Here is a 72089-nt window from a genome sequence, read left to right on the forward strand (position 1 = left end):
AACGTACCTCCTTCCTGGGCTGCTGTAATAAAACGTACCTCCTTCCTGGGCTGCTGTAATAAAACGTACCTCCTTCCTGGGCTGCTGTAATAAAACGTACCTCCTTCCTGGGCTGCTGTAATAAAACAAACCTCCTTCCTGGGCTGCTGTAATAAAACGTACCTCCTTCCTGGGCTGCTGTAATAAAACGTACCTCCTTCCTGGGCTGCTGTAATAAAACGTACCTCCTTCCTGGGCTGCTGTAATAAAACGTACCTCCTTCCTGGGCTGCTGTAATAAAACGTACCTCCTTCCTGGGCTGTTGTAATAACTGATAACCCCCTGTTCTGTTCCAACTGATTCTTCATGTATTATTGATGACATTGTCACTAGGCATTGTGTCAGTACTGTGTAGAAATGGACAGAAAGACATTTTGTTTAGAATGCCCATATCCCTTAGTCTTTAAAGGGGAGAGACAACCAGAAAATATAAACAATTCTAAATCAGAATATTGCTTAAAAAAAGAGCACGCCAATAACCTGCTGGGGCGCTCTTTGCAGGAAACAATATATTCTGCAAAACCTGCAATTTAGCATTCGATTATTATACATATGGATATGAAGGGCATTTGTAGACTATTTTCAGAACATACATGGCTGACATATTTTCATTAGCTAAAATAAAACCCCAACAACTTCTCCAACTGGGTAAAGACGGCAGTATATGGAGTATGTTTCTATCTCCACAAAGCGCCAGAACAATTTTTTAACGTCTTCTTCACCTAGCTCTCCTACAAAATATTAAGAACATATTGGTCTTGTGTGTCAGTGGATTCCTCCATTATTATGGAGACGCTTTCACATATATTTTTTTTTACCAGACTGCGCCTCCGTTCTTTACGTATGTTAATGAATGCACATGCATTTGGGAATTGTCATTTCTTTTGGAGAGGGATGTTGGCGCTTGCAAAAGCCATATCCTCAGCATTTACGTTCTTAGGCTTGCGTGTATTTCTATAGCGATTGAAAATTGCTAATTTGTTCGGAAATTTTCTTAGATAAAATGCCTATTATACCCATATAATGTTGATCACAGACGAATAAGTTAAATATGTATGTTGATAATGTCCTTAGGATATGGTTATCGGATATGGTGCATTAGGCTAAAGCGTAGGCTGCTGATGAGAACAATTGTCGGCAAACATTTAATTTGAAGTCAATCCACATGGTTGGGAATTTATTTTGGGCTAATTGAATAACTACGTTAGATGATCATGGTACGCTCCCCTGACTATTAATTCACAAGTGGTGTGAGATGGCGCTGTATAGGTCTCTTGCTGTCGTTTAATTGAAATGTGGGGTAACCATGACATTTCAGAACGTCTCCCTTGTAATACTATGGATGGCCGCTTGGTGGTGACCTTCTCTTGTTCAAACTTTTAAAGTCACGTCTGGGGGGACAAGACCATTTTCTACATACATCACACATTCACCTATATTGGGCACACGATTTTAATCTCGGATTATTATTGATTATCTCTTATTTTGAAAAGAACGCTAGCAAGCTAGGTGGCTGCGGACTGGCTAAGTAACAGTATTCCATCAATGATACCTCCGAATAGCGGGCGGGAGGTGGGGCCGTGGCCCATTTCACTTCCTTAATCCATGAACTCCATCACGAAACGGAGGGACGACGGTGGAAACGTTTCTCAAGTTTTTCTTTGGGATATATTTATTTAATTGAAACGACTTTTGGTGACCATGGCTGCTCTTTCAGCCTGGTTTTGGAACGAGAGATTTTGGCTCCCACATAATGTGACTTGGGTGGACCTTGCAGACCCAGCGCCCGGGGTGGAGTATCCTAAAGCCAGTCACTTGCTCTCTGCTTTACCGCTGGCTTTGGGGATCTTTGCGGTCAGAATACTATTTGAGAGGTACGTACTGTCTGTTCTTTGAACTTATATCATTACATTCATCAACTCTTTCTTGAACATAACACTCGCCCGGCCATGCCAGAGTCTTTGCAGCCACAAATACGACTCGAATATTTTATAATTGAAAGGAAGTGTACTTGGAATTGATTAAGAACCTAAGGTCATTTGGGAGGTTTGCCCACCCTAGCTAGCTAAGCTAACCTGTTGCCTGTCACTTCCTAGTGAGAGCACTGGAGCAGGCCAACTCATTCTAGGTTTCTTCCAACTTATTTATAGAACAATCTTCAAAATGTTATTAAAGTTTATGTTCTGGTGCCTCTTGGGTAATTCAGACAGCTGATTGAGGACCTTATTACTGATGAATGTGATGTTCTGGTGCCTCTTGGGTAATTCAGACAGCTGATTGAGGACCTTATTACTGATGAATGTGATGTTCTGGTGCCTCTTGGGTAATTCAGACAGCTGATTGAGGACCTTATTACTGATGAATGTGATGTTCTGGTGCCTCTTGGGTAATTCAGACAGCTGATTGAGGACCTTATTACTGATGAATGTGATGTTCTGGTGCCTCTTGGGTAATTCAGACAGCAGATTGAGGACCTTATTACTGATGAATGTGATGTTCTGGTGCCTCTTGGGTAATTCAGACAGCTGATTGAGGACCTTATTACTGATGAATGTGATGTTCTGGTGCCTCTTGGGTAATTCAGACAGCTGATTGAGGACCTTATTACTGATGAATGTGATGATCTGGTGCCTCTTGGGGTCATTCAGACAGCTGATTGAGGACCTTATTACTGATGAATGTGATGTTCTGGTGCCTCTTGGGTAATTCAGACAGCAGATTGAGGACCTTATTACTGATTAATGTGATGTTCTGGTGCCTCTTGGGTAATTCAGACAGCTGATTGAGGACCTTATTACTGATGAATGTGATGTTCTGGTGCCTCTTGGGTCATTCAGACAGCTGATTGAGGACCTTATTACTGATGAATGTGATGTTCTGGTGCCTCTTGGGTAATTCAGACAGCTGATTGAGGACCTTATTACTGATGAATGTGATGTTCTGGTGCCTCTTGGGTAATTCAGACAGCTGATTGAGGACCTTATTACTGATTAATGTGATGTTCTGGTGCCTCTTGGGTCATTCAGACAGCTGATTGAGGACCTTATTACTGATGAATGTGATGTTCTGGTGCCTCTAGGGTCATTCAGACAGCTGGTTGAGGACCTTATTACTGATGAATGTGATGTTCTGGTGCCTATTGGGTCATTCAGACAGCTGGTTGAGGACCTTATTACTGATGAATGTGATGTTCTGGTGCCTCTAGGGTAATTCAGACAGCTGGTTGAGGACCTTATTACTGATGAATGTGATGTTCTGGTGCCTCTAGGGTCATTCAGACAGCTGATTGAGGACCTTATTACTGATGAATGTGATGTTCTGGTGCCTCCAGGGTAATTCATACAGCTGATTGAGGACCTTATTACTGATGAATGTGATGTTCTGGTGCCTCTTGGGGTCATTCAGACAGCTGATTGAGGACCTTATTACTGATGAATGTGATGTTCTGGTGCCTCTAGGGTGATTCAGACAGCTGGTTGAGGACCTTATTACTGATGAATGTGATGTTCTGGTGCCTCTTGGGTCATTCAGACAGCTGATTGAGGACCTTATTACTGATGAATGTGATGTTCTGGTGCCTCTTGGGTAATTCAGACAGCTGATTGAGGACCTTATTACTGATGAATGTGATGTTCTGGTGCCTCTTGGGTAATTCAGAATGCTGATTGAGGACCTTATTACTGATGAATGTGATGTTCTGGTGCCTCTTGGGTAATTCAGAATGCTGATTGAGGACCTTATTACTAATGATATATATATTTTTTTCATAATCGTGTTTTTCTTTCTGCGTTTTGTATTTATATCGATGTATTTTCTGTCATTTAGACCTTGCTCTCAGTATGAACCCTGCTCAAATAAAGGTGAAATAAATAAATCAATGCTCACCATCGAAATAGATCATGTAAGTTGATTATCTTTGGCAGACACTCAGTGGCTGTACACCAGAACATGATGACAGTTCTCAGGGCTGGCTATGGCCTGTGTTTTTAGGCAGTTATTACACAGTTAACATTACATCATTCCTCAGTTGTAGTTAGGCTACAGCCCACCCGCAATACACAGGTTGTCTGCAATTCAAATCAGGCCTGTAAATTATAGCTATAAAACTGCTGGAGAGAGTAAACATGTATAACAGACCCTTGTCACTGAGAAAATATAGAAAATGACACAGCATGGAAACGGTTGCACTTTTGAGAGTTTTAGGGCTTAGTTATGTTGAAATCAAAAGACAAAGTCCTGTGATGATGAAGAGTTAAATTGTAGGCTTTTCATAGTGGCTCTGGACATTGTGGGCATTTCACCACATTGGTCAGACTTTTAGTGCCCTTTTTCATAAAGTGTCTCAGAGTAGGAATGTTTTAAAATAGGCATACCATTTTGAAGATTGTATCAGTCTGGTCTCATAGACTACACGTAACATAGTTCATGTGAATCTGGGAAACTGTTTTGTTACAATAGACAGTAGGTTATCGTAACATATTGTATGAATTGCAATTTGTGACATCATACAAATTGTATTTTGTAACATATGTAACAAAATGAATGTTGGCATCCACAAATGAATACATACCATATGAAATGTAACATATTTTACTGAGGACAGCAGCCTACCACCCTGCATACCACTGCTGGCTTGGTCCTGGTCAGTCCCTGGATGGGAGACCAGATGGTGCTGGAAGTGGTGTTGGAGGGTGAGTAAAAGGCACTCTTTTCTCTTGTCTAAAAAATATCTCAATGCCCCAGGGCAGTGATTGGGGACACTGCCCTGTGTAGGGTGCCGTCTTTCGGACGGGACATTAAACGGGTGTCCTGACTCTCTGAGGTCATTAAAGATCCCATGGCACTTATCGTAAGAGTAGGGGTGTTAACCCCAGTGTCCTGGCTAAATTCCCAATCTGGCCCTCAAACCATTCACGGCCACCTAATAATCCCAGTTTACAATTGGCTCATTCATCCCCCTCCTCTCACCTGTAACTATTCCCCAGGTTGTTGCTGTACATGAGAACGTGTTCTCAGTCAATTTACCTGGTAAATTAATGGATAAATTGTAAAAAATTATAGGGATCCAAATTTACATTTACTATGATACCTCTACTTCTGAGTCCAGGTTGATTAAAAATGGGCAGGTGGGACCTGACCCTAGATGACATTTACTCTCAGATGCTAGATACCGCCCCAGATCTTCACGGTGCAAAGGATTTGTTTCTGGATGTAAGTGACCTCTATCCTTCCTCACCTCAGGAGAATAAATCAATCAATCAAATAAATAACATTTTATTTGCTGTGAATACAACAGGTGAAGAACTTACCATGAAATATTTACTTACAAGCCCTTAACCAACGATGCAGAATTGTTTAAAAACGTGAATTAAAAATCTATTTAAAAAGTAACACAATAAAATAACGAGGCTATATACAGGGGGTACCGGTACCGATTCAATGTGTACAGGTTAGTCGAGGTAATATGTACATGTAGGTAGGGGTAAATTGACTATGCACAGATAATAAACAGTGAGTAGCAGCAGTGTAAAAAAGGGGTCAAGAATAGAATAGACTGTTACGAGTACCAACTATGACATCTGTAGGATGATTATATCTGTAGAAGGATTATACTCCCTCCTATCTGAGATATCTACTGCAGCCCTCATCCTCCACATACAACACCCGTTCTGCCAGTCACATTCTGTTAAAGGTCCCCAAAGCATACACATCCCTGGTTCGCTCCTCTTTTCAGTTCACTGCAGCTAGTGACTGGAACGAGCTGCAACAAACACTCAAACTGGACCGTTTTATCTCCATCTCTTCATTCAAAGACTCAATCATGGACACCCTTACATGGACACTCTTACTGACAGTTGTGGCTGCTTTGCTTGATGTATTGTTGTCTCTACCTTGTTGCCCTTAGTGCTGTTGTCTGTGCCCAGTGGTGTTTGTACCATGTTTTGTGCTGCTACCATGTAGTGTTGCTACCATGTTGTTGTTGTGTTGCTACCATGCTGTGTTGTCATGTGTTGCTGCCTTGCTATGTTGTTGTCTTAGGTCTCTCTTTATGTAGTGTTGTGTTGGCTCTCTTGTCGTGATGTGTGTTTTGTCCTATATTTATAAACTCAGCAAAAAAAGAAACGTCCCTTTTTTAGGACCCTGTCTTTCAAAGATAATTCGTAAATATTCAAATAACTTCACAGATCTTCATTGTTCACTATTTCCCATGCTTGTTCAATGAACCATAAACAATTAATGAACATGCACCTGTGGAACTGTCGTAAAGACACTAACAGCTTACAGACTAGAGGTCGACCGATTATGATTTTTCTACACCGATACTGATTATTGGAGGACCAAAAACGCTGATAACGATTAATCGGCCGATTTTTTTAATTTTATTTATTTGTAATAATGACAATTACAACAATACTGAATGAACACTTATTTTAACTTAATATAATACATCAAAATTTAGGCTCAAGTAAATAATGAAACATGTTCAATTTGGTTTAAATAATGCAAAAACAAAGTGTTGGAGAAGAAAGTAAAAGCGCAATATGTGCTATGTAAGAAAGCTATCGTTTCAGTTCCTTGCAAAGAACATGAGAACATATGAAAGCTGGTGGTTCCTTTTAACATGAGTCTTCAATATTCCCAGGTAAGAAGTTTTAGGTTATAGTTATTATAGGAATTATAGGACTATTTCCCTCTATACCATTTGTATTTCATTAACCTGTGACTATTGGATGTTCTTATAAGCAGTATTTAGTATTGCCAGTGTAACAGTATAGCTTCCGTCCCTCTCCTCGCTACTCCCTGGGCTCGAACCAGCAACACAACGACAACAGCCACAATCGAAGCAGCGTTACCCATGAAGAGCAAGGGGAACAACTACTAGAAGGCTCAGAGCGAGTGACGTTTGAAACGCTATTAGCGCGCTAACTAGCTAGCCATTTCACTTCGGTTACACCAGCCTCATCTCAGGAGTTGATAGGCTTGAAGTCATAAACAGCGCAATGCTTGACGCACAACGAAGAGCTGCTGGCAAAACGCACAACACACGCAAGTGCTGTTTAAATGTTTACGCACCTGCTTCTGCCTACCACAGCTCAGTCAGATACTTAGATACTTGTATGCTCAGTCAGAATATATGCAACACAGGACACGCTAGATAATATCTAGTAATATCATCAACCATGTGTAGTTAGCTAGTGATTATGATTGATTGTTTTTTATAAGATAAGTTTAATGCTAGCTAGCAACTTACCTTGGCTTACTGCATTCGCGTAACAGGCAGTCTCCTTGTGCAGTGCAACGAGAGAGAGGCAGGTCGTTATTGCGTTGGACTAGTTAACTGTAAGGTTGCAAGATTGGCTCCCCCGAGCTGACAAGGTGAAAATCTGTCGTTCTGCCCCTGAACGAGGCAGTTAACCCACTGTTCCTAGGCCGTCATTGAAAATAAGAATATGTTCTTAACTGACTTGCCAAGTTAAATAACGTTTTTTTATTTATTATTTATTTTATTGTTATGAAAACTTGAAATCTAATTAAACGGCCATTCCGATTAATCGGTCGACCTCTATTACAGACGGTAGGCAATTAAGGTCACAGTTATGAAAACTTAGGACACTAAAGAGGCCTTTCTACTGACTCTGAAAAACACCAAAAGAAAGATGGCCAGGGTCCCTGCTCATCTGCGTGAACGTGCCTTAGACATGCTGCAAGGAGGCATGAGGACTGCAGATGTGGCCAGGGCAATACATTGCAATGTCCGTACTGTGAGACGCCTAAGACAGCGCTACAGGGAGACAGGACGGACAGCTGATCGTCCTCACAGTGGCAGACCACGTGTAACAACACCTGAACAGGATCGGTACATCTGAACATCACACCTGCGGGGCAGGTACAGGATGGCAACAACAACTGCCCAAGTTACACCAGGAACCCACAATCCCTCCTTCAGTGCTCAGACTGTCCGCAATAGGCTGAGAGAGGCTGGACTGAGGTCTTGTAGGCCTGTTGTAAGGCAGGTCCTCACCAGACATCACCAGCAACAACGTTGCCTATGGGCACAACCCCACCGTCGCTGGATCAAACAGAACTGGCAAAAAGTGAAATCAAAAGACAAAGTCCTGTGATGATGAAGAGTTAAATTGTAGGCTTTTCATAGTGGCTCTGGACATTGTGGGCATTTCACCACATTGGTCAGACTTTTAGTGCCCTTTTTCATAAAGTGTCTCAGAGTAGGAATGTTTTAAAATAGGCATACCATTTTGAAGATTGTATCAGTCTGGTCTCATAGACTACACGTAACATAGTTCATGTGAATCTGGGAAACTGTTTTGTTACAATAGACAGTAGGTTATCGTAACATATTGTATGAATTGCAATTTGTGACATCATACAAATTGTATTTTGTAACATATGTAACAAAATGAATGTTGGCATCCACAAATGAATACATACCATATGAAATGTAACATATTTTACTGAGGACAGCAGCCTACCACCCTGCATACCACTGCTGGCTTGGTCCTGGTCAGTCCCTGGATGGGAGACCAGATGGTGCTGGAAGTGGTGTTGGAGGGTGAGTAAAAGGCACTCTTTTCTCTTGTCTAAAAAATATCTCAATGCCCCAGGGCAGTGATTGGGGACACTGCCCTGTGTAGGGTGCCGTCTTTCGGACGGGACATTAAACGGGTGTCCTGACTCTCTGAGGTCATTAAAGATCCCATGGCACTTATCGTAAGAGTAGGGGTGTTAACCCCAGTGTCCTGGCTAAATTCCCAATCTGGCCCTCAAACCATTCACGGCCACCTAATAATCCCAGTTTACAATTGGCTCATTCATCCCCCTCCTCTCACCTGTAACTATTCCCCAGGTTGTTGCTGTACATGAGAACGTGTTCTCAGTCAATTTACCTGGTAAATTAATGGATAAATTGTAAAAAATTATAGGGATCCAAATTTACATTTACTATGATACCTCTACTTCTGAGTCCAGGTTGATTAAAAATGGGCAGGTGGGACCTGACCCTAGATGACATTTACTCTCAGATGCTAGATACCGCCCCAGATCTTCACGGTGCAAAGGATTTGTTTCTGGATGTAAGTGACCTCTATCCTTCCTCACCTCAGGAGAATAAATCAATCAATCAAATAAATAACATTTTATTTGCTGTGAATACAACAGGTGAAGAACTTACCATGAAATATTTACTTACAAGCCCTTAACCAACGATGCAGAATTGTTTAAAAACGTGAATTAAAAATCTATTTAAAAAGTAACACAATAAAATAACGAGGCTATATACAGGGGGTACCGGTACCGATTCAATGTGTACAGGTTAGTCGAGGTAATATGTACATGTAGGTAGGGGTAAATTGACTATGCACAGATAATAAACAGTGAGTAGCAGCAGTGTAAAAAAGGGGTCAAGAATAGAATAGACTGTTACGAGTACCAACTATGACATCTGTAGGATGATTATATCTGTAGAAGGATTATACTCCCTCCTATCTGAGATATCTACTGCAGCCCTCATCCTCCACATACAACACCCGTTCTGCCAGTCACATTCTGTTAAAGGTCCCCAAAGCATACACATCCCTGGTTCGCTCCTCTTTTCAGTTCACTGCAGCTAGTGACTGGAACGAGCTGCAACAAACACTCAAACTGGACCGTTTTATCTCCATCTCTTCATTCAAAGACTCAATCATGGACACCCTTACATGGACACTCTTACTGACAGTTGTGGCTGCTTTGCTTGATGTATTGTTGTCTCTACCTTGTTGCCCTTAGTGCTGTTGTCTGTGCCCAGTGGTGTTTGTACCATGTTTTGTGCTGCTACCATGTAGTGTTGCTACCATGTTGTTGTTGTGTTGCTACCATGCTGTGTTGTCATGTGTTGCTGCCTTGCTATGTTGTTGTCTTAGGTCTCTCTTTATGTAGTGTTGTGTTGGCTCTCTTGTCGTGATGTGTGTTTTGTCCTATATTTATAAACTCAGCAAAAAAAGAAACGTCCCTTTTTTAGGACCCTGTCTTTCAAAGATAATTCGTAAATATTCAAATAACTTCACAGATCTTCATTGTTCACTATTTCCCATGCTTGTTCAATGAACCATAAACAATTAATGAACATGCACCTGTGGAACTGTCGTAAAGACACTAACAGCTTACAGACTAGAGGTCGACCGATTATGATTTTTCTACACCGATACTGATTATTGGAGGACCAAAAACGCTGATAACGATTAATCGGCCGATTTTTTTTATTTTATTTATTTGTAATAATGACAATTACAACAATACTGAATGAACACTTATTTTAACTTAATATAATACATCAAAATTTAGGCTCAAGTAAATAATGAAACATGTTCAATTTGGTTTAAATAATGCAAAAACAAAGTGTTGGAGAAGAAAGTAAAAGCGCAATATGTGCTATGTAAGAAAGCTATCGTTTCAGTTCCTTGCAAAGAACATGAGAACATATGAAAGCTGGTGGTTCCTTTTAACATGAGTCTTCAATATTCCCAGGTAAGAAGTTTTAGGTTATAGTTATTATAGGAATTATAGGACTATTTCCCTCTATACCATTTGTATTTCATTAACCTGTGACTATTGGATGTTCTTATAAGCAGTATTTAGTATTGCCAGTGTAACAGTATAGCTTCCGTCCCTCTCCTCGCTACTCCCTGGGCTCGAACCAGCAACACAACGACAACAGCCACAATCGAAGCAGCGTTACCCATGAAGAGCAAGGGGAACAACTACTAGAAGGCTCAGAGCGAGTGACGTTTGAAACGCTATTAGCGCGCTAACTAGCTAGCCATTTCACTTCGGTTACACCAGCCTCATCTCAGGAGTTGATAGGCTTGAAGTCATAAACAGCGCAATGCTTGACGCACAACGAAGAGCTGCTGGCAAAACGCACAACACACGCAAGTGCTGTTTAAATGTTTACGCACCTGCTTCTGCCTACCACAGCTCAGTCAGATACTTAGATACTTGTATGCTCAGTCAGAATATATGCAACACAGGACACGCTAGATAATATCTAGTAATATCATCAACCATGTGTAGTTAGCTAGTGATTATGATTGATTGTTTTTTATAAGATAAGTTTAATGCTAGCTAGCAACTTACCTTGGCTTACTGCATTCGCGTAACAGGCAGTCTCCTTGTGCAGTGCAACGAGAGAGAGGCAGGTCGTTATTGCGTTGGACTAGTTAACTGTAAGGTTGCAAGATTGGCTCCCCCGAGCTGACAAGGTGAAAATCTGTCGTTCTGCCCCTGAACGAGGCAGTTAACCCACTGTTCCTAGGCCGTCATTGAAAATAAGAATATGTTCTTAACTGACTTGCCAAGTTAAATAACGTTTTTTTATTTATTATTTATTTTATTGTTATGAAAACTTGAAATCTAATTAAACGGCCATTCCGATTAATCGGTCGACCTCTATTACAGACGGTAGGCAATTAAGGTCACAGTTATGAAAACTTAGGACACTAAAGAGGCCTTTCTACTGACTCTGAAAAACACCAAAAGAAAGATGGCCAGGGTCCCTGCTCATCTGCGTGAACGTGCCTTAGACATGCTGCAAGGAGGCATGAGGACTGCAGATGTGGCCAGGGCAATACATTGCAATGTCCGTACTGTGAGACGCCTAAGACAGCGCTACAGGGAGACAGGACGGACAGCTGATCGTCCTCACAGTGGCAGACCACGTGTAACAACACCTGAACAGGATCGGTACATCTGAACATCACACCTGCGGGGCAGGTACAGGATGGCAACAACAACTGCCCAAGTTACACCAGGAACCCACAATCCCTCCTTCAGTGCTCAGACTGTCCGCAATAGGCTGAGAGAGGCTGGACTGAGGTCTTGTAGGCCTGTTGTAAGGCAGGTCCTCACCAGACATCACCAGCAACAACGTTGCCTATGGGCACAACCCCACCGTCGCTGGATCAAACAGAACTGGCAAAAAGTGCTCTCACATCACGACAAGAGAGACAACACAACACTACATAAAGAGAGACCTAAGACGACAACATAGCATTGCAGCAACACATGACAACACAGCATGGTAGCAACAAAACATGACAACAACATGGTAGCAACACAACATGGTAGCATCACAAAACATGGTACAAACATGGTTGGGCACAGACAACAGCAGAAAGGGCTGTGCCTCTGGTCTGATCATCCTTTCCTGTTCAGAAGACCATTTATAGTAGGAGCAACCCTCAGAAGACCATTTGTAGTAGGAGCAACCCTCAGAAGACCATTTGTAGTAGGAGTAACCCTCAGAAGACCATTTATAGTAGGAGCAACCCTCAGAAGACCATTTGTAGTAGGAGCAACCCTCAGAAGACCATTTGTAGTAGGAGCAACCCTCAGAAGACCATTTGTAGTAGGAGCAACCCTCAGAAGACCATTTGTAGTAGGAGTAACCCTCAGAAGACCATTTATAGTAGGAGCAACCCTCAGAAGACCATTTGTAGTAGGAGTAACCCTCAGAAGACCATTTATAGTAGGAGCAACCCTCAGAAGACCATTTGTAGTAGGAGCAACCCTCAGAAGACCATTTGTAGTAGGAGCAACCCTCAGAAGACCATTTGTAGTAGGAGCAACCCTCAGAAGACCATTTGTAGTAGGAGCAACCCTCAGAAGACCATTTGTAGTTGGAGCAACCCTCAGAAGACCATTTGTAGTAGGAGCAACCCTCAGAAGACCATTTGTAGTAGGAGCAACCCTCAGAAGACCATTTGTAGTAGGAGCAACTCTCAGAAGACCATTTGTACTAGGAGTAACCCTCAGACTGTCCACTTTTCAACCGAGATTACAGGTAGCCTATCAAGGATATACAACCTGCATAAATAAAGTTGACCAAGTCTACACTAAGCAATATCTAATAAAGCTGTTGGGTACTAGATTCACAGGATTGCAAACAGAAAAAACATTCATGTCACCCACTGTCAGCTCCTAAATGTTTGCTGTCTGACCCTTCACTCAACGATGGAGGCAGTAGGCCTAAATTCATCGAGCTAGATAACAGATCTCTGTTGATGGCTCCATCAGTCAGAGTAAGCTACATACTAACATTTTTAACATCTCTATAATAATCTATCATCCCTGAGCCTTCAATGCACATTATACATAAGGATGTAAGCTACATTAAACTTTTGTGTCCAAATCATTGTTCACGCTATATTCATACAGGGCATTTATGAAGGACAGAGGGCGTAAACTTAACACTAGACTGTAAAGCAAACTGAGATTTGAAACATGGTGTAAACTCTGATAATGAAACTAGTTTACCCTATGGTGTAAACTCTGATAATGAAACTAGTTTACCCTATGGTGTAAACACTGATAATGAAACTAGTTTACCCTATGGTGTAAACTCTGATAATGAAACTAGTTTACCCTATGGTGTAAACACTGATAATGAAACTAGTTTACCCTATGGTGTAAACTCTGATAATGAAACTAGTTTACCCTATGGTGTAAACTCTGATAATGAAACTAGTTTACCCTATGGTGTGGGGCTGTGTTTTAACACTGAGGCGTGGGGCTGTGGCTGTGTTTTCCCCTCTGACTTCTTTGTCACCCCAGTGCAGTGTGGGGTGGACATATTCTTTTTGCTCATATTTTTAATACTTGTGAACCGGAATGACAGGAGGGAGAGGAGGAGGGAGAGGAGGAAGAGTATAGGGGCTTGTCTTTTTCTTTCTTCAGTAACTGGTCGGAGTAGTTTCAGAAACAAGATCTGATATTCTTCTCACATTCTAATTAACCACAGGACTCTGGCTGGCAGAATGACTGCCCCACTGGGAGAATAGTGTCGTATTCTACTGCAGAGTATCCCTTCCTTTAGCCTGATCCCAGATCTGTATGTGGTCTAGCCAACTTCTTGGTCACTGTGAATTTACAGATCTGGGTCCAGGCTAACACCCTCCACTGCGACAATGGAATTCTCTACCAGGTTTTGGCAGCTTCAAATCAAATCAAATGTTATTTGTCACATACACATGGTTAGCAGATGTTAATGCGAGTGTAGCGAAATGCTTGTGCTTCTAGTTCCGACAATGCAGTAATAACCAACAAGTAATCTAGCTAACAATTCCAAAACTACTACCTTTATAGACACAAGTGTAAGGGGATAAAGAATATGTACATAAAGATATATGAATGAGTGATGGTACAGAGCGGCATAGGCAAGATGCAGTAGATGGTATCGAGTACAGTATAAACATATGAGATGAGTATGTAAACAAAGTGGCATAGTTAAAGTGGCTAGTGATACATGTATTACATAAAGATGCAGTAGATGATATAGAGTACAGTATATACGTATACATATGAGATGAATAATGTAGGGTATGTAAAACATTATTGCTCTACTCTGTGGGATTCTGGCTTACCCACAGTTAACCTCTGTTGTGGGATTCTGGCTTACCCACAGTTAACCTCTGTTGTGGAATTCTGGTTTACCCACAGTTAACCTCTGTTGTGGGATTCTGGCTTACCCACAGTTAACCTCTGTTGTGGGATTCTGGCTTACCCACAGTTAACCTCTGTTGTGGGATTCTGGCTTACCGACAGTTAACCTCTGTTGTGGGATTCTGGCTTACCCACAGTTAACCTCTGTTGTGGGATTCTGGCTTACCCACAGTTAACCTCTGTTGTGGGATTCTGGCTTACCCACAGTTAACCTCTGTTGTGGGATTCTGGCTTACCGACAGTTAACCTCTGTTGTGGGATTCTGGCTTACCGACAGTTAACCTCTGTTGTGGGATTCTGGTTTACCCACAGTTAACCTCTGTTGTGGGATTCTGGCTTACCCACAGTTAACCTCTGTTGTGGGATTCTGGCTTACCCACAGTTAACCTCTGTTGTGGGATTCTGGCTTACCCACAGTTAACCTCTGTTGTGGGATTCTGGCTTACTGACAGTTAACCTCTGTTGTGGGATTCTGGCTTACCGACAGTTAACCTCTGTTGTGGGATTCTGGCTTACCGACAGTTAGGCTCTGTTGTGGGATTCTGGCTTACCGACAGTTAGGCTCTGTTGTGGGATTCTGGCTTACCGACAGTTAGGCTCTGTTGTGGGATTCTGGCTTACCGACAGTTAGGCTCTGTTGTGGGATTCTGGCTTACCGACAGTTAGGCTCTGTTGTGGGATTCTGGCTTACCCACAGTTAGGCTGTGTTGTGGGATTCTGGCTTACCCACAGTTAGGCTAACCTTTTTATTTTGTATTTTATTTGTTACCCCTTTTCGCCCTAATTTCTTAGTATCCAATTGGTAGTTACAGTCTTGTCCCATCGCTACCACTCCCGTACGGACTCGGGAGAGGCAAAGGTCGAGAGCTGTGCGTTCTCCGAAACACAACCCAGCCAAGTCGCACTGCTTCTTGACACAATGCCCACTTAACCCGGAAACACCATACACCTGGCGACCGTGTCAGTGTGCACTGCGCCCGACCCGCCACACAGATGGGACAAGGACATCCCTGTCGGCCAAACCCTCCCCTAATCCGGAGAGCGCTGGGCCAATTGTGCACCGCCCCATGGGTCTCCCGGTCGCGGCCGGCTGCAACAGAGCCTGGACTTGAACCAGGATCTCTAGTGGCAATGCAGTGCCTTAGACCACTGTGCCACTCAGGAGGCCTTAGGCTAACTTTTTAATGTAAACTTCTGGTTTACCTACACAGTATGCTAACCAATGCTGGAATGGCTGGGACAAAGGGGTTGTGTGTTGTCTGTCTGTTCTGTTTATGTTGTAGGCTTCTGTTTTTGTCAACTATGTCTGTCTGACCTTTTAGTCTGTCTGTTTCTTTGTTATGATTTTCTACTATAAACAGTCCACCTATAAGGACAAAGGACAAGGAATAGTTTACAAACAAATCAATGGTTTATGAAGACGCATCACTTTTACTTCGAGGGTGTGGTCACTACTTTTTAAATGCTCTCTAGACAACAAGATCTCATAGTTTCCCTTCGAAATGTGACGTATTAAGGATGAATGTTTATTTTTCATGCATTAATTCAGCGTGGTTTCAGTGTTAAAACAGAAACAACTCCAAAGGGTAACAGTTTAGGCATTCATTCTGAGTGGTTAAGGTTAGGACTATGGTTTGGGGAAGGCTTGAAACTAAATTGTAAAAAATTAACGACTTGCTATCACCATCATCTTTAGTATTCTTAGAATTTTCTCAGCTTGCTAGAGCATTATGAACTGCTGTAGTGCCGTGGTCTAAGCAGCACGAGTTCACAGCCAGTTCTGGGCAAACTTATTTTTTCCCCCACCGAGTAAGACGTTCTCAGAACCTTTTCAAACGTCCCGAAATCAACGTCTATTTCTAGTGATCGGGCTGCTCTAGGCCTATGCTCACTATTATCTTTGGACACACTGAATGAACACTAACAGTTTGTTATCATATTTCACTTTTACATTCCACTCTTCTGTACTCCACTGTATGCAGCACTCTCACTGACAGACAAATGCTGTGCCAAACATTCTATGTATGGCATCCTATTTCATCTCTACTCTCTTTAGTAATCTGGCCTCTTGCCCTGTTGTGGCAGTCCTACTGTCTTTGTCCTTTGGCTGGTGTTGGACAAATATTGATCGATGGATATAAAATCTTTGAAAAATCTTTATCAAACAAGTCATGTAAGACATTGGGAGACGTTGGGAAACATTGGGAGACATTGGGAGACGTTGGGAAACATTGGGAGACATTGCATTGTGTGAATATAAGAATAGAAATGAGAATGAAAGCAGTATGAGAATACAAATGAGAATGAAAGCAGTATGAGAATACAAATGAGAATGAAAGCAGTATGAGAATACAAATGAGAATGAAAGCAGTATGAGAATACAAATGAGAATGAAAGCAGTATGAGAATACAAATGAGAATGAAAGCAGTGTGAGAATACAGATGGAGCAGGTTTTCATCAAGGATCTCTCTGTACTTTGGTCCGTTCATCTTTCCCTCAATCCTGACTTGTCTCCCAGTTCCTGCCGCTGACAAACGTACCCACAGCATGATACTGCCACCACCATGCTTCACCGTTGGGCTGGTTTCCTCCAGACGTGACGCTTGGGATTCAGGCCAAAGAGTTCAGTCTCATGCTGTTCAGATTCTTGTTTCTCATGGTCTGAGTGTCATTAAGGGGCCTTTTGGCAAGCTCTAAGCAGGCAGTCATGTGCCTTTTACTGAGGAGTTGCTTCTGTCTGGCCACTCTACCATAAAGGTCTGATTGGTGGAGTACTGCAGAGATGGTTGACCTTCTGGAAGTTTCTCCCATCTCCACAGAAGAACTCTGGTGCTCTGTCAGAGTGACCATCGGGTTGTGACAGTCTTGTTCTTTTTAATGAGTTTCTGTGTATTTAATCTCTACTCTCTTTGTCTTTTGGCTGGTGTTGGACAAATATTGTCAAAATATTGACATGATGGATATAACATCTTTTAAAAATTTTTATCAAACAAGACATTGGAATACATTGGGAGACATTGGGAAAGATTGGGAGACATTGGGAGACATTGCATTTTGTGAATATATAACTACAAATGAGAATGAAAGCGGTGTGATAATTGAAATTATAAGATTTTTTAAATTGTGTATTCTGATAAGGCTTCCTTCACTGATAGATAGGTTTATAATGAGTCCATCTGTAAGTGCGATTGTTTGCATTGTGTGTATATATATATATATATTGAACAAAAATATAAATTAAACATGCAGCAATTTCACAATTTTACTGAGTTACAGTTCACATAAGGAAAGCAGAATGTAAATAAATTCATTCGGCCCTAATCTATGGATTTCACATGACTGGGCAGGGGAGCAGCCATGGCTGGGCCTGGGAGGACATAGGCCTACCCACTGGGGAGCCAGGCCCAGCCAATCAGAATGCAGTATTGTGAATAAAGTGCAGAAAGTATTCAGACCCCTTGAATTTTTTCAACATTTTGTTACCTTACAAGCCTTATTCTAAATTTGATTAAATAGTTTTTTCCCCTCATCAATCTACACACAATACCCCATAATGACAAAGTAAAAACAGGTTTTTAGACATTTTTGCTAAAATAAAACCTGATATCACATTTACATAAGTATTCAGACCCTTTACTCAGTACTTTGTTGAAGTACCTTTGGCAACGATTACAGCCTCAAGCCTTCTTGGGTATGACGCTACAAGCTTGGCACCTGTATTTGCAGAGTTTCTCCCATTCTTCCAGCTCTTGTCATGTTGGAAGGGGGAGCGTTGCTGCACAGCTATTTTCAGAGATGTTCGATCGGGTTCAAGACGGACACTGGCTGGCCCACTCAAGGACATTCAGAGACTTGTTCCGAAACCAGTCTCCCAGTCCCTGCCGCTGAAAAACATACCCACAGCATGATACTGCCACCACCATGCTTCACCGTAAGGATGGTATTGGCCAGGTAATGAGCAGTGCCTGGTTTCCCCCAGATGTGACGCTTGGCATTCAGGCCAAAGAGTTCAATCGTGGTCTGAGAGTCCTTTAGGTGCCTTTTGGCTAACTCCAAGCGGTCTGTCATGTGCCTTTTACTGAGGAGTGGCTTCCATCTGGCCACTCTACCATAAAGGCCTGATAGGTGGAGTGCTGCAGAGATGGTTGTCTTTTTGGAAGGTTCTTCCATCTCCACAGAGGAACTCTGGAGCTCTGTCAGAGTGACCATCGGGTTCTTGCAGCAATTTCTTGCAGCATCTGATGCTTTTTCTCTGACATGCACTGTCAACTGTGGGACCTTATATAGACAGGTGTTTGCCTTTTCAAATCATGTCCAATCATTTGAATTTACCACAGGTGGACTTTAGTCAAGTTGTAGAAGCATCTGAAGGATGATTAATAGAAACAGGATGCAACTGAGCTTAATTTCGTGTCTCATAGCAAATGGTCTGAATACTTACAGTAGGTAAATAAGGTATTTCTGTTTTGTATTTTTTATACATTTGCTAACATATAAAAACAATGCTTTGTCAATATTGGTTATTGTGTGTAGATTGAGGAATATAAAAATAAAAATAAATCAATTTTAGAATAAGGCTATAACGTAACAAAATGTGGAAACAAAATGCCCTGTATACAGCTAATAGCAATAAGAAAGAGATCGTCTTTCACTGCTGGTTTTCCTTCAGGTTCATAGCCAGACCATGTGCCTTCCTCTTGCATATCCACGCGACCTCAGTCCACTGGCGAGCCACACCCAACCCTGTCCTGGAGAAGGTGTTTACATCCATCACAAAGGTACACACACACACACACACACACACACAAATAAGGTATTAGAGGTGTTTACATCTATCAAAGGTACACTCGCTGTCACACACACACACACACACACACACACACACACACACACAAATAAGGTATTAGAGGTGTTTACATCTATCAAAGGTACACTCCCTGTCACACACACACACACACACACACACACACACACACACACACACACACACACACACACACACACACACACACACACACACACAAATAAGGTATTAGATTAGGTTTTTACAGTGTTAACATCTATTTCACATGTGAGCTCGATTCCACACACACATCACAAAGGTACGCTACCCTCACACACCACACACCCACCCACACTAGATACAAGGAAATTATTGAACTGTTTGTCTGTCAGCTGTCCTTTGTCTCCTATTGTCTCTTGTCACGCATCCATGCAGCGGTCTTACACAATACTAAACTATACTGGTCTCACATGCCTTAGTTCTTCATTTATTTCTTCCTCCTTCCTGCTCCTCTTCCTTTCATCTCTCTCTCCTGTCTAAGTTGTACAATTCCAGTAACTTTCCCTAAATTCCAAGGTGGGAATTATTTAATGGAAAACATAGGAATTTGGTGAAAATTATCCTAGATGACGTGTCATTCTCTTGTCTCTTAAGTTGTGAGCTGTGAAAATAATTTCCTCTTGAAGAACAATAAGTGCTGTCAGTCTCCTCTAATGCCCCCACCCTCCCACCTGTCCAAATCTCAACCGCCTCACTCTCTGAATCCGTCTCTTCCTCCTTCCTCCTATTCTCCCTCATAAATCATACTCTTATGACCTAGGCCTGTCATCTGATGTAATGTCTTGTGATGTGTTGGTGGACCAGGAATGCCTTTGTTTTAAAGGAAATTTCTGTGTTGAGTTTCCTTTGTTAGTCATACTTTCTCCGATCTCTCTCTCTCTCTCCCTCTTTCTCCCTCTCTATGCCCCATTGTCTCTCTCTCCCTCTTTCTCCCTCTCTATGCCCCATTGTCTCTCTCTCCCTCCCCCTTGTCTCTCTCTCACTCCCCCTTGTCTCTCTCTCACTCCCCCTTGTCTCTCTCTCACTCCAACTTGTCTCTCTCTCACTCCCCCTTGTCTCTCTCTCCCTCCCCCTTGTCTCTCTCTCACTCCCCCTTGTCTCTCTCTCACTCCCCCTTGTCTCTCTCTCACTCTCTCTCCCTCCCCCTTGTCTCTCTCTCACTCCCACAGTGCCCAGACTGGCGACACCTGGATGGCTTATCTAAGCAGTTGGACTGGGATGTGAGGAAGGTTCAGCAATGGTTCAGACACAGACGCAACCAGGACAAACCCAGCGTACTCACCAAGTTCTGTGAGAGCATGTAGGTTATCAAACCCAGCATACTCACCAAGTTCTGTGAGAGCATGTGGGTTATCAAACCCAGCATACTCACCAAGTTCTGTGAGAGCATGTGGGTTATCAAACCCAGCATACTCACCAAGTTCTGTGAGAGCATGTATGTTATCAAACCCAGAACATGTAGGTTATCAAACCCAGAACAGGACATGTAGGTTATTAAACCCAGTACATGTAGGTTATCAAACCCAGTACAGGACATGTAGGTTATCAAACCCAGTACAGGACATCTATGCTATTAAACCCAGTACATGTAGGTTATCAAACCAGGTACAGGACATGTAGGTTATCAAACCCAGTACATGTAGGTTATCAAACCCAGTACAGGACATGTAGGTTATCAAACCAGGTACAGAACATGTAGGTTATCAAACCCAGTACAGGACATGTAGGTTATCAAACCAGGTACAGAACATGTAGGTTATCAAACCCAGTACAGAACATGTAGGTTATCAAACCCAGTACAGAACATGTAGGTTATCAAACCCAGTACAGGACATGTAGGTTATCAAACCCAGTACAGGACATGTAGGTTATCAAACCCAGTACAGGACATGTAGGTTTTCAAACCCAGTACAGGACATGTAGGTTATCAAACCCAGTACAGAACATGTAGGGTCACATCATAGGCTATAACATCTAGTCTTATTGACTAATGAGTTTGCCCTTGACCTCTGTGGGATTGTGCACACGTTGTTATGTGGTGTGTGTGTGTGTGGCGGTCTAATTTGTAAATGAATCTGACTACTGTCATTACTACTGGCTTTGTTCTATCACTGACTACAATACATGATTCATCAGGATGTGTGTAATTATGAAGTGCATGCAAGGTCAGAGACGGAGACACGCATTCTTTTACAGTCCATTGTTCTGTCTGACCCCAGCCCTGTCATGTATTACAGGTGGAGTTTACAGTCTATTGTTCTGTCTGACCCCAGCCCTGTCATGTGTTACAGGTGGAGTTTACAGTCTATTGTTCTGTCTGACCCCAGCCCTGTCATGTATTACAGGTGGAGTTTACAGTCTATTGTTCTGTCTGACCCCAGCCCTGTCATGTGTTACAGGTGGAGTTTACAGTCTATAGTTCTGTCTGACCCCAGCCCTGTCATGTGTTACAGGTGGAGTTTACAGTCTATTGTTCTGTCTGACCCCAGCCCTGTCATGTATTACAGGTGGAGTTTACAGTCTATTGTTCTTTCTGACCCCAGCCCTGTCATGTGTTACAGGTGGAGTTTACAGTCTATTGTTCTGTCTGACCCCAGCCCTGTCATGTGTTACAGGTGGAGTTTACAGTCTATTGTTCTGTCTGACCCCAGCCCTGTCATGTGTTACAGGTGGAGTTTACAGTCTATTGTTCTGTCTGACCCCAGCCCTGTCATGTATTACAGGTGGAGTTTACAGTCCATTGTTCTGTCTGACCCCAGCCCTGTCATGTATTACAGGTGGAGTTTACAGTCTATTGTTCTTTCTGACCCCAGCCCTGTCATGTATTACAGGTGGAGTTTACAGTCTATAGTTCTGTCTGACCCCAGCCCTGTCATGTGTTACAGGTGGAGTTTACAGTCTATTGTTCTTTCTGACCCCAGCCCTGTCATGTGTTACAGGTGGAGGTCTACATTTTATCTGTGCATATTTACCTATGGCATTCGTTTTCTATGGCAGGTGAGATTTGTGGTGATTGTGTGTATATTGACATTTTTCCTATTGATGTAACAGTGGTGTACTGAATTGAGACTGACTGTGTTTGTCTGTGTTGTACAGTGCCCATGGATGTGGGATACACCCCACTGCTGGTACAACTACCCCTACCAGGTGATGTTACACAGCCTCTTTATTTGGTTGGAACTATTTTGGAATGATAGAGTACTTCCTAGTAAACCCAGGAGGGTACAAGAAGACAACAGTATGGTATACATGTTCAATAATGTCTTTATTCGTATCAACAAAAACCCTGTCTGTCTTGGTCCCTGTTGGTATCTAACAGGTCCTGACCCCAGGCCTGTACCACTACTATGTGACTGAGCTGGGCTTCTACTGGTCCCTCATGTTCTCTCAGTTTACTGACATCAAACGCAAGGTGAGACGGGCAACAGATGCTGTCTGTTTGATGGGAACGTACACACACACACACACAGCGCTACTTGAAAGGGGAGAAAGACTGGCCTCTAGATGTAAAAACAAACTACTAAGTATGCCGAGATATTTCTTTCTGTTGTGAAATACAGGTCAGGTGTAGGGATGTAGTTGATTCCACTGGATTAGAGCAGTTTAGTATGACTCATTATGAAAGGTTGCATGGGTTCTGCTCAGAAATGCTGTTAGTTTAACCTCTAAATGCCTAGTTCCAACACAGGGGACAGGATTTATAGTTATGTGATATTAGGATAGAATGTCCCGGTCCTTAATAGAATTATTCAAATTCCATCATGGATTCCATGTGGTCAAGTAAATCTGGCCGGGTTTGGATAAGGCTAAAGCTATGTTGGAGTTTGTAAGACTGAGATTAAGATTACAGTGCATTCGGGAAGTATTCAGACCCCTTGACTTTTTCAAAATGTTATGTTACAGCCTTATTCTAAAATAGATTCAATATTTTTTTCCCCTCTTCAATCTACACAGAATACCCCATAATGACATCACAATACCCCATAATGACATCACAATACCCCATAATGACAAAGCAAAAACAGGTTATTAGAAATGTTTGCTAATTTATAAAAAATAAAAAACTGAAATATTACATTTACATAAGTATTCAGACCCTTTACTCAGTACTTTGTTGAAGCCCCTTTGGCAGTAATTACAGCCTTGAGTCTTCTTGGGTATGACGCTACAAGCTTGGCACACCTGTTTTTGGGGAGTTTCTCCCATTCTTCTCTGCAGATCCTCTCAAGCTCTGTCAGGTTGGATGGGGAGCATTGCTGCACAGCTATTTTCAGGTCTCTCCGGAGATGTTCGATCTGGTTCAGGTCCGGGCTCTGACTGTGCCACTCAAGGACATTCAGAGACTTGTCCCGAAGCCACTCCTGCGTTGTCTTGGCTGTGTGCTTAGGCTCTTTGTCCTGTTGGAAGGTGAACCTTCTGTATGAACATTCTGTATACTTCTGGCCCTTCTTTGGACACTGTGTTAACAACCCTCCAGGCAAGCTTCAATGCCATACAACTCTCCTTCCGTGGCCTCCAATTGCTCTTAAATACAAGTAAAACTAAATGCATGCTCTTCAACCGATCGCTGCCTGCACCTGTCCAACATCACTACTCTGGACGGCTCTGACTTAGAATACGTGGACAACTACAAATACCTAGGTGTCTGGTTAGACTGTAAACTCTCCTTCCAGACCCACATCAAACATCTCCAATCCAAAGTTAAATCTAGAATTGGCTTCCTATTTCGCAACAAAGCATCCTTCACTCATGCTGCCAAACATACCCTTGTAAAACTGACCATCCTACCAATCCTCAACTTTGGCGATGTCATTTACAAAATAGCCTCCAATACCCTACTCAACAAATTGGATGCAGTCTATCACAGTGCAATCCGTTTTGTCACCAAAGCCCCATATACTACCCACCATTACGACCTGTACGCTCTCGTTGGCTGGCCCTCGCTTCATACTCTTCGCCAAACCCACTGGCTCCATGTCATCTACAAGACCCTGCTAGGTAAAGTCCCCCCTTATCTCAGCTCGCTGGTCACCATAGCATCACCCACCTGTAGCACGCGCTCCAGCAGGTATATCTCTCTGGTCACCCCCAAAACCAATTATTTCTTTGGCCGCCTCTCCTTCCAGTTCTCTGCTGCCAATGACCGGAACGAACTACAAAAATCTCTGAAACTGGAAACACTTATCTCCCTCACTAGCTTTAAGCACCAACTGTCAGAGCAGCTCACAGATTACTGCACCTGTACATAGCCCACCTATAATTTATCCCAAACAACTACCTCTTTCCCTACTGTATTTATTTTATTTATTTATTTATTTTGCTCCTTTGCACCCCATTATTTTTATTTCTACTTTGCACATTCTTCCATTGCAAATCAACCATTCCAGTGTTTTACTTGCTATATTGTATTTACTTTGCCACCATGGACTTTTTTTTGCCTTTACCTCCCTTCTCACCTCATTTGCTCACATTGTATATAGACTTGTTTATACTGTATTATTGACTGTATGTTTGTTTTACTCCATGTGTAACTCTGTGTCGTTGTATGTGTCGAACTGCTTTGCTTTATCTTGGCCAGGTCGCAATTGTAAATGAGAATTTGTTCTCAACTTGCCTACCTGGTTAAATAAAGGTGAAATAAAAAATAAATAAAAAATAAACCTTCGTCCCAGTCTGAGGTGCTGAGCTCTCTGGAGCAGGTTTTCATCAAGAATCCCTCTGTACTTTGCTCCGTTCATCTTCGCCTCGATCCTGACAATTCTCCCAGTCCCTGCTGCTGAAAAACATCCCCACAGCATGATGCTGCCACTACCATGCTTCACCGTAGGGATGGTGGAAAACATCCCCACAGCATGATGCTGCCACTACCATGCTTCACCGTAGGGATGGTGGAAAACATCCCCACAGCATGATGCTGCCACTACCATGCTTCACCGTAGGGATGGTGGAAAACATCCCCACAGCATGATGCTGCCACTACCATGCTTCACCGTAGGGATGGTGGAAAACATCCCCACAGCATGATGCTGCCACTACCATGCTTCACCGTAGGGATGGTGGAAAACATCCCCACAGCATGATGCTTCCACTACCATGCTTCACCGTAGGGATGGTGGAAAACATCCCCACAGCATGATGCTGCCACTACCATGCTTCACCGTAGGGATGGTGGAAAACATCCCCACAGCATGATGCTGCCACTACCATGCTTCACCGTAGGGATGGTGGAAAACATCCCCACAGCATGATGCTGCCACTACCATGCTTCACCGTAGGGATGGTGGAAAACATCCCCACAGCATGATGCTGCCACTACCATGCTTCACCGTAGGGATGGTGCCAGGTTTTCCTGACACCAGAGAATTTTGTTTCTCAATGTCTGAGAGTCTTTAGGTGCCTTTTGACAAACTCCAAGCCGACAACCATGTGCCTTTTACTGAAAAGTGGCTTCCGTCTGGCCACTCTGCCATAAAGGCCTGATTGCTTTATGGTAGAGTTGTCCTTCTGGAAGGTTCTCCCATCTCCACAGAGGAACTGAAGCGCTCTATCAGAGTGATCATCTGGTTCTTGGTCACCTCTCTGACAAAGGCCCTTCTCCCCTAATTGCTCAGTTTGGCTGGGCGGCCAGCTCTAAAAAGAGTCTTGGTGGTTCCAAACTTCTTCCATTTAAGAATGATGGATGAATGATGGCAATGATCGCAACTGGGTTCTTGGGGACCTTCAATGCTGCTGACATTTTTTGGTACCCTTCACCAGATCGGTGCCTCGACACAATCCTGTCTCGGAGCGCTATGGACAATTCCTTCAACCTCATGGCTTGGTTTTTGCTCTGACATGCACTGTCAATGTGGAGCGTTATATAGACAGGTGTGTGCCTTTCCAAATCATGTCCAATCAATAGAATTTACCACAGGTGGACTCCAACCAAGTTGTAGAGACATCTCAAGGATGATCAATGGAAACAGGATGCACCTGAGCTCAATTTCGAGTCTCTTAGCAAAGGGTCTGAATACTTATGTAAATAAGGTATTTCAGATGTAAAAAACTGTTTACGCTTTGTCATTATGGGGTATTGTGTGTAGATTGCCGAGGATTATTATTTTTTTAATCCATTTTAGAATAAGCGGTAAGGGCTATGAATACTTTACAAAGATACTGTAAGACTAAGATTTTTTTTCAAAGCACTTTGCTGTCTTGTGAATAGTAGTGGAAGTGAATGTAGGCCCTGTTTTTGTTATGCTGAAGTACAGAAGAATCAGAAAGGAGTTCTAGAACCAGTCTCTTTCTGTTTCTCAGACTTATTGAATTATCGCAAGTCATTATTTGTATTTGATGTGATCAGGAAGGGAGCAGTTTAACCAGGAAGTGCCAGATAAGTCAAATATGTAGACGGGTAGGATACAGTAAATGCTTCATCATCATCAGGACGTGGAGGGAGTGTTTTAGTCATTGTAGCTGTCAGTTTGTCTGGTCATTGTAGCTGTCACTGGACATGTCCTCAGTGTGACAGAGTCATAGACTGTTTATTTTAGTGTCGTTGCTTCAAAGTGTTCATCTCTGACCTTGGCTTACAGTGCTCCCTGTCTGTTTCTGTGTCTTACTGTTACTGTAGAAGAGTAGATCATGTCTTACTGTTACTGTAGAAGAGTAGATCATGTCTTACTGTTACTGTAGAAGAGTAGATCATGTCTTACTGTAGAAGGGTAGATCATCTCTTACGGTTACTGTAGAAGATTAGGTCATGTCTTACTGTAGAAGAGTAGATAATGTCTTACTGTAGAAGAGTAAGTCATGTCTTACTGTAGAAGAGTAAGTCATGTCTTACTGTAGAAGAGTAGGTCATGTCTTACTGTAGAAGAGTAGGTTGTGTCTTACTGTAAAATAGTAGATCATGTCTTACTGTAGAAGAGTAGGTCGTGTCTTACTGTAAAATAGTAGATCATGTCTTACTGTAGAAGAGTAGGTTGTGTCTTACTGTAGACGAGTAGATCATGTCTTACTGTTACTGTAGACAAGTAGATCATGTCTTACTGTAGAAGAGTAAGTCATGTCTTACTGTAGACGAGTAGATCATGTCTTACTGTAGAAGAGTAAGTCATGTCTTACTGTAGAAGAGTAGGTCATGTCTTACTGTAAAAGAGTAAGTCATGTCTTACTGTAAAAGAGTAAGTCATGTCTTACTGTAAAAGAGTAGATCATGTCTTACTGTAAAAGAGTAGATCATCTCTTACGGTTACTGTAGAAGATTAGGTCATGTCTTACTGTAGAAGAGTAGGTCATGTCTTACTGTAGAAGAGTAGGTCATGTCTTACTGTAGAAGAGTAGGTCGTGTCTTACTGTAGAAGAGTAGGTTGTGTCTTACTGTAGAAGAGTAGGTCATGTCTTACTGTAGAAGAGTAGGTCGTGTCTTACTGTAGAAGAGTAGGTCATGTCTTACTGTAGAAGAGTAGGTCGTGTCTTACTGTAAAATAGTAGATCATGTCTTACTGTAGAAGAGTAGGTTGTGTCTTACTGTAAAAGAGTAGATCATGTCTTACTGTTACTGTAGAAGAGGAGGTCATGTGAAAGTACACAACTCCTAGTTTTCCATACAGAGAGTAGTCTCGAGTTGCCACACTTCCAAGTATCATTTTCCTCCAGTTATTGATTTTCTGATAGATCGTGAGAACCAGACATCGAGGTTCATAAGAGGTAAACTAGGAAGTCAGATTATTTACCAGTTATTATAGGGAGCTCCTATAAATCATTTCTGCCGTTTTAACGCAACATATAAATGTCTATCTGCATCCAATATCTAACAGTATTCCAGAATTTCCCTGAAACATTTCCATAATGACCCAGTTGCTGTGACAACCTCCTCCTGGTTCGTTATGACCCAGTTGCTGTGGTAACCTCCTCCTGGTTCGTTATGACCCAGTTGCTGTGGTAACCTCCTCCTGGTTCGTTATGACCCAGTTACTGTGGTAACCTCCTCCTGGTTCATTATGACCCAGTTGCTGTGGTAACCTCCTCCTGGTTCGTTATGACCCAGTTGATGTGGTAACCTCCTCCTGGTTCTTTAGGACCCAGTTGCTGTGGTAACCTCCTGGTTCGTTATGACCCAGTTGCTGTGGTAACCTCCTCCTGGTTCCTTGTTGAATTGCAGGACTTTCCCATCATGTTCATCCATCACCTAGCAACAGTGAGCCTGATCAGTTTCTCCTACGCTAACAACATGCTACGTGTCGGGAGCCTGGTGATGTGTGTCCACGATGCATCAGACTTCATACTGGAGGTCAGTGGGTATGGACACACACACACACACACACACACACACACACACACACACACAGGCTCAGTTCCAGTGTCCACATTTACAAACTAGCATACTACTTAGAATGAGTTGGCCATGCATTTTCAGTGATATGCCAGTGTGGATACTGGAATGTCTTATTTCTCATGAAGAAGGAACTTCTGGTGTGACATGGAACATTCAGTCAGACACAGAAACTAGTAGTTACATTCAATTATATCAAGCTTTTTCTACTCCTCTTTTTCAGGCAGCCAAGCTGGCCAACTACGCCAAGTACCAGCGCTTGTGTGACTTCCTGTTTGTTCTGTTTGCAGTAGTCTTCTTCATCACACGGCTCGTCATCTACCCTCTACGGTTAGTGAACCACTATGGTTGTCATCTACCCTCTACTGTTAGTGACCCTCTATGGTTGTCATCTACCCTCTACGGTTAATGACCCTCTATGGTTGTCATCTACCCTCTACTGTTAGTGACCCTCTATGGTTGTCATCTACCCTCTACTGTTAGTGACCCTCTATGGTTGTCATCTACCCTCTACTGTTAGTGACCCTCTATGGTTGTCATCTACCCTCTACGGTTAGTGAACCACTATGGTTGTCATCTACCCTCTACTGTTAGTGACCCTCTATGGTTGTCATCTACCCTCTACGGTTAATGACCCTCTATGGTTGTCATCTACCCTCTACTGTTAGTGACCCTCTATGGTTGTCATCTACCCTCTACTGTTAGTGACCATCTATGGTTGTCATCTACCCTCTACTGTTAGTGACCCTCTATGGTTGTCATCTACCCTCTACTGTTAGTGACCCTCTATGGTTGTCATCTACCCTCTACTGTTAGTGACCCTCTATGGTTGTCATCTACCCTCTAGGGTTATGGTTATCCATCTACCCTCTACGGTTATGGTTATCCATCTACCCTCTATGGTTATCCATCTACCCTCTATGGTTATCCATCTACCCTCTATGGTTATCCATCTACCCTCTATGGTTATCCATCTACCCTCTATGGTTATCCATCTACCCTCTATGGTTATCCATCTACCCTCTATGGTTATCCATCTGCCCTCTATGGTTATCCATCTACCCTCTATGGTTATGGTTATCCATCTACCCTCTATGGTTATCATCTACCCTCTATGGTTACCCCATCTACCCTCTATGGTTACCCATCTACCCTCTATGGTTATCCATCTACCCTCTAGGGTTATGGTTACCCATCTACCCTCTAGGGTTATTGTTACCCATCTACCCTCTATGGTTACCCATCTACCCTCTAGGGTTATGGTTACCCATCTACCCTCTATGGTTACCCATCTACCCTCTATGGTTACCCATCTACCCTCTATGGTTATCCATCTACCCTCTATGGTTATCCATCTACCCTCTATGGTTATCCATCTACCCTCTATGGTTATCCATCTACCCTCTATGGTTATCCATCTACCCTCTATGGTTATCCATCTACCCTCTATGGTTATCCATCTACCCTCTATGGTTATCCATCTACCCTCTATGGTTACCCATCTACCCTCTATGGTTATCCACCTACCCTCTATGGTTATCCACCTACCCTCTATGGTTATCCATCTACCCTCTATGGTTATCCATCTACCCTCTATGGTTATCCATCTACCCTCTATGGTTACCCATCTACCCTCTATGGTTATCCACCTACCCTCTATGGTTATCCACCTACCCTGTATGGTTATCCATCTACCCTCTAGGGTTATCCATCTACCCTCTAGGGTTATGGTTACCCATCTACCCTCTATGGTTACCCATCTACCCTCCAAGTTTACCCATCTACCCTCTATGGTTTTCCATCTACCCTCTATGGTTTTCCATCTACCCTCTATGGTTTTCCATCTACCCTCTATGGTTATCCACCTACCCTCTATGGTTATCCATCTACCCTCTATGGTTATCCATCTACCCTCTATGGTTATCCATCTACCCTCTAGGGTTATGGTTACCCATCTACCCTCTATGGTTACCCATCTACCCTCTATGGTTATCCATCTACCCTCTAGGGTTATGGTTACCCATCTACCCTCTATGGTTATCCATCTACCCTCTATGGTTATCCATCTACCCTCTATGGTTATCCATCTACCCTCTATGGTTATCCATCTACCCTCTATGGTTACCCATCTACCCTCTATGGTTATCCATCTGCCCTCTATGGTTACCCATCTACCCTCTATGGTTACCCATCTACCCTCTATGGTTACCCATCTACCCTCTATGGTTACCCATCTACCCTCTATGGTTACCCATCTACCCTCTATGGTTACCCATCTACCCTCTATGGTTATCCACCTACCCTCTATGGTTATGGTTACCCGTCTACCCTCTATGGTTATCCATCTACCCTCTATGGTTACCCATCTACCCTCTATGGTTACCCATCTACCCTCTATGGTTAGTGCAGCACAGCCTTCTATGGTTATCATCTGCCTTCTATGGTTAGCCTTTGTCTGTCTGCCAGGTCTCCCTTGGGAAACTTCCTGGTTAATGGGACTTCCTGGTTAACTAAAGGTTAAATAACATTCAGCAGAACTATAGTGCATTCGGGAAGAGTATTCAGACCTCTTGACTTTTAGTTACGTTACACCCTTATTCTAGAATGGATTCAGTACTCAGTACTTTGTTGAAGCACCTTTGGCAGTGATTACAGCCTCAAGTCTTGTTGGGTATGATGCTACAAGCTTGGCACACGTGTTTCAAATCAAATTTTAATGGTCACATACACATGGTTAGCAGATGTTATTGCAAGTGTAGCGAAATGCTTGTTTGGGGAGTTCCTCACATTATTCTCTGCAGATCCTCTCAAGCACTGTCAGGTTTAATGGGGGGCGTCACTGCACAGATATTTTCAAATCTCTCCAGAGATGTTCGATCAGGTTGAAGTCCGGGCTCTGGTTGGGCCACTCAAGGACATTCAGAGACTTGTCTTGGCTGTGTGCTTAGGGTTGTTGTCCTGTTGGTGGGTGAACCTTTGCCCCAGTCTGAGGTCCTGAGTGCTCTGGAGCAGGTTTTCATCAAGGATCTCTCTGTACTTTGCTCTGTTCATCTTTCCATCGATCCTGACTAGACTCCCAGTCCCTGCTGCTGAAAAACATCCCCACAGCATGATGCTGCCACCACCATGCTTCACCGTAGGGATGGTGCCAGGTTTCCTCCAGATGTGACGCTTGGCATTCAGGCCAAATAGTTCAATATTGGTTTCATCAGACCAGAGAATCTTATTTCTCATGGTCTGAGAGTCTAGCTGCCTTTTGGCAAACTCCAAGTGGGCTGTCATGTGCCTTTTACTGAGGAGTGGCTTCTGTCTGGCCACTCTACCATAAAGGTCTGATTGGTGGAGTGCTGCAGAGATGGTTGTCCTTCTGGAAGGTTATCCCATCTCCACAGAGGAACTCTGAAGCTCTGTCAGAGTGACCATCGTATTCTTGGTCACCTTCCTGACCAAGGCCCATCTCCCCTGAATGCTCAGTTTGGCCGGGCGGCCAGTTCTAGGAAGATTCTTGGTGGTTCCAAACTTCTTCCTTTTAAGAATGATGGAGACCACTGTGTTCTTGGGGACCTTCAATGCTGCTGACTTTTTTGCTACCCTTCCACAGATCTGTGCCTCGACACAATCTTGTCTCTGAGCTCTACAGACAATTCCTTCAACCTCATGGCTTGGTTTTTGCTCTGACATGCACTGTCATCTGTGGGACCTAATATATACAGTTGTGTGCCTTTCTAAATCATGTCCAATCATTTGAATTTACCACAGGTCGACTCCAATCAAGTTGTAGAAACATCTCAAGGATGATCAATGGAAACAGGATGCACCCGAGTTCAATTTGGAGTCTCATAGCAAAGGGTCTGTTTTTTATGTTATCCAAGCAGATAAAGTAGGCAGGAAGCCTAGCGGTTAGAGAGGCGAGCTAACAACTGAAGGGTTGCCAGTTCGAATCCCAGGTCAAACGGATATAATCTGTCAGGAAGTGAGCTGGCCAGTATGCCAGGGCACCTCTCCAAAAACATGTATGTGTGTCATTCGTAGGGGATGGATTAAGTATGGCTGTCCGGTTGCTCTCCGTGTGTGTGTGTGTGTGTGTGTGTGTGTGTGTGTGTGTGTGTGTGTGTGTGTGTGTGTGTGTGTGTGTGTGTGTGTGTGTGTGTGTGTGTGTGTGTGTGTACTTCACTCTGTGCACATCTTAATTCATGGTGTGATACTTCCTATGTTCCAGGATCCTGAACACAACGTTGTTTGAGAGCTGGGAGATCATTGGTCCATACCCTTCCTGGTGGCTCTTCAACTCCCTACTGCTGGTGCTACAGGTGCTGCACGTCATCTGGTCCTACCTCATAGCCGGGATCGCCTACAAAGCCTTGGTTCGTGGAAAGGTGAGTGGGATGTAGGACTGGTACAGGTTAGATATAGACAGGTGAGTGGGATGTAGGACTGGTACAGGTTAGATATAGACAGGTGAGTGGGATGTAGGACTGGTACAGGTTAGATATAGACAGGTGAGTGGGATGTAGGACTGGTACAGGTTAGATATAGACAGGTGAGTGGGATGTAGGACTGGTACAAGTTAGATGTAGACAGGTGAGTGGGATGTAGGACTGGTACAGGTTAGATATAGACAGGTGAGTGGGATGTAGGACTGGTACAGGTTAGATGTAGACAGGTGAGTGGGATGTAGGACTGGTACAGGTTAGATGTAGACAGGTGAGTGGTATGTAGGACTGATACAGGTTAGATATAGACAGGTGAGTGGGAGTTCAGAGCCTGTATGAGGACAGCGTCTCAGATTAGAAGTGCTGATCTAGGATCAGGTCCTTCCTGTTCATATAATCGTATTCATTATGATCTAAAAGACACAGCTCATGCTATATCAGTAATGTTACTGGGAGACTGTTGTGAATACAGGCCCAGACTTTGAGATTGTTGTGAATACAGGCCCAGACTTTGAGACTGTTTTGAATACAGGCCCAGACGTTGAGACTGTTGTGAATACAGGCCCAGCCTTTGAGACTGTTGTGAATACAGGCCCAGCCTTTGAGACTGTTGTGAATACAGGCCCAGGCTTTGAGACTGTTGTGAATACAGGCCCAGGCTTTGAGACTGTTGTGAATACAGGCCCAGGCTTTGAGACTGTTGTGAATACAGGCCCAAACTTTGAGACTGCTGTGAATACAGGCCCAGACTTTGAGACTGCTGTGAATACAGGCCCAGACTTTGAACTGTTGTGAATACAGGCCCAGACTTGAGAAACTCAGGAGTGGAAATTTCATCATGTCAGACTTCAGCTCAGGCTAAATAATACCTGTTGCATGTTGGAGGCTATGGAAGAACTATGTAATAAAAACAGTTTTTTATCTGTTCATACCTTTTCTTTCTCTTGTTCTCTCTGCAGAGATTGCTCTTTTATTTTCTCTCTGGGGTGAGAGAGATCCTCCTATCTTTCCATCTGTCTTTCTCAGCTGAGTCTTCCTCCTCCACTGCTCTTTTCCTTGCTTGCCCTGTCTATCTGATGACTATATATATATTTCTCTGCTCTCTGCAGTAAGTATTCTATTTATGCCTTCATTTACTTTCCCCCCCCCAAACAATGTGGTTGTCATCTTTGTGACATTTTGACCTGCAATGGGTTGCATATGAAGAGATCATGTTATTAATTTATGTGTAATTTACCTATGAAAATAAGGTGCATTATTCATTCAACCATGTTTCCAGGATGTCAAGCACGTCGTTCACTTTGAATTGTAACCTTGTATTTCTCTGTCTGTCAGGTGTCTAAGGATGACCGCAGTGACGTGGAGAGCAGCTCGGAGGAGGAGGCTGACACCAACAGAACCAATGACAGGGGGGTTAAAATGGCTTTCTCTCTTAAGGCAGAGAACGGCACCAATGGCACCAACGGCCACGCCGTCACCACTAAAAGCTGGCCACAGATACGCACCAGCAGCAGGTGACAGAGGAGCCTGCCGTCTGATTCACACTATAGGGCCGAGCCAGGTCAAATATGTCTGCCGTGGTTACACTGCGCATCCACTATTTGTCAGAACTGTGCTGGAAAGGACAATATCAGAGCCAGTACTGTTCGGGTCGGCCCTATAGTGAGAATTAGGCATATCTGTGCGGCCTTTCCACTACTAGTTCATCCTATCCTAGATTACATCTTGAACGCGCTTTTCCGAGCCTCATCCAGTTCCCTGGACGGTTTAACTTAAGTTTCTTCATTCATCTAACTCTTAATTAAAATGTCTTCTTCAGAACTAACAATGATCGATGACTATGACAGTATACGATGGATGAATAGACACACTACTGTGACCCATAGAATCAAAACTGATGAAATGAAGAGAGAAAAAATAAGTGCATTCCCTGATGTCAAGTGAATGGGTCTGAAGATATTTGCGGTACCTTATGAACATAAACAAATGGAATACAAGCTAATGTTCTAATGTGATGCTGCAGTTTGCCTGAGATTCTCTTCTGTCCGTTTTATTGGTCCGGTGGACTTGAGTTACTACGGTGTATTTTAAGAAGTAATTGTTCAGTTACTTTGTTTCTGGTCAGTTCTGTTCACTGTTTCTATCTTATTAATATGAGACCAATGTTTATTGAATGTTTAACGTTTTTTTAAATGTCTTTGGTATAAAAAAAAAAATGCATATGAATTTAAAAGAGAAGAAGCCAACAGAATCCTATTCAGTAGCGATCATCCATAGATGTGGTGTGTATTAGGGCTAATAATGTGAGTGTTGAGTACAGAGACAAAAATAGATGTTTATTTGTGTAAGATGTTTTTATTTATATTACCGGTTGGTACATAACCTTGAAGATCCCACCACACAAACTATGATTCAGTGTGATCTGAGCAAGTTATGATAAGAGACTGATTGGACATTTAGTTTAAGCTGGAAGGAGTCAAACCATTTTTCAGTCAACTCCAGTCCTCTGCCCCTTCTCCTTTTAGCAGACAAATTATGAACTTGACAGTAAATGAAGAGTAGATTCTCCTTTACTCATCTGGGCACACAAAACTTCCACACCCAAATAGTTATCACATAAAAGTCCCATGGGAGGAACAGAAATGTCCATGATTTTGTGGACAAACTATTCAGTTCCAGTCCTCTATGGCTTGAGGACCTCCACGTCTTGGTTTTCTGCCGCTACCTGCAGCTCTTTTTGCTTGTTCATGTAGCGGTATCCCCGCATGGTGCACAGGTATCCCCCGTAGAGTGTCAACAGCATCATCGAGGCAGAAAACCCCCGGTATCCGAAGTCGGCGAGTCGCTTTGCGGTGGTCAACATGATGATGGTGTTCCTGAGGAAGTTATATCCAGCAACGACAAGTTGTAGTACAACTAAGGGTAGCTACATACATCTCATTGTTTACTCGTGTTTAACAATGTGGTTCACAGATAACAAAATGTCAACATATCAACAAAAAAAGTATAACATCGGATGTTAGTCAAATTCAGGGTATCTGATGTAATTTAGCTAGGTTAGCTAGCTATCAAGGTTAGCAAGCTTTTAACAACACATTGAATAAAAATTGATTTTTTTTTCCAGTTTCAAATTACTGCTATGTAAATTGCATTGTCACTTACCTTGTAAAATATGACCGTCAGATTATTGATACCCTTCTCAATGTCAACACACCTGGCTAGCTAACTTCTTCCGTAACTGAAAACAACGGAGTCTTGTGAGGGTCAAAAGTCGTTCGGTTCTTGAGTAATCAGCAGTGGGAGGAGCGGTATAGAAGTTCTGTAGAATTTTCCTAGGTCGGACGTATTTTGATGCTGCACACGTGGGAACAACGATGGCCACATGTGGAGCAGAGAGTGAAGTTCTGGATGAAAAAAATTATCCCGGTGCAGCACCTTACGGCAATTTTATAAACTATTACACATTCAACCCACCAGAGAACCGTTTAAGCCTCATTCCGACCACACTTATTCAGGATTTGGGGTATGGCAAGGACAGCAGTGAAACCATATTGATGCTGGATGTCGGTTGCAATTCAGGGGTAAGCTAAAGCTAGCCACAAAGAGATTTAATCATGTTAGCCATCCTTTACAAACTGATCCACCACCCACACACATTAAGACAACGATCACCGAGTTTCATCATCGGTCTTTGAATACTTTGAGTTAGATGTCTGTCACTAATGAAGTATTTTCTCGTCTATCCATGTGTAATATATAACAGGACCTGACAGTGGCATTGTACAGACACCTTCAACAGAGAGTCTTGTCTGAAGACTCTATAACACCACCTGACACTGATCTCCAACTCCTCGGCTTCGACCTGGACGAAACCTTGATCCTCCGGGCCCAACAGGCCAACCCTTTCCCCCAGAGCATCTCTTTCATTCCCTTAGACATCACTGAGGATGCTGCTAGCCAGACCCAGCTACAGGACTACCTGAGACAACATGGCAGCTTCCGCTTCCACCTCTCGCTGTGCCTGGCTGTTACCATGTGGGTCCACCTGAACCACGGAGACGCTGCCCTGCTGGGGCTCCTCTCCCGGCTGGCCTCCGTCAGCCAACATCTCCTCCTGGAGGCCCAGCCCTGGAAGTGCTACCGTTCGGCTGCACGGAGGCTGAGGAAGCTAGGGCGGTCTGACTTTGACCACTTCAAGGAGTTAAAGATTAGAGGAGATGTGGCAGAACAAGCCAGGGAACACTTAGAGAAACACTGTGGGATGGCACTGATGCAGTGTTTCGGTAGTACCAGCTGGGATCGTAGACTGCTCCTCTTTAGGAGAAGAGAGACGGTTGACCTACATTTATCCCAGTAGATATGTTATGATTGTCTTAAAGGAGTAATCTGAAAACATTTGAACATTGTCTTCCTTGACAATGAAGTGACAAGGTCCTAAGGAAATATGTATGTGTGCAGAGAAGGAACTCCAAGTTCCTTAGCCTCCTTCACAGCCAGCTCAAGTTCTTTAAGTGCAGTGAAGGACCAGTATGTTGTTTGCACACTAGGAGGCAATAATACTCTGTTACTACTTGTATTGCCACCATACCTAGTCTATGCTTTCAGCTATGCATTTAACTGATCTTACTCGATTTTCTTCTTAATAGTGTATATGTTTTGGCAAACAATTATGAATGAACTGTGTGTGTGTATGAGAAATGAATTTAATATTTATTTTTGGGGATGTTTAAAAATAAGAATGAATAAAGCCCTTGAATTTACTACTCCAAAGCATCATATCTCTTCAAATAACACGCCCCCCCTTTCTTCAGAGACCTCTCTCTCAAAGTTCATATTAAATGAATAGACAAGAAGCAGGTGGTGTCCTATTTGTTTTGACCTCATGACAACCATTCTCTCGTTGCCTGAGGATGAAGCTTTTTGTACTTACATTATAGGCCTTGAGTACTCTCTTGTTCTTTATTTAAAAACTTCTACACCATCCCATGTGTTACAGCAAGTAACAAGAGCTTTGTTTAAAAATAAAAATAAACTTAACATTTTACATTAACATGAAATGACCAGTTGAAACTGCAAGTTTGTTCTTTCTGTAATGAAAATACAAAGACAAATGTTTGTATCCATCTAGCTACAAACAACTAGCTACAAAATCAAAACTATTAGATCTTGAATCATGATCTTATGGTATACTCTCCATGCACATAAACAAAAGAAGCAATACATGTGATATAAACGCTGATATACCGGTAATGGTTCTTCATCCCAAGCCAGAAGTATCTGAGGGCTCCTCAGTGAGAGCTGAATCTGGAGCTTCCTCTTTGTTCAATCGTTTTAATCAGCAGCTTGGGTGTTGAGCTGAAGCTGCTGAGGTATTTGTTGCAGCTGCTCTTAGAACCTGAACAGAACAACACCAGTCTAATGGTTAGAGCATAGAATTAGGAATTAGAATGCTAGGAAGGACATGAACCTTCTTCTGATGGTATAAAGATAAGGGAGTTGGTCAACCATAGTTTGCTACTACTTTATTTTGATTAGCTAGCCAGTCAGTTTTGGAGGAATGATCACATACATTTTTTCAAATGAACTGCCAACAATACAGTCAATCCACGACATACACTGGCTGAAATCAGTTGATGATAGGACTTACACAAGTTGTCAATGGGAACCTTTTCATTTTTTATTTCACCTTTATTTAACTAGGCAAGTCAGTTAAGAACAAATTATTAATTACAATGACGGACTAAAAGCACTGATACTGTATCATAATAGCACTCACAGCTTTCCGCGAAAACAAACATTTAGTTTGATGGTCTGTTTACATATGTTTTAGAGGCTTTTTATACAGAACATTTGTTTAAAACCTCTATAGACTGTATTTATAGTTACAGTGTATTTGGAAAGTATTCAGACCTTGACTTTTTACACATTTTGTTACATTACAGCCTTATTCTAAAATGTCTTTAAAAAAAGATTCCCTCAACCTCCACACAATACCCCATAATGACATCACAATACCCCATAACGACATCACAATACCCCATAATGACATCACAATACCCCATAATGACATCACAATACCCCATAATGACATCACAATACCCCATAATGACAAAGCAAAAAAGGCTTTTTAGAAAATTTTGCAAAAAATAAAATAAAACAAATTAAAATATTACATTTACATGAGTATTCACACCCTTTACTCAGTACTTTGTTGAAGCACCTTTTGGCAGTGATTACAGCTTCTAGTCTTCTTGGGTATGACGCTACAAGCTTGGCACACCTGTATTTGGGAAGTTTCACCCATTGTTCTCTGCAGATCCTCTCAAGCTCTGTCAGGTTGGATGGGGAGCGTCACTGCACAGCTATTTCCCAGTCTCTCCAGGGATGTTCGACCGGGCTCTGGCTGTGCCACTCAAGGACAAACAGAGACATGTCCTGAAACCAGTCCTGCGTTGTCTTGGCTGTGTGCTTAGGGCCATTGTCCTGTTGGAAGGTGAACCTTTGCCCCAGTCTGAGGTCCTGAGCGCTTTGGAGGAGGTTTTCATCAAGGTTCTCTCTGTACTTTGCTCCGTTCATCTTTCCATATCGATCCTGACTAGTCTTCCAGTCCCTGCCACTGAAAAACATCCCCACACCATGATGCTGCCACCACCGTGCTTCACCGTAGGGATGGTGCCAGGTTTCCTCCAGATGTGACACTTGGCATTCAGGCCAAAGAGTTCAATCTGGTTTCATCAGGCCAGAGAATCTTGTTTCTCGTGGTCTGAGAGTCCTTTAGGTGCCTTTTGGCAAACTCCAAGCGGGCTGTCATTTTACTGAGGAGTGGCTTCCGTCTGACCACTCTACCATAAAGGCCTGATTGGTGGAGTGCTGCAGGGAGCCTGACTAACCATTGTCTGTATGTAGCCTTGCTACTTCTATAGCCTCGCTACTGTATATAGCCTGTCTTTTTACTGTTGTTTTATTTCTTTACCTACCTATTGTTCACCTAATACCTTTTTTTGCACTATTGGTTAGAGCCTGTAAGTAAGCATTTCACTGTAAGGTCTACACCTGTTCTATTCAGCGCACGTGACAAATCAACTTTGATTTGATTTGATTTGACGATTGTCCTTCTGGAAGGTTCTCCCATCTCTGCAGAGGAACTCTGGAGCTCTGTCAGAGTGACCATTATTTTGTTGGTCACAGCTCTAGGAAGAGTCTTGGTGGTTCATAGCTACTTCCATTTAAGAATGATGGAGGCCACTGTGTCTTGGGGACCTTCAATGCTGCAGAAATGTTTTGGTACCCTTCCCCAGATCTGTGTCTCGACACAATCCTGTGTCGGAGCTCTACGGACAATTCCTTTGACCTCATGGTTTGTTTTTTACCCTGACATGCACTGTCAACTGTGGGGCCTTATATAGACAGCTGTGTGCCTTTTGAAATCATGTCCAGTCAATTTAATTTACCACAGATGGACTCCAAGTTGTAGAAACAACTCAAACAGGATGCACCTGAGCTCAATTTCGAGTCTCATAGCATAGGATCTGAATACTTATGTAAATAAGGTACATTTTAATACATGTACAATTCTTTTTTCTAAAAACATGTTTTCACTTTGTCATTATGGGGTATTGTGTGTAGATTGATGAGGGAAAACAATATTTAATACATTTTAGAATAAGGCTGTAACGTAACAAAACATGGAAAAACTCAAAGGGTCGGAATACTTTCCAAATGCACTGTATATGACAATAGTTTAGGTTGACAATAATTCTATTACACAATTGCTGATACTAAATCTATATTGGCTGCCATTTTTAATCCATTCTGGAACTTGGTCATTTAATGTGATCTCTATGGATTGGAGCCTAAACATAAATGCTCTTGTGTTAAAAAAAAACAACTGAATTTTGTATGATTCTAGTCAGTGGATGATAACATTAAATAGAGTACATTTTCTGATGTATTTTTTCAGTAGTACATAGGCTACTTACTGTAGCTGGACACCGACTGGATATTGACAATAGATTGATGTCCAATCCTAGAAGAAAAATAAATAGTGCCGCTTCAGTTTCTGAAATAGCTTTAAAACATCGTCCAGTCCTTGTTAAGAACCTCAACTTATAGAAATTGGTCATACTGTATCATGTCCCAGGTTTACCTGTCCTCTCCCTCCATGCCTGTCCTCCTCTCCCTCCATATGTGTCCTCTTCACCCTCCATACCTGTCCTCCTCTCCTTCTACACCTGTCCTCCTCCCCTCCATACCTGTCTTCTGCCTACATACCTGTCCTCTCCCTCTATACCTGTCCTCCTCCCCTCCATACCTGTCCTCTTCCCCTCCATGCCTGTCCTCCTCTCCCTCCATACCTGTCTTCTGCCTCCATACCTGTCTTCTCCCTCCATACCTGTCCTCCTCTCCTCCATACCTGTCCTCCTCTCCTCCATACCTCCCCTCCTCCCCTCCATACCTGTCCTCCTCTCCCTCTATACCTGTCCTATTCCCCTCCATACCTGTCCTCCTCTCCCTCCATACCTGCCCTCTCCCTCCATATCAGTCCTCCTCTCCCTCCATATCTGTCCTCCTCTCCCTCCATGCCTGTCCTCTTCTTCCTCCATACCTGTCCTCTCCCTCCATATCTGTCCTCCTCTCCCTCCATGCCTGTCCTCCTCTCCCTCCATACCTGTCTTCTGCCTCCATACCTGTCCTCTCCCTCCATATCTGTCCTCCTCTCCCTCCATATCTGTCCTCCTCTCCCTCCATACCTGTCCTCTCCCTCCATACCTGTCTTCTGCCTCCATACCTGTCCTCTCCCTCCATATCTGTCCTCCTCTCCCTCCATACCTGTCCTCCTCTCCCTCCATGCCTGTCCTCATCTTTCTCCATACCTGTCCTCTCCCTCCATATCTGACCTCCTCTCCCTCCATGCCTGTCCTCCTCTCCCTCCATACCTGTCTTCTGCCTCCATACCTGTCCTCTCCCTCCATATCTGTCCTCCTCTCCCTCCATACCTGTCCTCCTCTCCCTCATGCCCGTCCTCCTCTCCCTCCATACCTGTCCTCCTCTCCCTCCATACCTGTCCTCCTCTCCCTCCATACCTGTCCTCCTCTCCCTCCATGCCCGTCCTCCTCTCCCTCCATACCTGTCCTCCTGTCCTCCTCTCCCTCCATACCTCCCCTCCTCCCCTCCATACCTGTCCTCCTCTCCCTCTATACCTGTCCTATTCCCCTCCATACCTGTCCTCCTCTCCCTCCATACCTGCCCTCTCTCTCCATATCAGTCCTCCTCTCCCTCCATATCTGTCCTCCTCTCCCTCCATGCCTGTCCTCCTCTCCCTCCATATCTGTCCTCCTCTCCCTCCATGCCTGTCCTCCTCTCCCTCCATACCTGTCTTCTGCCTCCATACCTGTCCTCTCCCTCCATATCTGTCCTCCTCTCCCTCCATATCTGTCCTCCTCTCCCTCCATACCTGTCCTCTCCCTCCATACCTGTCTTCTGCCTCCATACCTGTCCTCTCCCTCCATATCTGTCCTCCTCTCCCTCCATACCTGTCCTCCTCTCCCTCCATGCCTGTCCTCATCTTTCTCCATACCTGTCCTCTCCCTCCATATCTGACCTCCTCTCCCTCCATGCCTGTCCTCCTCTCCCTCCATACCTGTCTTCTGCCTCCATACCTGTCCTCTCCCTCCATATCTGTCCTCCTCTCCCTCCATACCTGTCCTCCTCTCCCTCATGCCCGTCCTCCTCTCCCTCCATACCTGTCCTCCTCTCCCTCCATACCTGTCCTCCTCTCCCTCCATACCTGTCCTCCTCTCCCTCCATGCCCGTCCTCCTCTCCCTCCATACCTGTCCTCCTGTCCTCCTCTCCCTCCATACCTGTCCTCCTCCCCCTCCATACCTGTCCTCCTCTCCCTCCAGTAGTTTTCTGTAGGTGGCTATCTCTATGTCCAGGGCCAGCTTGATGTTCATCAGGTCCTGGTACTCTCTGAGCTGCCTGACCATGTCCTGCTTGGCCCTCTGCAGAGCATCCTCCAGATCTCTCATCTTGGACTTGGCCTCTTTCACAGCCAGCTCCCCACGGCCCTCAGCATCAGCGATCTGGTTCTCCAGATTGACACGCTACGGGAGAGATAGGTATAGTTAGGGTTAGGTTAGAGACAGCCTCCTTCACAGCCAGCTCCCCATGGCCCTCAGCATCAGCGATCTGGTTCTCCAGGTTGGCACGCTACGGGAGAGATAGGTATAGTTAGGGTTAGGTTAGAGACTTAGCCTCCTTCACAGCCAGCTCCCCACGGCCCTCAGCATCAGCGATCTGGTTCTCCAGGTTGGCACGCTATGGGAGAGATAGGTATAGTTAGGGTTAGGTTAGAGACTTAGCCTCCTTCACAGCCAGCTCCCCACGGCCCTCAGCATCAGCGATCTGGTTCTCCAGGTTGGCACGCTACGGGAGAGATAGGTATAGTTAGGGTTAGGTTAGAGACTTAGCCTCCTTCACAGCCAGCTCCCCACAGCCCTCAGCATCAGCGATCTGGTTCTCCAGGTTGGCACGCTACGGGAGAGATAGGTATAGTTAGGGTTAGGTTAGAGACTTAGCCTCCTTCACAGCCAGCTCCCCACGGCCCTCAGCATCAGCGATCTGGTTCTCCAGGTTGGCACGCTACGGGAGAGATAGGTATAGTTAGGGTTAGGTTAGAGACTTAGCCTCCTTCACAGCCAGCTCCCCACGGCCCTCAGCATCAGCGATCTGGTTCTCCAGGTTGGCACGCTACGGGAGAGATAGGTATAGTTAGGGTTAGGTTAGAGACTTAGCCTCCTTCACAGCCAGCTCCCCACGGCCCTCAGCATCAGCGATCTGGTTCTCCAGGTTGGCACGCTACGGGAGAGATAGGTATAGTTAGGGTTAGGTTAGAGACTTAGCCTCCTTCACAGCCAGCTCCCCACAGCCCTCAGCATCAGCGATCTGGTTCTCCAGGTTGGCACGCTACGGGAGAGATAGGTATAGTTAGGGTTAAGTTAGAGACTTAGCCTCCTTCACAGCCAGCTCCCCACAGCCCTCAGCATCAGCGATCTGGTTCTCCAGGTTGGCACGCTACGGGAGAGATAGGTATAGTTAGGGTTAGGTTAGAGACTTAGCCTCCTTCACAGCCAGCTCCCCACAGCCCTCAGCATCAGCGATCTGGTTCTCCAGGTTGGCACGCTACGGGAGAGATAGGTATAGTTAGGGTTAGGTTAGAGACTTAGCCTCCTTCACAGCCAGCTCCCCACAGCCCTCAGCATCAGCGATCTGGTTCTCCAGGTTGGCACGCTACGGGAGAGATAGGTATAGTTAGGGTTAGGTTAGAGACTTAGCCTCCTTCACAGCCAGCTCCCCACAGCCCTCAGCATCAGCGATCTGGTTCTCCAGATTGACACGCTACGGGACATCAACACCAGGGTTAAGGTTGCATCGATTTCATGGCATTTGCTTGCGTCACACCAAGTGGCACTTGTTTGATATTACTGTGCCTCAGTGCAGTTAAACTATATAGCATTATATAATAAGTGAACTACCTGTTGTTTGATAGCCTCTATCTCACTCTGCAGACGGACGATCAAGCGGTTGATTTCGGCTGTCTCTCCCTTGGTGTTCCTCAGCTCGTCTCCATACTGCGTGGCCTGGATGGCAATCTGGTCCAACTGAGATTTAAACACAACATGCATTACATAAAGGCCCCGAATCAGTTGCACTGCTGGTCTAGGATCAGGTTCAAATAATGTTATTCACTATTATCTAAAAGGCTAAAACTGATCCTAGATCAGCACTCCAACTCTGAGAGGCACAGAGTTCTCTTGGACCTTTTTCACACTATCTACCAAAGCACACTTTTTGGCCTGATATTATCCATTAACATTGTCCTGCCAGCCTGGTTCCAGCTGCTATGGTAGATGTATAACCAGGCCAGAGCAGTACGGCTCGGCTCAGAATGTGTGAAATGGGTATTGATTTCCATGTAGTAAAACAAAATCCATTTTATCCACTTCAATCCAACAAAATCCCTCTTAACCACTTCAATCCAACAAAATCCCTCTTAACCACTTCAATCTAACAAAATCCCTCTTAACCACTTCAATCTAACAAAATCTCTCTTATCCACTTCAATCTAACAAAATCTCTCTTATCCACTTCAATCTAACAAAATCCCTCTTATCCACTTCAATCTAACAAAATCCCTCTTAACCACTTCAATCTAACAAAATCCCCCTTAACCACTTCAATCTAACAAAATCCATTGTATCCACTTCAATCCAACAAAATCCCTCTTGTCCACTTCAATCCTAGAATAGCCAACTGTTGTTCACCTTGGACTTGTACCACATCTCAGCCTCCTCTCGGCTCTTAACAGCGATGTCCTCATACTGAGCCTTGACGTCAGCCACTATCTGGTCCATGTTGAGGTCACGACTGTTGTCTATCTGTACCACCACAGAGGTGTCCCTGATACTGGCTTGCAGCTCACGCAGCTCCTGGATGTACGAAGAGGTGAACAAACAAACAAAACAAACAAACAAACAAACAAACACTCCAAAAGCATCTTACCGTAACTTCAGTTCCCGGGGATTGTTTTGTATGTGATCATTACAGTATTTGAACTCACAACCTTGACATTGATAGCCACTCACTCTCACCAACTGCCTGAACCATACAGGACATACATGTGTGGATTGCAGTTTCTTGGTAATACAGTTATGATCATACCTCTTCATAGATGAACCTGAGGAAGTTGATCTCATCAGTCAGAGCTCCCACCTTGTCTCCCAGGTCTGCCTTCACCATGTGTGCCGAGTCCACATCCTGATAGGACAACATACTATAGTTACCCTCTCTAGTCCCTTCGACTACTACTGTTTTGTAAAAACCTAATACCTTGAAAGAACAACAGTAGGCCACCAAGTACCTTGTCCAAACATACCAGGTGCAATTTATTGAAGACTGAGTGTTTCATTGCAAGACAGCTAATTAGGTTGATGTTAAAATTGATTTTGACATGGTGGTTTGATATTTTCTCTCTATCCCCTATACACCTCAGGTCCAGATCCTTCATTTTTGTTTTCAGTGGTGAAATTATACCTTACAAGCGTATGGTTTCTTAATCTCGCAGAAGATGGGGCAGGTTTGCTCATACTAGCTATTGTTGTCTCTGTCTCTCTGGGCCTTTTCATTTGCAGTGTTTGTCTAACTTAACCTCACTCTCATGGTACAGCACTGTATCACTGAATACAACATTAAGTTGATGTCATAGTATGGTATTGTGTCCATAAAGTAATCCAAAAGCATCAATGTTATACTTCTGAGACCATTAAAACACAATTCCGGTATCACTGGGGAAATGTGACGCTCTCACCTTTTTCAGATTCACAAATTCGTTCTCCATATTTTGTCTCTTGTTGATCTCGTCTTCGTATCTAGGTAAAAACAGAATGACAAGAAACTGACTTTGGTCCGAAAGTATCTGGCTTTGATCATCTTCGAGTCACACTTTGTTATTGGTCAGTGTTATAATGACACCAGATTATATGTTAGTCATAATCTGGGCCAGGAGTTTCTCCATGAACCTGCAGACTAAACCCCTCTCGCTGGCAGCTCTTCCCCCTAGTCATTGTCAGAAAAAAGAGAACAAAAGAGAACTCAACCAACATTCCTGGCAATAACTAGGTGTCCCTACTTGTGTTTGAAGTCATCCACCAGACATTGCATGTTCCTCAGCTCTCCATCCAGACAGAGATAGATAGATAGATAGATAGACAGACAGACAGACAGACAGACAGACAGACAGACAGACAGACAGACAGACAGACAGACAGACAGACAGACAGACAGACAGACAGACAGACAGACAGACAGACAGACAGACAGACAGACAGACAGACAGACAGACAGACAGACAGACAGACAGACAGACAGACAGACAGACAGACAGACAGACAGACAGACAGACAGACAGACAGACAGACAGACAGACAGACAGACAGACAGACAGACAGACAGACAGACAGACAGGCAGACAAATCAAATCAAAGTTTATTTGTCATGTGCGCCAAATACAACAGGTATTTGGCTACATACAGACACCGGCTACGTACAGGCTACGTACAGACACCGGTTAGTCAGGCTGATTGAGGTAGTATGTACATGTAGATATAGTTAAAGGGACTATGCATATATGATGAACAGAGAGTAGCAGTAGCGTAAAAGAGGGGTTGGTGGGTGGCGGGACACAATGCAGATAGCCCGGTTAGCCAATGTGCGGGAGCACTGGTTGGTCGTCCCAATTGAGGTAGTATGTACATGAATGTATAGTTAAAGTGACTATGCATATATGATAAACAGAGTGTAGCAGCAGTGTAAAAGGGGGTGGGGGTTTGGGGGGGCACACAATGCAAATAGTCTGGGTAGCCATTTTATTACTTGTTCAGGAGTCTTATGGCTTGGGGGTAAAACTGTTGAGAAGCCTTTTTGTCCTAGACTTGGCACTCCGGTACCGCTTGCCATGCGGTAGTAGAGAGAGCAGGCTATGGCTGGGGTCTTTTTTACCATTTTTAGGGCCTTCCTCTGACACCGCCTGGTGTAGAGGTCCTGGATGGCAGGCAGCTTAGCCCCAGTGATGTACTGGGCCGTACTCACTATCCTATGTAGTGCCTTGCGGTTAGAGAATGAGCAATTGCCATACCAGGCAGTGATGCAACCATGCTCTCGATGTTGCAGTTGTAGAACCTTTTGAGGATCTCAGGACCCATGCCAAATCTTTTTAGTTTCCTGAGGGGGTATAGGCTTTGTCGTGCCCTCTTCACCACTGTCTTGGTGTGTTTGGACCATTCTATTTTGTTGTTGATGTGGACACCAAGGAACTTGAAGCTCTCAACCTGCTCCACTACAGCCCCATCGATGAGAATGGGGGCGTGCCCGGTCCTCCTTTTCCTGTAGTCAACAATCATCTCCTTAGTCTTGGTTATTTTGAGGGAAAGGTTGTTATTCTGGCACCACCCGGCTAGGTCTCTGACCTCCTCCCTATAGGCTGTCTCATCGTTATCGGTGATCAGGCCTACCACGGTTGTGTCGTCTGCAAACCTAATGATGGTGTTGGAGTCGTGCCTGGCCATGCAGTTGTGGGTGAACAGGGAGTACAGGAGGGGACTGAGCACACACCCCTGTGGAGCTCCAGTGTTGAGGATCAGCGTGGCAGATGTGTTGCTACCTACCCTCACTACCTGGGGGTGGCCCGTCAGGAAGTCCAGGATCCAGTTGCAGAGGGAGGTGTTTAGTCCCAGGATCCTTAGCTTAGTGATGAGCTCTGAGGTTACTATGGTGTTGAACGCTGAGCTTTAGTCAATGAATAGCATTCTCACATAGGTGTTCCTTTTGTCCAGGTGGGAATGGAGTGCAATAGAGATTGCATCATCTGTGGATCTGTTTGGGCGGTATGCAAATTAGAGTGGGTCTAGGGTTTCTGGGATAATGGTGTTGATGTGAGCCATTACCAACCTTTCAAAGCACTTCATGGCTACGGATGTTGTGTTCTTGGGCACAGGGATTATGGTGGTCTGCTTGAAACATCAGGGACATATTGAAAATGTCAGTGAAGACGCCTGCCAGTTGGCTAGCACATGCCCGGAGCCCACGTCCTGGTAATCCGTCTGGCCCCGCAGCCTTGTGTATGTTGACCTGTTTAAAGGTCTTACTCACGTCGGCTACGGAGAGCGTGATCACACAGTCGTCCGGAACAGCTGATGCTCTCATGCATGCCTCAGTGTTGCTTGCCTCGAAGCGATCATAGAAGTGATGTAGCTCGTTTGGTAGGCTCGTGTCACTGGGCAGCTCGCGGCTGTGCTTCCCTTTGTAGTCTGTAATAGTTTGCAAGCCCTGCCACATAAAATGAGCGTCGGGGGGCCTCCCGGGTGGCGCAGTGGTCTAGGGCACCGCATTGCAGTGCTATCTGTGCCACCGAGCCTGTACGGGAGTGGTGATGTGGTGTACTCCTCAATGCCATCGGAAGAATCCCGGAACATGTTCCAGTCTGTTCTAGCAAAACAGTCCTGCATCTGCTTCATCTGACCACTTTTTTTATAGACCATGTCACTGGTGCTTCCTGCTTTAATTTTTGCTTGTAAGCAGGAATCAGGAGGATAGAGTTGTGGTCGGATTTACCAAATGGAGGGCGAGGGAGAGCTTTGTACGTGTCTCTGTGTGTGGAGTGTCTCTGTGTGTGGAGTACAGGTGATCTAGATTACAGGTGATCTAGAAATGTTTTTCCTCTGGTTGCACATGTGACATGTAGATATAAATTTGGTAGAACTGATTTAAGTTTCCCTGCATTAACGTCTCCAGCCACTAGGAGCGCCGCCTCTGGGTGAGTGGTTTCCTGTTTGCTTATTTCCTTATACAGCTCACTGAGTGCGGTCTTAGTGCCAGCATCTGTCTGTGGTGGTAAATAAACAGCCACGAAAAGTATAGCTGAAAACTCTCTAGGCAAGTAGTGTGGCCCACAATTTAGCACAATATACTCTACTTCAGGCGAGCAAGACAGACAGACAGACAGACAGACAGACAGACAGACAGACAGACAGACAGACAGACAGACAGACAGACAGACAGACAGACAGACAGACAGACAGACAGACAGACAGACAGACAGACAGACAGACAGACAGACAGACAGACAGACAGACAGACAGACAGACAGACAGACAGACAGACAGACAGACAGACAGACAGACAGACAGACAGACAGACAGACAGACAGACAGACAGACAGACAGACAGACAGACAGATAGACAGATAGACAGATAGACAGATAGACAGATAGATAGATAGATAGATAGATAGATAGATAGATATAGACTCCTACTTGTGTTTGAAGTCCTCCACCAGACCTTGCATGTTCCTCAGCTCTCCATCCAGCTTGGTATTGTCGTTGTTCACCAGGTCCATCTGGCGGCGGAGGTTGGCCATGTAGGCCTCGAACAGAGGCTCGATGTTGGAGCGGCCCGTCTGCTTACCGTGCAGCAGATCAAACTTAGTTTCTAACATCTTGTTCTGCTGCTCCAGGAAACGCACCTAAAGGGGGAAAACAGACTCAGCACATAGTGGGTCTTTGGTGGCCCTGAAGAGAGGCATTTCTCTTTGATTCAAAGACACCTTGGAATTTCTCTTTGACTTGTCATGACCTTCATGAAGTTTATATAAAATCAGATGTAAATGATCGGTAGATAACAGTGGATACTCCATAGATAACCGTGGAATCTCCATAGATAACCATGGGAATGCCATAGATAACAGTGGATACTCTATAGATAACAGTGGATACTCTATAGATAACAGTGGATACTCTATAGATAACAGTGGATACTCCATAGATAACAGTAGAGACTCTATAGATAACAGTGGATACTCCATAGATAACAGTGGATACTCCATAGATAACAGTAGATACTCTATAGATAACAGTGGATACTCCATATATAACAGTAGACACTCTATAGATAACAGTGGATACTCCCTAGATAACAGTGGATACTCCATAGATAACAGTGGATACTCCATAGATAACAGTGGATACTCCATAGATAACAGTGGCTACTCCATAGATAACAGTGGATACTCCATAGATAACAGTGGATACTCCATAGATAACAGTGGATACTCCATAGATAACAGTGGATACTCCATAGATAACAGTGGCTACTCCATAGATAACAGTGGATACTCTATAGATAACAGTAGATACTCCATAGATAACAGTGGATACTCTATAGATAACAGTGGATACTCTATAGATAACAGTAGATACTCCATAGATAACAGTGGATACTCCATAGATAACAGTGGATACTCCCTAGATAACAGTGGATACTCCCTAGAAAACAGTAGATACTCCATAGATAACATTGGATACTCTATAGATAACAGTGGATACTCCCTAGATAACAGTGGCTACTCCCTAGATAACAGTGGATACTCTATAGATAACAGTGGATACTCTATAGACAACAGTGGATACTCCCTAGATAACAGTGGATACTCCCTAGATAACAGTAGATACTCTATAGATAACAGTGGATACTCTATAGATAACAGTGGATACTCTATAGATAACAGTGGATACTCTATAGATAACAGTGGATACTCTATAGATAACAGTGGATACTCCCTAGATAACAGTGGATACTCTATAGACAACAGTGGATACTCCCTAGATAACAGTGGCTACTCCCTAGATAACAGTGGATACTCCCTAGATAACAGTAGATACTCTATAGATAACAGTGGATACTCTATAGATAACAGTGGCTACTCCCTAGATAACAGTGGCTACTCCCTAGATAACAGTGGAATCTCCATAGATAACAGTAGATACTCCCTAGATAACAGTGGATACTCTATAGATAACAGTGGATACTCTATAGATTTTTTATTTATTTATTTTTATTTTACCTTTATTTAACCAGGTAGGCAAGTTGAGAACAAGTTCTCATTTACAATTGCGACCTGGCCAAGATAAAGCAAAGCAGTGCGACAGATAAAACGACACAGAGTTACACATGGAGTAAAAACAAACATACAGTCAATAATGCAGTATAAACAAGTCTATATACAATGTGAGCAAATGAGGTGAGAAGGGAGGTAAAGGCAAAAAAGGCCATGATGGCAAAGTAAATACAATATAGCAAGTAAAATACTGGAATGGTAGTTTTGCAATGGAAGAATGTGCAAAGTAGAAATAAAAATAATGGGGTGCAAAGGAGCAAAATAAATAAATAAATTAAAATTAAATACAGTTGGGAAAGAGGTAGTTGTTTGGGCTAAATTATAGGTGGGCTATGTACAGGTGCAGTAATCTGTGAGCTGCTCTGACAGTTGGTGCTTAAAGCTAGTGAGGGAGATAAGTGTTTCCAGTTTCAGAGATTTTTGTAGTTCGTTCCAGTCATTGGCAGCAGAGAACTGGAAGGAGAGGCGGCCAAAGAAAGAATTGGTTTTGGGGGTGACTAGAGAGATATACCTGCTGGAGCGTGTGCTACAGGTGGGAGATGCTATGGTGACCAGCGAGCTGAGATAAGGGGGGACTTTACCTAGCAGGGTCTTGTAGATGACATGGAGCCAGTGGGTTTGACGACGAGTATGAAGCGAGGGCCAGCCAACGAGAGCGTACAGGTCGCAATGGTGGGTAGTATATGGGGCTTTGGTGATAAAACGGATTGCACTGTGATAGACTGCATCCAATTTGTTGAGTAGGGTATTGGAGGCTATTTTGTAAATGACATCGCCAAAGTCGAGGATTGGTAGGATGGTCAGTTTTACAAGGGTATGTTTGGCAGCATGAGTGAAGGATGCTTTGTTGCGAAATAGGAAGCCAATTCTAGATTTAACTTTGGATTGGAGATGTTTGATATGGGTCTGGAAGGAGAGTTTACAGTCTAACCAGACACCTAAGTATTTGTAGTTGTCCACGTATTCTAAGTCAGAGCCGTCCAGAGTAGTGATGTTGGAGGTAGCGATCGGTGCAGGTAGGTGCAGGTAGCGATCGGTTGAAGAGCATGCATTTAGTTTTACTTGTATTTAAGAGCAATTGGAGGCCACGGAAGGAGAGTTGTATGGCATTGAAGCTTGCCTGGAGGGTTGTTAACACAGTGTCCAAAGAAGGGCCGGAAGTATACAGAATGGTGTCGTCTGCGTAGAGGTGGATCAGGGACTCACCAGCAGCAAGAGCGACCTCATTGATGTATACAGAGAAGAGAGTTGGTCCAAGAATTGAACCCTGTGGCACCCCCATAGAGACTGCCAGAGGTCCGGACAGCAGACCCTCCGATTTGACACACTGAACTCTATCAGAGAAGTAGTTGGTGAACCAGGCGAGGCAATCATTTGAGAAACCAAGGCTGTCGAGTCTGCCGATGAGGATATGGTGATTGACAGAGTCGAAAGCCTTGGCCAGATCAATGAATACGGCTGCACAGTAATGTTTCTTATCGATGGCGGTTAAGATATCGTTTAGGACCTTGAGCGTGGCTGAGGTGCACCCATGACCAGCTCTGAAACCGGATTGCATAGCAGAGAAGGTATGGTGAGATTCGAAATGGTCGGTAATCTGTTTGTTGACTTGGCTTTCGAAGACCTTAGAAAGGCACGGTAGGATAGATATAGGTCTGTAGCAGTTTGGGTCAAGAGTGTCCCCCCCTTTGAAGAGGGGGATGACCGCAGCTGCTTTCCAATCTTTGGGAATCTCAGACGACACGAAAGAGAGGTTGAACAGGCTAGTAATAGGGGTGGCAACAATTTCGGCAGATAATTTTAGAAAGAAAGGGTCCAGATTGTCTAGCCCGGCTGATTTGTAGGGGTCCAGATTTTGCAGCTCTTTCAGAACATCAGCTGAATGGATTTGGGAGAAGGAGAAATGGGGAAGGCTTGGGCGAGTTGCTGTTGGGGGTGCAGTGCTGTTGTCTGGGGTAGGAGTAGCCAGGTGGAAAGCATGGCCAGCCGTAGAAAAATGCTTATTGAAATTCTCAATTATGGTGGATTTATCAGTGGTGACAGTGTTTCCTATCTTCAGTGCAGTGGGCAGCTGGGAGGAGGTGTTCTTATTCTCCATGGACTTTACAGTGTCCCAGAACTTCTTTGAGTTAGTGTTGCAGGAAGCAAATTTCTGCTTGAAAAAGCTAGCCTTGGCTTTTCTAACTGCCTGTGTATAATGATTTCTAGCTTCCCTGAACAGCTGCATATCACGGGGGCTGTTCGATGCTAATGCAGAACGCCATAGGATGTTTTTGTGTTGGTTAAGGGCAGTCAGGTCTGGGGAGAACCAAGGGCTATATCTGTTCCTGGTTCTAAATTTCTTAAATGGGGCATGTTTATTTAAGATGGTTAGGAAGGCATTTTAAAAAAATATCCAGGCATCCTCTACTGACGGGATGAGATCAATATCCTTCCAGGATACCCCGGCCAGGTCGATTAGAAAGGCCTGCTCGCAGAAGTGTTTCAGGGAGCGTTTTACAGTGATGAGTGGAGGTCGTTTGACCGCTGACCCATTACGGATGCAGGCAATGAGGCAGTGATCGCTGAGATCTTGGTTGAAGACAGCAGAGGTGTATTTAGAGGGGAAGTTGGTTAGGATGATATCTATGAGGGTGCCCGTGTTTAAGGTTTTGGGGAGGTACCTGGTAGGTTCATTGATTATTTGTGTGAGATTGAGGGCATCAAGTTTAGATTGTAGGATGGCTGGGGTGTTAAGCATGTTCCAGTTTAGGTCGCCTAGCAGCACGAACTCAGAAGATAGATGGGGGGCAATCAGTTCACATATGGTGTCCAGAGCACAGCTGGGGGCAGAGGGTGGTCTATAGCAGGCGGCAACGGTGAGAGACTTGTTTTTAGAGAGGTGGATTTTTAAAAGTAGAAGTTCAAATTGTTTGGGTACAGACCTGGATAGTAGGACAGAACTCTGCAGGCTATCTTTGCAGTAGATTGCAACACCGCCCCCTTTGGCAGTTCTATCTTGTCTGAAAATGTTGTAGTTTGGAATTAAAATGTCTGAGTTTTTGGTGGTCTTCCTAAGCCAGGATTCAGACACAGCTAGAACATCCGGGTTGGCAGAGTGTGCTAAAGCAGTGAATAGAACAAACTTAGGGAGGAGGCTTCTAATGTTAACATGCATGAAACCAAGGCTATTACGGTTACAGAAGTCGTCAAAAGAGAGCGCCTGGGGAATAGGAGTGGAGCTAGGCACTGCAGGGCCTGGATTCACCTCTACATCGCCAGAGGAACATAGGAGGAGTAGAATAAGGGTACGGCTAAAAGCTATGAGAATTGGTCGTCTAGAACGTCTGGAACATAGAGTAAAAGGAGGTTTCTGGGGGCGATAAAATAGCATCAAGGTATAATGTACAGACAAATGTATGGTAGGATGTGAATACAGTGGAGGTAAACCTAGGTATTGAGTGATGAAGAGAGAGATATTGTCTCTAGAAACATCGTTGAAACCAGGAGATGTCATTGCATGTGTGGGTGGTGGAACTAATAGGTTGGATAAGGTATAGTGAGCAGGACTAGAGGCTCTACAGTGAAATAAGCCAATAAACACTAACCAGAACAGAAATGGACAAGACATATTGACATTAAGGAGAGGCATGCTTAGTCGAGTGATCAAAAGGGTCCGGTGAGTGGAGAGGTTGGTTGGTGATTTAGACAGCTAGCCAGGGCATCGGTAGCAAGCTAGCATAGGATGGAGGTCTGTTGTTAGCCACCTCCTGCGCTCCGTCAGTAGATTAGTGGGGTTCCGTGTGGTAGAGGGGATCAATCCAAATCACACAACAACAACAAAAATAAAAACAATAGATATAGTTATAGAGGCCCAAGAAGAAAACATAATAATAATAATAAAATAATAAAATAGATAACAGTGGATACTCTATAGATAACAGTGGATACTCCCTAGATAACAGTGGATACTCTATAGATAACAGTAGATACTCCCTAGATAACAGTGGATACTCTATAGACAACAGTGGATACTCCCTAGATAACAGTGGCTACTCCCTAGATAACAGTGGATACTCCCTAGATAACAGTAGATACTCTATAGATAACAGTGGATACTCTATAGATAACAGTGGATACTCCCTAGATAACAGTGGATACTCCCTAGATAACAGTAGATACTCTATAGATAACAGTGGATACTCTATAGATAACAGTGGATACTCCCTAGATAACAGTGGATACTCCCTAGATAACAGTAGATACTCTATAGATAACAGTGGATACTCCCTAGATAACAGTGGATACTCCATAGATAACAGTGGCTACTCTATAGATAACAGTGGATACTCTATAGATAACAGTGGATACTCTATAGATAACCGTGGAATCTCCATAGATAACAGTGGCTACTCCATAGATAACAGTGGATACTCCCTAGATAACAGTGGATACTCCCTAGATAACAGTGGATACTCTATAGATAACCGTGGAATCTCCATAGATAACAGTGGCTACTCCATAGATAACAGTGGATACTCCCTAGATAACAGTGGATACTCCCTAGATAACAGTGGATACTCTATAGATAACAGTTTTTTATTTCACCTTTATTTTTTATTTCACCTTTATTTAACCAGGTAGTCTAGTTGAGAACAAGTTCTCATTTACAACTGCGACCTGGCCAAGATAAAGCAAAGCAGTTCGACACAAACAACAACACAGAGTTACACATGGAATAAACAAGCGTACAGTCAATAACACAATAGAAAAAAAAGAAAGTCTGTATACAGTGTGTGCAAATGGTATGAGGAGGTAAGGAAATAAATAGGCCATTGTATCGAAGTAAATACAATTTAGCAAATGAACACTGGAGTGATAGATGAGCAGATGGTGATGTGCAAGTAGAAATACTGGTGTGCAAAAGTAAATAAAAACAATATGGGGATGAGGTAGGTAGATTGGGTGGGCTGTTTACAGATGGGCTATGTACAGCTGCAGCGATCAGTTAGCTGCTCAGATAGCTGATGTTTAAAGTTAGTGAGGGAAATATGTCTCCAGCTTCAGCGATTTTTGCAATTCGTTCCAGTCATTGGCAGCAGGGAACTGGAGATGAAAGGCAGCTAAAGGAGCTGTTGGCTTTGGGGATGACCGGTGAGATATAGCTGCTGGAGCACGTGCTACGGGTGGGTGTTGTTATCGTGACCAGTGAGCTGAGATATGGCAGAGCTAGCATGGACTTGTAGATGACCTGGAGCCAGTGGGTCTGGCGACGAATATGTAGCGAGGGCCAGCCGACTAGAGCATACAAGTCGCAGTGGTGGGTGGTATAAGGGGCTTTGGTAACAAAACTGATGGCACTGTGATAGACTGCATCCAGTTTGCTGAGTAGAGTATTGGCAGCTATTTTGTAAATGACATCGCCAAAGTCGAGGATCGGTAGGATAGTCAGTTTCACGAGGGTATGTTTGACGACGTGCGTGAAGGAGGCTTTGTTGCGAAATAGGAAGCCAAATCTCGATTTAATTTTGATTGGAGATGCTTAATATGAGTCTGGAAGGAGAGTTTACAGTCTAGCCAGACACCTAGGTATTTGTAGTTGTCCACATATTCTAAGTCAGAACTGTCCAGAGTAGTGATGCTAGTCGAGTGGGCGGGTGCGGGCAGCGAACGGTTGAAAAGCATGCATTTGGTTTGACTAGCGCTTAAGAGCAGTTGGAGGCCACGGAAGGAGAGTTGTATGGCATTGAAGCTTGTTTGGAGGTTAGTAAACACAGTGTCCAAAGAAGGGCCAGATGTATACAGAATGGTGTCGTCTGTGTAGAGGTGGATCAGGGAATCACCCGCAGCAAGAGCGACATCATTGATATGTACAGACAAAAGAGTCGGCCCGAGAATTTAACCCTGTGGTACCCCCATAGAGACTACCAGAGGTCCGGACAACAGGCCCTCCGATTTGACACACTGAACTCTGTCTGAGAAGTAGTTGGTGAACCAGGCGAGGCAGTCATTTGAGAAACCAAGTCAGTTGAGTCTTCAGAGATAGTAAATAATAGATAACAGTAGATACTAAATAGATAACAGCACTGAGATTATTGTGGTTATAATGACTAGTCAGTCAGTCCGACTGAGATCCTCAAGGTTCTATTTCACACCCAAGGCAGCTGTATTTTGTTCCCATTGTTTGTCTGCGATCATCACAAAAGCTTCCTCCCTAAACACAAGGCAATTTTCCACTCTTGAAAGACCATACCACGTCTGACCTGTTTTTTGATTAGGTTACCAGTGAGCTGAATGAGCTGAGAGAAACGGGACATGGAGGGTGCTTTATATATATTTCACTTGTTATTAGACATCTTTAAATGGGCTTTGCATCTCAAATTTCCTGCACCATTAGGACATGGTTTGTCTCAAAATGTCTGGTGTTGAGGTCAACTCCTGAGACAAATAGGAGTTTGTTATTGCAGGAAGCTTAGAGCTGTGCACTAGGCTGGTGGTCCATAGCGTAGAGCAGACACAAAGCCTCTATTGTAACTCTGTTACCCATTCCGTGAGAAACGTCAGATATGATGTAAGCTAAGCGGCGTATCAGTGACCACGGCTGTGAAAGAGCAGGTGACTTTGTTTTCTTGGGTTAACGCGAGTGAAACTGATATACAAAGTCAACAGAAATACAGAACAACAAACAGACAAAAAAATCCTTTGCTTTCATCATCTTTGCTCCTGACCTCCTGACCTCTTTGGGGTTTAACCACCGTGATTATTCTTTGACCCCGCCGGTCATCTATGAACATTTGAACATCTTGCAGAACAATCTGGCCTTAATGACCATGTACTCTTATAATCTCCACCCAGCACAGCCAGAAGAGGACTGGTCACCCCTCATAGCCTGGTTCCTCTCTAGGTTTCATCCTAGGTTCCTGCCTTTCTAGGGGGGTTTTCCTAGCCACCGTGCTTCTACACCTGCATTGCTTGCTGCTTGGGGTTTGAGGCTGGGTTTCTGTACAGCACTTTGAGACATCAGCTGATGTAACAAACAGCTTTATAAATACATTTGATTTGATTTGACATAGATTCAGTTACTTCAAGGTTGTAATGAAAAAATACAGAGATGGCAATCACTGTTTGTTCTCCCTTTTTCCAATCAATGGCTAAACCAAGTTAGCTTTCAGTCCTTTAGTAGCTGATTCAGACAGAGGAACACCATCAGAGACATAAGACTCCTTGGAAAACAGTGGCAGTTATTGCTACTGGGTGGACTATCCTGATTAAATAAAAAAAGAGACCTTCATAATCATAAGCGACAACCACACAGACCTTGTCGATGAAGGAGGCGAAGCGGTTGTTGAGGCCCTTGATTTGGTCCTTCTCGTGGATGCGGGCGACCTGCAGGTCGGGGTCGATATCCAGATTGAGGGGGGCCAGCAGGCTCATGTTGACTGAGACAGAGTGGAGAGGGCTGCTGTGCTGGTCACTGGAGCTGGAGATATGCTTGGACCTCAGGCTCATGGTGGAAGGGGAGATGGAGAGGGGAGAGGTGGAGGGAGAGTTGGAGACAGTGATTTGGAGAGGAAGAGATGGAGAGGAGTACGGGTCAGAGAGGGAGAGATGGAGATGAGGGAGAATCAGAGAGGGAGAGATGGAGAGGAGGGAATATCAGAGTGATGCTCATGGACAAGCCAGGACAGGATAGCAGCAGGGCTGTCTGACCTCAGTGAGGTGTCTCAGGCGTTCAGCCCTCCTTTTAAACTCCCCTCCCTCAGGGTGGAGGTGGTTCTCTAGTTCTTTGGAGTGGCCAAAGAACCAGTTATTCACTCACACCTTTTCTTTCTCCGCTCCCTGGCCCCACATTGTCTCTCTCTCTCTCTCTCTCTCTCTCTGTCTCCCCCCTCTCTCTCTCTCTGTCTCCCTCTCTCTCTCTCTCTCTCTCTCCTCTCCCTCTCTCTCTCTCTCTCTCTCTCTCTCTCTCTCTCTCTCTCTGTCTCCCCCTCTCTCTCTCTCTCTCTCTCTCTCTCTCTCTCTCTCTGTCTCCCCCTCTCTCTCTCTCTCTCTCTCTCTCTCTCTCTCTCTCTCTCTCTCTCTTTCTCTCTCTCTCTCCCTCTCTCTACACAAATTGTTAAAGTACACAAGGGAAAATAAATAAGCATAAATATGGGTTGTATGTTCTTCACTGGTTGCCATTATCTCGTGGCAACAGGTCACAAATCTTGCTGCTGTGATGGCACCTCTCTCTCTCTCTCTCTCTCTCACTCACTGCCTCTCTCACTGCCTCTCTCTCTCTCTCTCTCTCTCTCTCTCTCTCTCTCTCTCTCTCTCTCTCTCTCTCTCTCTCTCTCTCTCTCTCTCTCTCTCTCTCTCTCTCTCTCTCTCTCTCTCTCTCTCTCTCTCTCTCTCTCTCTCTCTCTCTCTCTCTCTCTCCCTCTCTCCCTCTCTCTCTCTCTCTACACAAATTGTTAAAGGACACAAGATAAAATAAATAAGCATAAATATGGGTTGTATTTACAATGGTGTTTGTTCTTCACTGGTTGCCCGTTTCTCGTGGCAACAGGTCACAAATCTTGCTGCTGTGATGGCACACTGTGGAATTTCACCCAGTAGATATGGGAGTTTTTCAAAATTGGATTTGTTTTCGAATTCTTTGTGGATCTGTGTAATCTGAGGGAAATATGTCTCTCTAATATGGTCATACATTGGGCAGGAGGTTAGGAAGTGCAGCTCAGTTTCCACCTCATTTTGTGGGCAGTGAGCACATAGCCTGTCTTCTCTTGAGAGCCATGTCTGCCTACGGCGGCCTTTCTCAATAGCAAGGCTATGCTCACTGAGTCTGTACATAGTCAAGGCTTTCCTTAATTTTGGGTCAGTCACAGTGGTCAGGTATTCTGCCGCTATGTACTCTCTGTGTAGGGCCAAATAGCATTCTAGTTTGCTCTGTTTTTTTGTTAATTCTTTCCAATGTGTTAAGTAGTTATCTTTTTGTTTTCTCATGATTTGGTTGGGTTTAATTGTGCTGCTGTCCTGGGGCTCTGTAGTGTGTGTTTGTGTTTGTGAACAGAGCCCCAGGACCAGCTTGCTTAGGGGACTCTTCTCCAGGTTCATCTCTCTGTAGGTGATGGCTTTGTTATGGAAGGTTTGTGAATCGCTTCCTTTTAGGTGGTTGTAGAATTTAACAGCTCTTTTCTGGATTTTGATAATTAATGGGTATCGGCCTAATTCTGCTCTGCATGCATTATTTGGTGTTCTACGTTGTACACGGAGGATATTTTTGCAGAATTCTGCGTGCAGAGTCTCAATTTGGTGTTTGTCCCATTTTGTGAAGTCTTGGTTGGTGAGCAGACCTCACAACCATAAAGGGCAATGGGCTCTATGACTGATTCAAGTATTTTTAGCCAAATCCTAATTGGTATGTTGAAATGTATGTTTCTTTTGATGGCATAGAATGCCCTTCTTGCCTTGTCTCTCAGATCGTTCACAGCTTTGTGGAAGTTACCTGTGGCGCTGATGTTTAGGCCAATGTATGTATAGTTTTTTGTGTGCTCTAGGGCAACAGTGTCTAGATGGAATTTTTATTTGTGGTCCTGGTGACTGGACCTTTTTTGGAACACCATTATTTTGGTCTTACTGAGATTTACTGTCAGGGCCCAGGTCTGACAGAATCTGTGCATAAGATCTAGGTCTCTCTCTCGCTCACCCTCCCCTCTCTCTCCAAGCTGTGCAGTAGAATACAGAATAGTACTTGCTTATTTTGTGTTAACTGTTTAAGTAATTTAAGTTCATTTCTGTGCTAGTTTGGCTGAAGAACCAGTTAGACACCTTATTCACTCACCACTGTCCTCTCCCTGGCCCCACACGGCGCACCCTCCCCCTCTCTCTGTCTGTCCCTCTTTCTTTGTGTCTCTCTCTCTCTCTCTCTCTCTCACCCAAGCTATGCAGCAGAATAAAGGTAGTCTGTCACCACACCCAGATAGTCTTTCTGAGCTGTGCGTGTCCTCAGGTCCATCCTTTGGGCACGCACCCATTCTTTAGTGACACCTGGGAGAGAGATACAGTGTCATCTCTCTCCAACCTGCTGTACAGTGTCTGCTGTGGCTATCTGAGCAACACTGTGAACCAACAGAAGTAGGGTTAGTAAACATTCTAGTCTAGTGGATCAACAGTTTCAAGCCCTATAGCTGCAATAGTTTCCACCACCTGCTGTGAACCAGTTGGTATATTTGGTGACCAATTTTTTTTTTTTATATCATTTTGCGATGCAGGTCTTTTGTTAAATAAAGAATTTGAAACATTTGAGAGCATTTGAAACAGATTTACAGATAATGTTTTGGTATGTCTTTCTCCCAGTCTTTTCTTCTCCTCTGTGTTTTGGGGTTTATACTGGGAGACAGTCTTCAGCTCCACCTCTATAGGGTCGTGGTCACACATACTCAGAGCATCATTTGAGGGAGTAAAGGACTGATATAGTAAGGGATTACCCACAAACACCGTTTCCTGGACACAGATTAAGCCTAGTCCTCGACTAAAAATCCAACTCAATGGAGAATCTCAATTGAAAAGGATTTTAGTCCAAGAAAGACTCCAACAAATAGTTAATAGATGAACTATGATGTAACCTGGCTTCAGATAGGTGAAAGGCTTTGTGGTAGTTGAAGGTCTTGGCTGAGTTGGGGACCATCGCCTAAAACATATCATCCGCAGACATCACAATCCTGATAGGATACAAAGGAAACAAAAATATTTAATTAGTTCCATTGGGTTATGTTGCATAACCTTTTGAAAAAGGACTATGTTGTATTCGATTTATATAAGAACAATCTGGACATATGGGATAAAACAGAATAATAGAGATATTTCAGGACTTTCTTATTGGCCACATTGCTTGGGCCCCATCTTCTGACGTTAAATGACGCCACCTTCCTTATTGCTTCAGGTAATATAACAGTCATTATACATCTTAGTAGTCGGCATAGAGTCTAGTGTTTATATAGTCTGTATCCACAATGCTTGTATTTGGATGTAACATGTTTGTCAAGATGACTTGTTAAACCTGATATTTCACACTCATTTGTACTTAAGCAAACATTGATTTAGTGCAATATATGCTTCCATTATTTTACCAGACAAAAAGAGGCTCGACTTTCTTGACATTTTATGGTAGAAATAAACTGGTGTAAATAATTTGCTATTTTAGTCTCCACATCGTGTTCATTGGAGTTGGATTCAGTCCTGGTAATTCAATTCACCAGTAAATTGTAAATAGATACCAGTACAGACAAAAAGGCTTAAAAGACAGAACGCAGACCACCAGCCTTTACAGACGGTCTGACCTCAAGAAGAGTGGAATGCCTCAAAACGTCCAACACATGCATGCAATTACTTCCTGTGCAGTGTCACAGCTGTTTCTCACACGAAGAACATCCACATGACATGTCGTTGTTCCACTTGGAACCGACAGGTTGCTTGGCCTTATTCATGGATTCATCGCTCGTAAAGATGGGGGAATTATGATGGAATTAAGTCAAGGTCTGGACAGATACACAGACACACTGATACACAGATAAACCTTAATTAATATGGTATATCTGTAGACACCTCCACCACACCTCCATTAATACAATGTATCTGTAGACACACCTCCTCCACCAAACCTTCATTAATACAATGTATCTGTAGACACGCCTCCTCTACCACACCTTCATTAATACAGTGTATCTGTAGACACACCTCCTCCACCACACCTTCATTAATACAATGTATCTGTAGACACACCTCCTCCTCCACACCTTCATTAACACAATGTATCTGTAGACACACCTCCATTAATACAATGTATCTGTAGACACGCCTCCTCTACCACACCTCCATTAATACAATGTATCTGTAGACACACCTCCTCCTCCACACCTTCATGTCTTTGATCTCCACACACAACGACTAGCAGGTGAACAACATGCTATTCTCATAATTAAATTGAAGGTCAGACCGTAGAGAGGAAAGTGCATAAAAAGGCAATTACTATCCATTACGGTCCAATGCATCTGGGTTTTTTATTTATTTTTATTTATCTTAATATCAAATTTCTGGTTAACTATTAAGTACCTCACTGTGATTGTTTTAAATGAAAACGGTCGAAAATAAACAAGATTATCTGTTTGGGTGTGGTCTGAACGGGGAGGGGAAACTGAAAACTGGCTGTTATTGGCAGAGAGGTTTGGAACTCTCTGTATTATTGTTCTATTTACATATTTACCGCATGGTGATGTCATCATGGAAGGGCCAAAACTCCATCCCACCAAAACAGGCTGAAATTCCAGTCTTTTCAAACAGCTCTTACACTAAAAAGTCATTACCATAATTTTCACAATATCACAGCATTATTCCACCCTCATAGTGTGGAAATACAGTATATATATATTATAACACAGGAAATCTCGTTTTTGTGTGCACTAGGCCTTTAAAGACTGTGGCAGTCCCACTACTTCCATATATATTTTGTTCATGTTTATTGGACAGGATAGAAAGAGAGGAGAGTGTGCTGAAAGAGTAGTGGGCTGGATTCAAACCCCATGCTCCAGCAGGCCAGAGGTATATGTGTTGCAGAGGCTTAGACCTTTAGACCAACCTAGGCTACAGGGCCCCTATTTATTTTGGCCCCTCTGATCACCAGGGCAAGTTCCAACACGCAATGACAGGAATGGCATTCCATGAAAATAAAAACAATCCATGTGTTGACATACTGTGTTAGGGAGCAGTGAACTACATCTAGTTCAACCAGTAATTTAACTACATTTTACAGTAGCTTGGTGGTACTTGAACTAAATAAAAATGTTGGTAGTGTTTTCAGTAGTTAATGACTTTTCATGCCATGTAGAGGTGTAGATAACTACTGTAACTACACACTACTGTTTTACCATGTAGCGATGTAGCTAACTACTGTAACTACACACTACTGTTTTACCATGTAGCGATGTAGCTAACTACTGGAAATACACACTACTGTTTTACCATGTAGCAGCGTAGCTAACTACTGGAACTACACACTACTGTTTTACCATGTAGCAGCGTAGCTAACTACTGGAACTACACACTACTGTTTTACCATGTAGCAGCGTAGCTAACTACTGGAACTAAATACTACTTCTGTTTTTTACCAAAATTAAATATGGGTAAATTAGTCAAGAATATAATTTATTTTTCAGCATCAGACCTGCCCAATTCTCACTTGAAACAGGCTACTAGGCTAAATTGCTAAATGTGCTTATTTAATTTTTTCTTTTTTTACTCTTAGGCCTCCCTGCCTCCTATCTGAGATACCTGCTGAAGCCCTCATCCTCCGCATACATCAAATTGATCAGAAATACAGTGTAGACATTGTTCATGTTGTAAATGACTATCGTAGCTAGAAATGGCAGATTTGTTTATGGAATATCTACATAGGCATACAGAGGCCCATTATCAGGTGTACAGAGGCCCATTATCAGGTGTACAGAGGCCCATTATCAGGTGTACAGAGGCCCATTATCAGGTGTACAGAGGCCCATTATCAGCAACCATCACTCCTGTGTTTCAATGGCACGTTATGTTCGCTAATCCAAGTTTATCATTTTAAAAGGCTAATTGATCATTAGAAAATCCTTTTGCAATTATGTTAGCACAGCTGAAAACTGTTGTTCTGAATAAAGAAGCAATACAACTGGCCTTTAGACTAGTTGAGTATCTGGAACATCAGCATTTGTGGGTTCGATTAAAGGCTCAAAATGGCCAGAAACAAAAAGCTTTCTTCTGAAACTCGTCAGTCTATTCTTGTTCTGAGAAATGAAGGCTATTCCATGCAAGAAATTGCAAAGAAACTGAAGATCTCGTACAACGCTGTGTACTGCACCCTTCACAGAGCAGCACAAACTGTCTCTAACCAGAATAGAAAGAGGAGTGGGAGGCCCCGGTGCACAACTGAGCAAGAGGACAAGTACATTAGAGTATCTATTTTGAGAAACAGACGCCTCGCAAGTCCTTAACTGGCAGCTTCTTTAAATAGTACCCGTAAAACACCAGTCTCAACGTCAACAGTGAAGAGGCGACTCTGGGATGCTGGCCTTCTAGGCAGAGTTGCAAAGAAAAAACCATATCACAGACTGGCCAATAAAAAAAAGATTACGATGGGCAAAACAACACAGACACTGGACAGAGGAGTGGCCAGCACAGTCACCGGATCTCAACCCTTTTGAGCTGTTGTGGGAGCAGCTTGACCGTATGGTACGTAAGAGGTGCCCATCAAGCCAATCCAACTTGTTTGCTTCAGGAAGCATGGGGGAAAATCTCTTCAGATTACCTCAACAAATTGACAACTAGAATGCCAAAGGTCTGCAAGGCTGTAATTGCTGCAAATGAATGAATATTTGACGAAAGCAAAGTTTGAAGGACACAATTATTATTTAAATTAAAAATCATTATTTATAACCTTGTCAACGTCTTGACTATACTTTCTATTCATTTTGCAACTAATTTCATGTATGTTTTCATGGAAAAAAAGAACATTTCTAAGTGAGCAGCGGTGTGAATTTTTGACAACTTTTACTTTTACTTCACTACATTCCTAAAGAAAATTATGTACTTTTTACTCCATACTCCTGACACTCAAATGTACTCGTTACATGTTGAATTCTTAGCATGACATGAAAATGGTCCAATTCACACACTTATCAAGAGAACATCCCTGGTCATCCCTACTGCCTCTGATCTGGCGGACTCACTAAACACACACAAAAAAAATTATGCTGTATTTTCAGATAATGAGATTGAGAAATAATAGCCTATACATGGGGACACAGACAAGAGGACAGAGGTGATGGAACTGAAAAGAGGAAACCTTCTCCTCCCCCCAACCAGAGAAGCTACATTTAGAGATACAGGTGCTGAAGATGCAGAACCCTGTACATGGACAAGAGGACAGAGGGATTGTGTAAAGAGGTGATGGAACTGAAGACAGGAAAACCTCTCCTCCTCCAACCAGAGAAGCTACATTTAGAGATACAGATGCTGAAGATGCAGAACCCTGTACATGGACAAGAGGACAGAGGGATTGTGTAAAGAGGTGATGGAACTGAAGACAGGAAAACCTCTCCTCCTCCAACCAGAGAAGCTACATTTAGAGATACAGGTGCTGAAGATGCAGAACCCTGTACATGGACAAGAGGACAGAGGGATTGTGTAAAGAGGTGATGGAACTGAAGACAGGAAAACCTCTCCTCCTCCAACCAGAGAAGCTACATTTAGAGATACAGATGCTGAAGATGCAGAACTCTGTACATGGACAAGAGGACAGAGGGATTGTGTAAAGAGGTGATGGAACTGAAGACAGGAAAACCTCTCATCCTCCAACCAGAGAAGCTACATTTAGAGATACAGGTGCTGAAGATGCAGATGGCCAAGCTTGGAAAAGTTATATTGAACTGTGATTCTTACCAGAATACTAGTCATATTAGTACTCTATGTCATGTTCATGTTTTAAAAGGAACTGATATTTTTGAGAAGAGACTTTTAAAGAGACATTGCCCTATTTTTTTATGAGATGCTTTCCCAACTTTTCCAAATAAAATATTGTTCATTGTGAATCTTGCCTGGTTGTCATTCATCCTGAAATTGCACAGGGGCACAAAAGAACCAGACTTTTCCCATATCTGACATAAGTGGAGGCTGCTGAGGGGAGGACGGCTCATAATAATGGCCCATAGTAATCAAATCAAATCAAACTTGATTTGATTTGCTTACTTACAAGCCCTTAACCAACAGTGTGGTTCTAGAAAGGGTTAGGAAAATATTAAACAAATAAACTAAAGTAAACAATTAGAAAAAAGTAACACAATAAAATAACAATAATGAGGCTATATGCAGGGGGTACCGGTACCGAGTCAATGTGCAGGGGTACAGGTTAGTCGAGGTAGCTTGTACATGTAGGTAATGGTGAAGTGACTATGCACAGATAATAAACAGCAAGTAGCAGACGTGTATAAAAATGGAGGGGGGGGGTGTCATTGTAAATAATCTGGTGGCCATTTGATTAATTGTTCAGCAGTCTTATGGCTTGGGGGTAGAAGCTGTTAAGGAGCTGGAATGGACTGGCATCAAACACATGGAAACCATAGAAACCATGGAAACCACGTGTTTGATGTATTTTATACCATTCTACTCATTCCACTCCAGCCATTCCCATGAGCCTGCCCTCCCCAATTAGGGTGCCACCAACCTCCTGTGTCTGACACACAGAAAGCAGAACACTAGCCTTGCAGACTGTCTAACCTCAAAGAGAGCGGAAGCCTCAAAACAGGGTTACTTCCTGTGCAGCCAGTCGTTACTTCCTGTGAAAACAAATCAACCGCAGCTTTTTCTCACACGAAGAACATAAACATTAAATATTATACAAACATTTCTCATGTTAACTTTCTCTATACTTTTGGCTTTTTGGTAAACAAACATGATATTATTTTAAAAAATTGATATGGCATTAACAAAGAAGATGATTGACTTAAGTTTAGTCGATATTATAACTGTTTCTTTATTCCAAGTTGGTAGCGTGTTATGAAGATGTTCCCAGGATCAGAAAGATGCTCTGGTGCCTTTGTAAAATGTATTTTGTATTATTGAAAATTTAAACATACAATCTACCTGCAGTGAAGCCGTTCAACATTTATGTTACATTCAGACATCTAACCTTCTCCCGTCCAGAGCGACCCACTGGAGCAATCTGGGTCAACCGCCCCACCCAAGGGCATGTCGACAAATCTCCCACCAAGTCAAAATAGGGACCCCAACAAGCAACTTATCTGCCACTGGCCCAAGCTCTCAACCGCCAGGCTACCAACCATCCAAGACCCCCACAGTCACTGAGAGCTGCCCCTCAACCATCCGAGCCCCCCACAGTCACTGAGAGCTGCCCCTCAACCATCCAAGACCCCCACAGTCACTGAGAGCTGCCCCTCAACCATCCAAGACCCCCACAGTCACTGAGAGCTGCCCCTCAACCATCCAAGACCCCCACAGTCACTGAGAGCTGCCCCTCAACCATCCGAGCCCCCCACAGTCACTGAGAGCTGCCCCTCAACCATCCAAGACCCCCACAGTCACTGAGAGCTGCCCCTCAACCATCCGAGCCCCCCCACAGTCACTGAGAGCTGCCCCTCAACCATCCAAGACCCCCACAGTCACTGAGAGCTGCCCCTCAACCATCCAAGACCCCCACAGTCACTGAGAGCTGCCCCTCAACCATCCGAGCCCCCCCACAAAATACATAATAAAAATAATACATCTTTAAAAAATGTTTTAACTATGAGTAGCTCTGAAGGCTTTGTAAATCTGGTGCTGGTGGTAACCAGGATGTATCTTGATCTCTTGATAGTTGGGTGGGGTAGCTTAAGATTTTTTTACTTTTCTATCAACTCAAAGAAGTGGTTAATATCATAACATTTTTCAGAAATTTGAGGTCTGGGCTTTGACTAGGCCATTCCAAAACATTTAAATGTTTCCCCTTAAACCACTCGAGTGTTGCTTTAGCAGTATGCTTAGGGTCATTGTCCTGCTGGAAGGTGAACCTCCGTCCCAGTCTCAAACCTCTGGAAGACTGAAACAGATTCCCTCAAGAATTTCCCTGTATTTAGCGCCATCCGTCAATTCTGACCAGTTTCCCAGTCCCTGCCAATGAAAAACCTCCCCACAGCATGATGCTGCCACCACCATGCTCTCAGGGTGATGAGAGGTGTTGGGTTTGTGCCAGGCATATCGTTTTTCTGGATGGCCAAAAAGCTCAATTTTAGTCTCATCTGACCAGAGTACCTTCTTCCATATGTTTGGGGAGTCTCCCACATGCCTTTTGGCGAACACCAAATGTGTTTGCTTATTTTTTTCTTTAAGCAATGGCTTTTTTCTGGCCACTCTTCCGTAAATAAATATAATGGATTTTATGGTACTCCGTGGGATGTTCAGTGTTTTGGATATTTTTTGATAACCCAACCCTGATCTGTACTTCGGCACAACTTTGTCCCTGACCTGTTTGGAGAGCTCCTTGGTCTTCATGGTGCCACTTGCTTGGTGGTGTCCCTTGCTTAGTGGTGTTGCAGACTCTGGGGCCTTTCAGAACAGGTGTATATATACTGAGATCATGTGACAGATCATGTGACACTTAGATTGCACCCAGGTGGACTTTATTTAATTAATTATGTGACTTCTGAGGGTAATTGGTTGCACCAGATCTTATTTAGGGGCTTCATAGCAAAGGGGGTGAGTACATATGCACGCACCACTTTTCAGTTGTTTCTTTTTTTCTGCAATTGATGAAACTATTTATTTATTTCATTTTGCTTAACAAATTTGGACTATTTTGTATATGTCCATTACATGAAATCCAAATAAAAATCCATTTAAATTACAGGTTGTAAAGCAACAAAATAGGAAGAACGTCAAGGAGATGAATACTTTTGCAAGGCACTGTACATACAGAAATACATTGCTACTGTATCTATAGATAGCGTGTAGGGGTAAACCAGTGTAGACCAGTGTAGGAGTAAACCAGTGTAGACCAGTGTAGGGGTAAACCAGTGTAGACCAGTGTAGGGGTAAACCAGTGTAGACCAGTGTAGGGGTAAACCAGTGTAGACCAGTGTAGGGGTGTATCTATAGATAGCGTGTAGGGGTAAACCAGTGTAGACCAGTGTAGGGGTAAACCAGTGTAGACCAGTGTAGGGGTAAACCAGTGTAGACCAGTGTAGGGGTAAACCAGTGTAGACCAGTGTAGGGGTAAACCAGTGTAGACCAGTGTAGGGGTGTATCTATAGATAGCGTGTAGGGGTAAACCAGTGTAGACCAGTGTAGGGGTAAACCAGTGTAGACCAGTGTAGGGGTAAACCAGTGTAGACCAGTGTAGGGGTAAACCAGTGTAGACCAGTGTAGGGGTGTATCTATAGATAGCGTGTAGGGGTAAACCAGTGTAGACCAGTGTAGGGGTAAACCAGTGTAGACCAGTGTAGGGGTAAACCAGTGTAGACCAGTGTAGGCGTGTATCTATAGATAGCGTGTAGGGGTAAACCAGTGTAGACCAGTGTAGGAGTAAACCAGTGTAGACCAGTGTAGGGGTAAACCAGTGTAGACCAGTGTAGGTGTGTATCTATAGATAGCGTGTAGGGGTAAACCAGTGTAGACCAGTGTAGGGGTGTTTCTAATGAATAATATCCTCCTTTTAAGAGAAGGTCAGCCTGATATACTGTAGTTGCAGGTGATCTGTGAGAAAAGTGTGTAGGCAGGATGTTAATGTTTTGGTTATCCTTTACTGACTGGTTCAGCTGGGGCCAGTAAATAGGTCCTCCCAAACAACTAGGGGCTTGGCTTGGCTCACACACAAGTTTCAGCCAATCAAGTGACAGGTGCTCAGTATAAGAAGGCCAAGCCCCTGTCAGAGAGTTACAGTTGTTCATTGCTAAACAAGATACTGCACAACAACATCATAGAGCCTATCAACCCTTCAGGTAAGTGAAGTCCAACTGGAATGTACAGATATGAGATATTCCTTCATTTGTATGCAGACTCCAGCTTTTTAAATACTTGGAATATTATCAATGATTTTCTTGTTTTGCTTTAATTAATTGAGAACATGATGATTAATTAACAAGTTGAATCATGGGATCTTGTCCAGGTCTACAATATAAATGCTTACTGTCGGGGGAACTGGAGGACTGGAGTTGGGAAACACTGTTCTAAGCCTTCTGTTATTATGGTGCTATTAGGATTTGGAAGTATTTGAACTGATGGTCAAATATATCATTTGTTTTTGAAAGTTTGTCAGTGAAAGAAAGCAGACAGAACATTATTGTAAGCCCCTTCCCACACAATATACCACAGGTAATGTCTGAGCATGTTGGAGCTTGTCAACAGAGATCATGTTACATCCTTTTACAACTCTAGTGGTTTCATTTGCCTGAAATATGCTGGATTGTTTTTGCATGCTACCTACATGACATTGAATTCATAATTCTGTTCCAGCCAGTCATCCAGAACTACTGTTCTGTGAGAAGAAACCCTGTTTATTGCACAACAAAGAGAAGTTAGAATCAGTCACACGCTGTTGCTACAGTAACCTGCTCCTAGTCCGTATGCTGAGTCCCTGTAGGACTAAAGTGACTTCATGTACTTTTTTATCTGTCCTGCTTGGTGGAATTCCTCACAACTAGGGATTTCACATCTGGTGAGGAACTACACATCTGGAGGGACTAAGCCTATACCTCTTTAGACTTTGTTGAAAGTACTGTACGGAAATGCTGCTTTTCCCAGGTCTCCCTCAAAAATACATTCTCATCTAACAGCACTTCCTGGTTAAGTAAAGGATACATTTAAATAATGGTACAACTGCTGGCTCACAGTTGTATTACTGTATTAGAGTTGCAACCACAGACTGTGGAGCTGTGATGTCGCAACGTGTTCCATAGAGAAATTGCCC

General features: G+C 43.6%; 5 protein-coding genes across 6 annotated transcripts in view; 3 read left to right on the plus strand and 2 right to left on the minus strand.

Annotated features, from left to right (window-relative positions):
- Positions 1-1358: 1358 nt before the first annotated feature.
- Positions 1359-38178, plus strand: cers5 (ceramide synthase 5). Of its 2 annotated transcripts, none has more exons than XR_004210111.1 (11): positions 1359-1913; positions 19206-19314; positions 20549-20679; positions 22319-22376; positions 22476-22526; positions 22699-22791; positions 28525-28653; positions 28919-29025; positions 32915-33071; positions 34464-36709; positions 36892-37888. XR_004210111.1 is itself a non-coding variant. In XM_020471275.2 (11 exons), the coding sequence occupies exons 1-11, from the start codon at positions 1741-1743 to the stop codon at positions 36896-36898; spliced, it is 1194 nt and encodes a 397-aa protein (XP_020326864.2). In that variant the 5' UTR covers positions 1359-1740; the 3' UTR covers positions 36899-38178. The 2 variants fall into 2 exon arrangements, 1 of the variants encoding a protein (XP_020326864.2); XM_020471275.2 differs by having other exon boundaries at positions 34464-34642; positions 36892-38178.
- On the minus strand, positions 35468-36407 carry cox14 (cytochrome c oxidase assembly factor COX14). Its single transcript, XM_020471273.2, has 2 exons — positions 36291-36407; positions 35468-36004 (listed from the first exon to the last, which is right to left on the minus strand). Exon 2 carries the CDS (start codon positions 35989-35991, stop codon positions 35812-35814), a length of 180 nt encoding a protein of 59 aa, XP_020326862.1. The 5' UTR covers positions 35992-36004; positions 36291-36407; the 3' UTR covers positions 35468-35811.
- bcdin3d (BCDIN3 domain containing) lies at positions 35991-38178 on the plus strand. Its single transcript, XM_020471272.2, has 2 exons — positions 35991-36709; positions 36892-38178. The coding sequence occupies exons 1-2, from the start codon at positions 36503-36505 to the stop codon at positions 37483-37485; spliced, it is 801 nt and encodes a 266-aa protein (XP_020326861.1). The 5' UTR covers positions 35991-36502; the 3' UTR covers positions 37486-38178.
- LOC109879089 (keratin, type II cytoskeletal 8-like) lies at positions 37929-59314 on the minus strand. The gene is made up of 9 exons (XM_031825725.1): positions 58934-59314; positions 49998-50206; positions 46496-46556; positions 45850-45945; positions 45453-45617; positions 44664-44789; positions 43012-43232; positions 41108-41154; positions 37929-38523 (listed from the first exon to the last, which is right to left on the minus strand). Exons 1-9 carry the CDS (start codon positions 59123-59125, stop codon positions 38417-38419), a joined length of 1224 nt encoding a protein of 407 aa, XP_031681585.1. The 5' UTR covers positions 59126-59314; the 3' UTR covers positions 37929-38416.
- An 11676-nt stretch (positions 59315-70990) lies between these two features.
- The window catches only part of LOC109879083 (deoxyribonuclease gamma-like), a 4884-nt gene continuing 3785 nt past the window's right edge, over positions 70991-72089 (plus strand). The window contains exon 1 of the mRNA XM_031825726.1: positions 70991-71121. The gene's annotated coding sequence lies outside the window, so the exon portion shown is untranslated. The remainder of the gene's footprint in view (positions 71122-72089) is intronic.

Source organism: Oncorhynchus kisutch, linkage group LG5 (assembly GCF_002021735.2).
Source record: "Oncorhynchus kisutch isolate 150728-3 linkage group LG5, Okis_V2, whole genome shotgun sequence".
NCBI lineage: Eukaryota > Metazoa > Chordata > Actinopteri > Salmoniformes > Salmonidae > Oncorhynchus > Oncorhynchus kisutch.

Coding starts and splice junctions, on each gene's coding strand:
- LOC109879089 (XM_031825725.1), bottom strand. CDS start 59,125: ATGAGCCTGAGGTCCAAGCATATCTCCAGCTCCAGTGACCAGCACAGC. Junction 46,557..49,997: donor GTGGAGGACTTCAAACACAA/GTAGGAGTCTAT, acceptor GTTTTTACCTAG/ATACGAAGACGAGATCAACA. Junction 44,790..45,452: donor AGATGTGGTACAAGTCCAAG/GTGAACAACAGT, acceptor TTTAAATCTCAG/TTGGACCAGATTGCCATCCA.
- cox14 (XM_020471273.2), bottom strand. CDS start 35,991: ATGTTGACCACCGCAAAGCGACTCGCCGACTTCGGATACCGGGGGTTT.
- cers5 (XM_020471275.2), top strand. CDS start 1,741: ATGGCTGCTCTTTCAGCCTGGTTTTGGAACGAGAGATTTTGGCTCCCA. Junction 22,792..28,524: donor TTACTGACATCAAACGCAAG/GTGAGACGGGCA, acceptor GTTGAATTGCAG/GACTTTCCCATCATGTTCAT. Junction 33,072..34,463: donor AAGCCTTGGTTCGTGGAAAG/GTGAGTGGGATG, acceptor TCTGTCTGTCAG/GTGTCTAAGGATGACCGCAG.
- bcdin3d (XM_020471272.2), top strand. CDS start 36,503: ATGGCCACATGTGGAGCAGAGAGTGAAGTTCTGGATGAAAAAAATTAT. Junction 36,710..36,891: donor ATGTCGGTTGCAATTCAGGG/GTAAGCTAAAGC, acceptor AATATATAACAG/GACCTGACAGTGGCATTGTA.